The sequence below is a fragment of the Rhamphochromis longiceps genome, linkage group LG18, assembly GCF_057381845.1.
Source record: "Rhamphochromis longiceps isolate RC_006_pf linkage group LG18, R_longiceps_female_GT1.1, whole genome shotgun sequence".
NCBI classification, from domain to species: domain Eukaryota; kingdom Metazoa; phylum Chordata; class Actinopteri; order Cichliformes; family Cichlidae; genus Rhamphochromis; species Rhamphochromis longiceps.
This window is the reverse complement of record NC_140574.1, coordinates 4,962,365-5,034,453: the sequence shown is the minus strand read 5'-3', so window position 1 is coordinate 5,034,453 and position 72,089 is coordinate 4,962,365. Positions and strand designations below refer to the sequence as shown.

Here is a 72,089-nt window from a genome sequence, read left to right as displayed (position 1 = left end):
TAATTATGTTATTCACAAAAGGTTCAGTGGATGTACTCAGTCATAATGTACAGGGGTGCCTCCAGAATTTTTTCATGTGGGTGGCCATATGGGGGCTACTGAAAACATTGAGGTGGCACACCAAAAGCATAATTTAATGTTTTGTTTTGTTTTGTTTTTAATTTTTTTTATATGATCTTGTCAAATAAAGGCCACTTGAAAAATGTGGCCAAAAAAAGAAAAGATTACATGTCTATTCATTTCCTGTTATTAAATGTGATACTGCCTAGTTTGTCCCTTGCTGCTGCAGCTCGTGAGGGACAAACAAAGTGACAATGCGAATGACAAAAAATGTATATGCAGGAATAAATAACAAGGTAATGTTTCAACTCATTGTAGGGAGTCTTCCTCTCTCTTGGGCTCAAGTTTATTACAATTATGACCAACATAGGACAGTCCTGACAGGAGCGACATTGGAAGGGCTAGACATTTTGGCTCTTAGAATATTAATTCAGTTTCCTTGTTGCAGTTGGTGCTTAGATTCATCATGTGTCTCATTAACATACATCTGAGGTCTGATTAGGATCCAACATGAGTTAGATTTCTTAATACAAAACCGAATCTATTAAGGTTTTGCATACGTATTCTGTGCAACTTTACTTCAGGGTTCCACATGATGCCCAGCTCCTGCCCGGTCCAGATGATGATGCCATTGGTTTCCTGCTTCAGTGCAAGCTGCTCTTCTTCCTGATTGGTGGAGATTTCTTCCTGTTCCTCTTTAGTCTGTGGAGGATCTGTGTTCTGCTGGTCCAGACTGGAGTTCCTCTCCTGGCTACAGTTTTCCTTACAATCATGTTGCTGTGGGAGGTCTTGATGTTACACTGTGAGCAGGTCTCTCAGATATGTGAGCGATATTTAAATATTCTCTCTCATGCAGTGAACAGAGAATAATTCTGTTTACATGCAGAAAGTCATCATTTATGAGGCGTACAGCTCGCTGCTCCAACTTGGTCCTTGTGGCCAATAATCCACAGTTTTCATTGTCTCAACATTTTTCTACATACTGCGTACAATTCTGGGATAACATGACTTAAATCTGGTGGAAATTTTATTTTTTTATTAAACAACAGAAGATTTGAAACCCAGTTTTTATTTTACTGTGCTAACAGAAAACATGTCTTCAGTGAGGCAGTATCCCAGGCGGTAATGCACGCCATGTGTCTTTGTGACATTTTGTTATGAGTCATATTCATTTCCATATTATGAAATCTGTATATTACACTTTTACATACCTATTCTGGTCAGCTTTAGTCCAGGTTTCCACAACAAATCCAGCTGTTCTCCGGTCCAGACATGAATCCCTTCATCCTCCTGCTTCAGTTCAAGCTGCTCTCCTTCCTCACTGCTACACATTTCCTCCTGTTCCTCTTTAATCTGTGGAGGCTCTGGGTCCTCCTGGTTGAGACTCCTCTCCTGGTAACAGATCTGCTGATCATCCAGACCTTCGTGTTCAACAAAAAGACACAAGAAAATCGTGACTAATGTGATAATAAGAAAGATCAAGAAGGATTAAAAGGGGTCACCTATTGAGAATTTAGCTTATGGTTTCAAGGGCTCTTGCATTCTTGCAGATGTTGCCACAGAAACATTCAGTCATAGTCATTTGTTCATTGGGTGATGCTGATAACCTTACAACTGTCTGGGGTCTAATTTCTAGATTTGACTGCCAGTGATCATCACACAATGTGAATAAACAAACAAACAAACAAATGAACAGCAGCATGATCTGCATATGATGATGACATGAAAGCTTAAAGTATTTTACAACGGCAAGTAAGATATGCTATAGAGCAGGGCGATATGAACAAAAATACTTCTCACAATATACATTTGAAAATTTACGATAACGATGTAACTGACAATATAATTGACACTAGACAAAATACTTTATTAACTCCACAACTTTATTAGTGCAAAAAAACCCCCAAAAAATCCATCAATGTATTTTCACTTAAACAATCAGCTGTGTTTTATGTGCATTAAACTTATATAAAAATGTAACAGTGCAAATGCAAATTCCTTGTTGACAGTTTAACCAAAAGTTATTTCCGGTGGAAATTGGCCGACATATCCTCATCATAACCATGTATAATATCCACAAAACGCAAAAAGAGGTTATGCACACACAATATGGTAATATTATGTTGAAGCACAGTACGTATCACTCCGCGAGGCTCCTGCCTACGATAGCCGTAATGCTCCGACAATCCATCAAACGGTGCGGCTTCGTAGCTCAGCAAAGTCGTACTAAAACATTTGACAGATTTTCGAGCGCCGTGTACCACATAAAATTGTTTCGAGGTCAGTAAACACAACCAGAATTCACACATAAGACACACGGGATTATAAGGGGCACTGTTGATTTTCAGAAAAATCAAAGGATTGATTTTAAGTGTGCCGTATTTTCCAAAAAACAATAATAACAAAATAACGATGGCCCGCTAGCATGCTCTACTAAAAATAGTGCTTTGTTGTGTATCTGAGTGACGAAAGCTAAGCCAGTTTGACACCACTGAAGTTGCAGGATTTTTACAATCCAATTGTGGTTATTATATACACTCAACAAAAATATAAACGCAACACCTTTGTTACTGCTCCCATTCCCCATGGGATGGACGTAGAGACCTAAAATTCATTCCAGATACACAATATAACCATCCCTCCCAAACAGTGGTCACAAATCAGTCCAAATGTGTGGTAGTGGGCACATCTGCTATATTGAGATAATCCATCCCACCTCACAGGTGTGCCACATCAGGATGCTGATCTGACATCATGAGTAGTGCACAGGTGTACCTCAGACTGCCCACAACAAAAGGCCACCCTGGAATGTGCAGTTTTTTGCGCTATTGGGGGCATCCTGATGTGGCACACCTGTGAGGTGGGATGGATTATCTCAATATAGCAGATGTGCCCACTACCACACATTTGGACTGATTTGTGACCACTGTTTGGGAGGGATGGTTATATTGTGTATCTGGAATGAATTTTAGGTCTCTACGTCCATCCCATGGGGAATGGGAGCAGTAACAAAGGTGTTGCGTTTATATTTTTGTTGAGTGTGTGTGTGTGTGTGTGTGTATGTATATATATATATATATATATATATATATATATATCAATCATCCCATATTTCGTCATATTGCACAGCCCTAACATTAGCCTACTACAACTACCTTGTTTTAGTTGTTGTAGCTATCTAGGTTATGTCCCACTTCGGAATCTTTGATGTACTATTGCTGTGTGACTCACTACTATTACTGAAGGCTGCATTACAACCTGCTAGCTGCAAATAGTCATGTGCAGTTCTAAAAGCAAACAGAAAGAAAATCTATTACTGATACAGAAATTGTTTTCTATACGAAATCGCTGCAAAAACTGCAGCCTTACCTAATGTCCACCCTACTGTTACTCATTTTACATCAGGATTTAAAAATTTACTTGGGATTGCTGCACATGATTGTTTGTAGCTAGCAGGATGTTAATGCTATGAATCAAGTCTAATAGTCTTTAGTCTATAACTTTAGCTAAAGCCAGCTAACAATGTTAGCTCGGTGGCTAGTAGCCTTTAGTTATCGCAATAATTCACATGGCAATAGTACATTCATGTAGTTGTAAAAAGCATGCAAATATACCAAATAATCCGGACCAAAGTATTTAGAATACGTTATTCACATTGAGTAACTTAACAGGATACGTTATAAACTACATTTGGCCGATGTAATCTTTAGTGGAAAACATTTTAAAAGTAACCTTCTCAACATTGCACAGATATAACTGCATAAACTTTACTGTGGTGTATTACTAGTTTAGATCAATAGTTTAGATCATGCCCACATGAATCACACGATGATCCCGCAACTCCCACACCTCCACAAATTTACACACCTGTATTGTGTGACTTTATCCCGGGTCTGATATCAAGCAGTCTTAGCTGACGGATCTCCTCCTCATACCGGACGATCGTTTTTTCAAACTCTGAGAAGATTTCTTCTGCAGCTGAAGTTAATCTCTTCTTGATAAACTCTCTCAGATGCTGAACTGAAGACATTATTGCAACGACAACCGATACCGCCAAACCAACGTCTTCAAACTTAACTCGGGATCGCGACGGGATCTCTCAGTGGCGCCATTGCTGCTATTATTCTTCTACTGAACTTACGGTAGACTGGAGATATCAAAGGCGTAATACTGCCCTCACCAGGTCTCCTAATTTATCTGGTACGGTCCATGAAGTGGAATGAAATAAAAATATACAAATACATTAATATAAATATATTACAGACATTTAGAGCACAGAGAAATTTATGATCACGGACAATTAGGATGAGGCTGTTGTTTTAATTGTGGTCACCTTTCTCTTCCCTTCTGATAATAACAGCTGTGTAGTGAAAATTCATTTCGTTTGACAAACCAAACATCCCACAATTAAAAATCCACAAGCCACTGCTGTACTGAGATAATATTTTGTACTCAGGCAAAAGAAGTCCACTGTCTAAAATTGAAAGTTGCGTTTTTATGGTCTAAGAAGCTTGGAAAGAAAAGCGTCTGGACTTCTTAAGTTGTTCTTAAGTTGCTTGAAGACGTTTCACCTCTCCCCTGAGAAGCTTATTCAGTTCTAGAGTCAAATGGTGGAGAGACCCAGATTTACCTAGCCCCACCCTATCATATGATTTTTTTTGAGGTCAGATTGCCCAGGGTGTGAGTGGGCGTTAAGGCGTCTGGGAAGGGATCTCAAAACTGGATTATAGATGGCCGACAGTTGGTGTCGTAAGCCACTGCCTCTGTGCAAAATAGTCGCTCACAGTGGCTTGCAAAAGTATTCGGCCCCCTTGAACTTTTCCACATTTTGTCACATTACAGCCACAAACATGAATCAGTTTTATTGGAATTCCACGTGAAAGACCAACACAAAGTGGTGTACATGTGAGAAGTGGAATGAAAATCATACACGATTCCAAACATTTTTTACAAATAAATAACTGATAACTGAAATAATGTTTGATAACTCTGAAAAAGGTTTGATTTTCATTGGTCTTTCACGTGGAATTCCAATAAAATTGATTCATATTTGTGGCTGTAATGTGACAAAATCTGGAAAATACTTTTACAAGCCACTGTAAATACATACTTATTAATATCTAAACCATACTTAACATTCTATTGAATCCTACTATTCATTGTTACCCCTAATTCCTATCATTACTTTCCCCAAACAATAAACAAGGAATGAAGTAAATGTATAAACCTAGCTACCGTGATAGATATGATTTTGATACAATTTAGCATAGTTATATATACAATGGGTCATCAACTTATCAGTTTCATATTCTTCCAAAAGCAGTTTTCGAAACATCTTTATGAACTGACTAATGCTTGGACATTGTTGTAGATCCACAGGAAAACTGTTCAACAGTTTTACCACACAAATGGTAATACAAAATATTTTAACCTTTGTCCGTGCTGTAAGAGTCTTCAGATTTCATTTTCCCCTCAATTCATAGTCCCCTTCTCCGTCAAAAAACATCCTCTGCACATATCCTGGTAACATATTCTATCTGGCTTTGTACATAGTTTTTGCAGTTTTATATTTTAAAAGATCCATAAACTTCAGAATTTTTAATTTCAAGAACATAATGTTAGTGTGGTCTCTAAATCCTGCTTTAGTAATCATCCTGGTAGCTTTTTTCTGAATTTTACATAACGGTTGAAGTGAAGTTTTGTATGTATTTCCCCGGATTTCCACACAGTATTACAAATATGGCAGTATAAGTGAACAGTAAAGTACCCGGAGTTTTGGAAAAATGCAAAAAATGTTTAGCTTTACTCGGTACAGAGTTGTTTCTTGCCAGTTTAGCTTGTATATGCTTTATGTGAGGTTTCCAGCAGATTTTGTTGTCTATTATCAAATCCAGAAATTTTGTATAAGAAACTTGCTCTACCTCAACAAAATTTATCAACAATTTTGCTCCAGCATCCTTTTTACAATGTCCAAATAATATAAATGTAGTATTATTCAAATTTAGTGATAACTTGTTTCTGTCAAACCATGTTTTCAGTTTAATCATTTCTGGTGTGACAATTTCCAAAAGCTGCTGTGAATTCTCTGCAGCACAAAAAACATTTGTATCATCTGCAAATAAAATAAACTGTAATATATCAGATGTTTTACATATATCATTGATGTACAGGATAAACAGTTTTGGTCCCAATACTGATCTCTGTGGAACTCCACAAACAATGTCCAGGCACTCTGATATTCACCAAGCTTCACAAACTGTTGCCTGTCTCTCAAATAACTCCTGACTCACTCTAGCACCACTCCTCTAATGCCACAGTACTCCAGTTTATCAAGTAATATTTCATGATTAATTGTGTCAAAAGCTTTTTTTTTTTTTAGGTCAATGAAAACATCAACTGTATTGTCTATATTATTGGTGATATTTTCAATAAGTTCCATTAACGCCATGGATGTTGATCTGTTTGGTCTGAAACCATACTCACTGTCCATTATCATTTTATATTTATCTATAAATTTGTCAAGTCTATTAATGAAAACTTTTTTCAGTATTTTTGAAAATTGCGAAAGTAGAGAAACAGGCCTGTAATTTGTGAATTGGTGTCTATCTCCATTTTTAAACAGTGGTATTACTTTCGCTGTTTTTACTTGTGTTGGGAATTGACCAGTTTGTAGAGACAAATTGCACGTGTGTGTTAAGGGTTTGGAGATGCCATCAATATCTTTCTTAACGATTTCCATATCAATGTCATCAAAGTTTGTAGAATTTTGTGTTTGTGATTTCCCGACAATATCAATGATTTTCTTTTCTTCTACTACCGTTAAAAACATTAAATGAGGATTACGTTGAATGAGTTTAGTTTCTTTCTCTGCACAATTTCTTGTATCAGGAATTCTATCAGCCCAACACTTACAAAGAATTTATTGAACTCATTAACCACATCACTCATGTTACTAGCATTATTAGTGAAATACAAAGGATAATTTAACTGCCAAGAACCATTTTTAATGATGGCATTTAATGTTTTCCAAATCCCTTTAATGCTATTTTTATTCATATTTAATAATTTCTCATGACATTCCTTTTTACATGACCTCAAAACACTAGTTAATTAATTTTTATATTTTATGATGTGGATGCCAGGTCCTAATAGGTTAATAAAGAAGTTAAAGATTTTGATACAAATTGGTGTTACGGTAGCTCCGAGAGGGAGGGGTGTGTTCTTAAATTGCATGCTATTTTAAATTCATGTTGGGTACCTCCTAAGGAATTGTTGACCGCATTAAATAAGTCCACTGTAATGTTTAATTGTCTAAGTTGATCTGAAAATACCATTGCAGATTTGTTTGAATAATCTTTTTTCATGTCACCGATGGTGGTATGAAAAAGGAAGACATGCTCTTAGCAGACAGGGGAGTTGTGTGTTCAGTGTTTGCTGTTATGTGCTCCACTTTTGTTCTGAAACACAACTTCAGAAGACATTGATGGAGTACAGTTGAGGACCTGGAAAGGAAAGTGAGGACGAGAATCAATGAACTTAGTATGATAAAGCCCTTTGAATGTGTTGAATCTTCCTGGCCAGTTGCTTCACCAAAAGGCAGATCACACAAAGCCCTGTTTAACAGCTCGTTTGGAAGTACTGTTAGTGTTTCAAAGAGCAGCAGGATTGTGCAGTCGCATGTTTTAAAGGCTTTTCAGAATTTCTACAGGCTGGAAAGATGTTGATTCAGGGTTTTGGAACACAATTTAAACCAAAACACAAAATTTACAGGAGATGTAAAGTTTGATGCCAACAGTTTTAATTGAACATACAAGATAAAATAAAATAAAAAAAAGCTCTCTAGTATGTTTGACATAAGCACATGGAGGCCAAAAGCAAACAGATAAATAAAGATGAAGACTCCCGGGGAACTTCTGAGCTCCTTTATGGGAGATGAGTCACCAGCTCCTCCTCCTTTATTATATAATTATCAATATTTTATCTTTAAACTGAATTATCTACAATCTTAAACTGGATTGTTTAATGTCAAAATGGAACACAACACTGTTAAAATGACACATTAGTCCATAAGTTATGTTATAAATATAAATAATAAATGAGCTTAAAATATGGATCACAGACAATTTGAGAACAGATCAACTTGTCAACATTGTCATTCCCTAAAATATTCCCTTTCCATCTGAAAAGCACTTGCCATAATGTCAATCCAACTACTACATGGGTAGTTTTTTTTAAACTGATATTTCCAAGTGTGTTTTGGAGAAATAGTTATTTTTACATCAAGACACTAAAAATATCTCAAGCACTGTCGAGGCCATGCCAAAGAAAATGAAGAAACTTCAGCAAAGACAAAGCCTATAAACTATAAAACAATGATGTCAGAAAAAGGTGATAATGGTGCAAACATTTTATGGTGCAAGACAAACTTTGTCTTGTCCATGTGTCAAAACAGAAACTGAGCTTCCGAAAGCCTTTTTAAATTTTCAGTTTTCAATGACCCAAACACTGTTTATGTGTTCTACCACCACCATTTTCTAAGAATGAAACTTAGCATGTAGCATCTTTTCCTTATTGCATTTTCAACTGTACTGGAGAACTAAAATGTTTCACACAGGTGCTGCAACAGTGTGGTTTCTCACTTTTGTGAACTGGCATGTGTTATTTCAAGTTTCCCTCTACCTGAATCTTTTCTAGATTGCTACAAGAATGTGGCTTCTCACCTGTGTGAATTCGCATATGTATCTTCAACTGACCCTTCGTAGTAAATCTTTTCCCACAGGTGCCACAACAATGTGGCTTCTCACCTGTGTGAATTCGCATGTGTCTCTTCAACTGACCCCTCTGAGTAAATCCTTTCCCAAAGGTGCAACAACAATGCGGCTTATCACCTGTGTGAATTCGCATGTGTCTCTTCAACTGACCCGTCGTAGTAAATCTTTTCCCACAGGTGCAACAACAATGTGGTTTCTCACCTGTGTGAATTTGCATGTGCATATTCAAAATGTGTTTCAAACTAAATCTCTTCCCACAGGTGCTACAAGAATGTGGCTTCTCACCTGTGTGAATTCTGATGTGTCTACTCAAATCTGACGTCCACCTAAATCTTTTCCCACAAATGGTACAAGAATATGGCTTCTCAACTGTGTGAATTCGCATGTGGCTTCTCAAATTTGATTTTATATAAAATCTTTTCCCACAAGTGCTACAGGAATATCGTTTTTCATTTGCATGGAATTCCATGTGTACTTTCAAATGGCTTTTCTGATTAAACCTTTTCCCACAGGTGCTGCAAGAATGTGGTTTCTCACCTGTGTGAATTTGCATGTGTCTAGTCAACTTTGACTTCCAAAAAAATCTTTTCCCACAGGTGCTACATAAATGTGCTGTCTCGGAATTTTGAACACCCGGGCCTGATACGATTTGCTCCCACTCATTTCTGTGCGAGTTACCATCCTTGATTTCATCCTGATCTGCGTCAGGAGATTTGTGAGAATGGAGCTGGTCACTGCTTGGTTCTGGTTCACTGTGGCCACTTTCTTCACGAGCAGGAAAAGTTTCAGTCTCCTGCTTTAGAACAACCGTTTTTTCCACTTCAGTGGTACAGAGTTCCTCTTGTTCCTCTTTAATCTGTGAAGGATCCTCCTGGTGTAGACTGGAGTTCTTCTCCTGGTTACAGACCTGCTGAGTTGTGAGCCCATCCTCGTCCTTACAGTCATGTGGTGGAAAATCTTAAGGGACATATCAAAAAACATACATTTGAGAAATTACAAGGTAAGCTTAACCATTAAGCATATGGCTTAGACAGATCATCTATGATGAGAAAATAAAGACACACACACACACACAAAGTGGTATCTCTTAAATTTTGTTATCAAAGTGCACAAAACATTTAAAAGTTTGCTTAAAATTATTCAAAAACTTTACAGGACACTCACTTCAGGATTTATTTATTGTTTAGATTAACCATTCATTGCCTTAAAGTTGGGGAGAATGGGAGGTAGAGCCTTCAGCTTTCAGGTCCCTCTTCTGTGGAAAAAGCTGCCAGTTTGGATTCGGAAAACAGACACTCTTTTTAAAAAAATAAAAAAATATTAGGCTTAAAAAAATTTTCCTTTTTGATAAAGCATACATTTATGGCTGGATCAGGTGGCCCTGATTAGGCTCATTGAGATTTAAACTGGGTGAGAGAGCCAATCTTTCTTATACCTGGGGGTATAGAGTTCAGCTAAAAGCTCTGCTTCCCATCATGGTGAGGCGGAAGGGAGGCACAGAAAGCTGGATAGAAGAAGAAGATCAAAGTGAGCGGACAGAAAAGGTAGTGGTTAACAGGTCAGAAAGGTAAGGAGGTGCGAGGTTATGAATGGCCTTGAAGATGAGCACAAGAAGCTTGTGGAATATCCAGAATTTCACTGGGAGTCAGTGAAGTTCCTGAAGAACAGGGGTGATGTGCTGGTAGGAGGCAGTTCTGGTGATAATGTGAGCAGCAGAGTTCTGAACCAGTTGAATCTTACGGAGGGATTTTTGGGGGAGACCATGCAAGAGAGAGTTGTAGTAGTCAGTGCGGGAGGTAACAAGACTGGGCAAGAATGGATGTAGACTGGGTGACAAGAGAAGGACGAAATCTGTTAATGTTGCGTAGATGGAAATAGGCAGAACAGGTGAGATTATTGATGTGAGATTTATAGGAAAGTGAACAGTCTAGGATGACACCAAGGCTCTTAACCTGAGGAGAAGGGAAAACTGGAGTTATCGATAGTGAGTCAGAAGTGGTTTGCCTTCAAAAGGTTGGATTTGGTGCCAATAAGGAGGATTTCAGTTTTATCCTTATTGAGCTTCAGAAGGAGTAATAAAAGGTAATATTAAAACTAAGAAGCTGCTGCCATTGTTGGAAACTGGAATTGGCTGGGCCACGCTATGAATCCTGGGATAGGTTGGGCAGCGAAGGATACACCCGACCCATCCTTCAAATCTGGAAATGAAGGACATTTGCCGGCCGCAGTTGGAGGATTCTTTGAATTTGGACAGCCTTAGTCGAGTCGCTGTAACGCAATCGGCCTACAAATGCAGCCTCTGAAGGATTTGATTTCGTGGCTCAAGAGTTGGGAGTTCGCCTTGTAATCAGAAGGTTGCCAGTTAGAGCCCCAGCTTGGACAGTCTCGGCCGTTGTGTCCTTAGGCGAGACACTTCACCCGTTGCCTACTGGTGGTGGTCAGAGGTCCTGGTGGTGCCAGTGTCCGGCAGCCTCGCCTCTGTCAGTGCGCCCCAGGGTGGCTGTGGCTACAATGTAGCTTGCCATCACCAGTGTGTGAATGTGTGTGTGAATGGGTGGATGACTGGATGTGTAAAGCGCTTTGGGGTCAATAGGGACTAGTCAAGCGCTATACAAATACAGGCCATTTACCATTTGATTTTGATAGTCGACGTAATCGTGACTAGTCGACAAGTCGTGGCAGCCCTACCTTACAGTATAAACCCCCTTCAGGACACTGTTGTTGGGATTACAGTGGGATGCAAAAGTTTGAGCAACCTTGTTAATAGTCATTATTTTCCTGTATAAATCGTTGTTTGTTACAATAAAAAATTCTCAGTTAAATATATCATATAGGAGACAGTGATATTTGAGAAGTGAATTGAAGTTCATTGGATTTACAGAAAGTGCAATAATTGTTTGTTTGTTTTTTTTTTGGGGGGGGGGGGGGGGGTTGCCTGTCCCGTTTGGCTCTTTTGCCATCAGAATTATTGTCTAAAAGTGAAGAAAGCTGCCCAACGGATTTAATTTACCAAATGGACCATCCCAGTCTTGCCGTAATGGTCTATTTGATTCACCTTTTGTTTATTTTATTTTATTTTCACTTGCTAAATACGGGACAGACTTGACTGGGGAAAAGAAAGGGGAGAAAGAAAGAGGGAAAGAAAAATAGCAGGGAAGAGGAACGGTGATAAAGGGCAAAAAAGAAAAAACAAAATAAGCAGACAAAAAATACATGTATCAATCACCTGGATCACCTGTTGAGAAAGAAAAATGGCAGTGGTTCCCAAACTTTTTTTGCTGGGTCCCCTTTTGTTTTACAAGAAAAAAATGTTCGCGCCCCCCCGCATGCACGCACTAACACATCCTCCAACCCCACACACCCATATTTTGCTCCATTACGGTTTATTTCACACCTCAAACATTTAGTAAACAATTAAGCAAATACAAGTAATCTGCAATAAATTACAGGTAGTAAGAAAATAAACTACCAACTAATTTACGCTACGTCCGCACCTACACGGGTATTTTTGAAAACGCAGCTGTTTTGTCCACATGTAAACGGCGTTTCGAATCACCAAAAACTGAGATTTTTTTCAAACTCCTTTTTTGCGTTTATGTGTGGACGAGGAATACAGAGTTCGTCACGCAACGTCAAAGGTATGTGCCTTTTTTCACATCACGCTGTGCGCCACGTTGTTTACATGAGATGAATTGCAGAATGGCAGATAGTCAGATTAATAGTATTTCGTCTCTATCTGCAGGTTTTACACGCAGTTACTGTCCCTCCATTTACAAAGGCAGAGGCGTCACAATGTGATTATTTTACGTGTAGTTGTTTTTTTTCCTCTGTAATAATATTCAACATTGCTATCAATACATTTTTCAAAAAATGCCTCTGTACAAAATAGGTTTAAAAACAAACTGGGATACTGTTTGTCCGTGATTTGAACCGGGGGAACAAATCGTGGCAGGATCAGCCTGATATTACTGTAACTTTACTGTATAAAGTATAGTATAGTATGTATATCTCCAAAATGTCAGGAATAGTTAGTCATTACAACAAGTGTTTGTGAACTAAAAATCACGAATATGGGATACTGTTTGTCTGTGATTTAAACACCCCACCGCTGCTCCCGACGAAGGGAAAAAGCAATTCTGCTGAGGAGGCCTACCTTGGCACTTGTGCAGGTGAAGCCAAAGGGAAGATATGCTTCACCATATTTACTAGTCTCTGGCTTAGAATGAAGTTGGTTTGGAAACATATTCAGCTATGCTTCATCTCCTGCTTTGAGTTTCTGTAGGCGCCCGTGCTAGCAGTGTCCAAGCGTTGTTTCTCCCCCACCCCCCCTTTTCATCCCGCGCCATGGCTCTGCGCACCCGCTAGGGGGCAGGCCACACACTTTGGGAAAGTCTGATCTATGGGAATATAACAGTAAATACTAAATATTAAACATTATCGTGCAGCACGTAAGATCGACAGCGCACACTGTGCTTTGAGGTAGGAGCCAAAAAGGGTGTAGTTGGTGTGTGTGAGTACCCGTGTGTACACCTGTGAGCATGAGCACGCTTGTATTTAAAAGGTTCCTTTATGTAATGATCTGCTAGTGGGTGTGGGGAGCCACAGCCCCGTCCTCCAGGGCATGAAGCAGGTATGGAGGAGATCAAGACTCCAGAGGCCCTCAGAACACAAGAGACCAGGGAAGACCAACAGAGGGGCAGCCGCAGCACTATCCCAGAAAGAGCTGAGGAGAGCCCCCCATGAGGGGTCACTCAGCAGCCACGGAGCATCATCATCATTGTTTATTTATATAGCACTTTAAAAACACACAAGGCTGACCAAAGTGCTGAACAACAGAAACATAATAGATACCATAAGAATAATAAATACGATAAAATAATAAACATAGCGAAAACAATAAAATACAAGTCAGTCAACCACTGAATCAAAAGCCAGTGAATAAAAATGCGTTTTCAATCTGGATTTAAAAACCATCACTGATGTCGATTGCCTAATGTGAAGAGGAAGATTATTCCAAAGCTTAGGAGCCACAATAGAGAATGCTCGTGTAACCCATGGTTATTTTATTGCCAATTGTATTCTGTTTTTATTCTAATTTGAAGTGTTACTGTTTTGTTAAATGCCGAGTTTTCCCATGTACCGTGAATGCACCATAGCGCGTGCGTGGTGACTTTCTTTCACTGCATCCGCCTGCACGGAGCTAGATGCGCAAAGCTATGTGGATATTCAGTCTTGTAACGTGTTGCGCTACGGAATTAATGTTTTCTATGAAGAATATCCTGGCTGGTTTTTTTTTTTTAACGTGGTAGAAATCTGCTGCAAGGACCGAGCGGTGCCATCTAAGGACTGGATGCCACTGGAGGTGCCTAGAAAGGATGTTCTCACTCTGAAGGCCACCTGTTTCCTTGGAGGGTGGTAGGATACAACGATTTGCAATTTTTTTTGGATTAACGTTTTTTTTCTGAGATCTCAGGACACTTTATGTTGTTACTTTTTTCTTTTTTTGGGTCAGATCTGATTCCACTTAACACAAAAAAACTGATGCATCAAAAAGCAAAACTGTGACTAAAGACAGTTAACACTTACTAAGAACACTGAATACTAAGTGCACTGAACTGAAATGGACAGCCTACATGATACATTTATGGACACTTTAAGTGATATATTGTACATTGTTGAGATTTACATGTTTGAAATGGTCTAAATTTTTTGTTCATGTCTATTTTTGGAGCATTTAAATGTTGAATACACTCAAATCACTTTTCTCCCTTTAAGTTGTTGTCAGTGTCTCATTCTGAGTGGAGGGATATTCCGTCTTTAAGTTGAGTTACCACTGCCAGTCTCCTTACGATCCTAACTGAACCCAACAAGAGTAGATTCTCAAATATTGTTTTTTTCGTTGACTTTGTATGACAGATTACTGTGGATTTGACTGTATTTGGACTACTCAGTTAAAAAGGGTGACACTCTGTCTCCTCTCAGTTTCAACCGTGATTTGGGGACTGAGAGCAACAGCTGCTCAGCCACAGCCCTGTCCTCCAGGGCATAAAGCAGGTATGGAGGAGATCAAAACTTGAGGCATCCAGAGGCCCTCAGAACACAAGAGGCCAAGGAAGACCAACAGAGGGGCAGCCGCGGCACTATTGCAGAAAGAGCTGAGGAGAGCCCCCCCATGAGGGGTCACTCAGCAGCCGCAGAGCAGATGCCACGGGGAGTTGCAGTGACGTGCCGTGAGCTCCGCCGGCAGCCATCTGTGACAGAGTGGACCGAGCCCCAGGCCGAGAGGCCGGGGGCACCCCACCCACGAAGTGGCCCAAGCGAGCCTCAGGCCCCGACAAACAGCCACTAGGAGTGAGCCGGTGTGTACCTGGACGCCCATCCCCGGACACAAAGAACCACCAATGCACAGATGTCTGAGGGCGTCTGCCACTGGCAGGGGAAGTGGTGGGGGGAGATAGGCCTCCATACCTTGGAGGGCCTGAGATGTCCCTAGAGAGGTGGCGTCTGATACCCAACCTGACATATAGACACAGACAAACAGGCACACACAGATACAAACATCCATTTCCACCCTCATGCTCTCATATGCACTTACTCCACACTCACCCAACATGGAAACAGACAGAGAGACACTATACACACAATCACACTCCCCAAGGGTACTCTAAGCCCCAGGTCTTGGTACCCTTGCCCCTGGAGGGGGAAACTGCACCCAAACCTAGGTAGTGTTACAGTTTTCCCTGGGGTGGAGAGAAGCAGACTGCCCTGACTCGGCAGCAGCACGGAGGCCCCACATTCCAGAACCCAATCGGATGGCCAACTCCTCCTCCTGGCCCCCACGTTCCAAAAGGCCGCAGAGAACGGGGGTGTGTGAAGACTCCAAGCCTCGCTCCGCCCGCTCATATGTAGTGTTGATGCATGTGTGTTCTAAGGTGCATTTAAAACCTAGGAGGGCATGGAGCTACCTGCCAGAGAGCAGCAGGAAAGCGCATAGCCCCCCCCGATAGCCTTCAATGTCTATGTGTATTTAAAATTGAGAGGTAGGCAACGACGCCAGGGGTGAGGTTGTACACCCTGATGTACACCCAAGATCCTATATGTATGTGTAATGAGAGTGTGAGTAATGTGAATGTCTAAGTTGTGGGATAAAATTGAGACACAGGAGGCCAGAAGGGGACAGAGGGGGAGATGCCTCCCCGCAACCCGCCAGGGAAAGGGGGCCCAGGCCCATCCGGACCGGGGCCCAGTTCAGCAGTGCCGCCCAGCCCCACAGAGCCCGGGACAGCCCACCCGACCCCACCACAGAAAACTGCACCCACCCCGTCATCCACTCATCTTCCAGACTACACAAGACAATAGACACTCAGGCTGAGATCTTCCTCCATCTCTCCTATATCTCCCCCTCCTGCAGAGTGAGTTCCTGAAGAGAGGAGACCTCCTGCAAGATGTGACAATCTCCCCCACCAGTTGAAGAGCCCCCCAGGTGGCTCGATGCACTGGCAGCACCCTGCGCCAGGGCTGGGCTCCCATACACCCACCCGCCCACAACCCCAGCAACACACCAACCAGGACCCAAGCCCCCAAGGCCCAGCCAGGGCCCCAGCCCACAGACTGAGCACCCCGAGAACCTCATGCCCATCCTGGACCCACCCAAGGGCAGCCAGGCTACCAGGTCAGTAACCCACGTCCGTCAGCACAGACCCTCCCCTAGCCCCGCTGCACGCAGCCACGAGGAAACCGTCGCCTAAGAGCCAACAGAGCCCTAAACAGGCCATGACCGCAACCCCGGGTTGAGCCCTCCAAGGAAGATGCTCCTGGGGAATCCCCCGACGCCCCAAGCCTGTCGCTACCCCCACACCAATCACAACAGCGAATGTGGGACCAAACTATGACATCCGATGACCTGTATAGTGCACTCTATGTAATATTTTGTATTGAATTAATTGAAGACTGGGATTTCTAATTAAATGAAAGGTTGTTAAGTATATATGAAACCAGAAGTTTTGGTCTAAGTTAACTGATAAATCCGCTTCCCATTTTGCAATAGGAAGTGATATTGATTCATCTGTTTTAGAAAGCATTCTGTATATTTTGGAAAGTAATTTGAGGGTTTTAAGAGTAAGAAATTGAACCACACTTGGTGGTGTTTTTAGTTCAACTTGACCCGGTTTGAATTTCTTTTTTACTATGGATTTAATTTGTTGATATTCTAAAAAGCTTTTCTTGTTGATCCCATATTGTGTAACTAGTCTGTCAAATGGAATAAATTCTGTTCCTTCTAATATATGTTCTAAGTATTTGATTCCTTTACCACTCCAATCTGAGAAGTTTATCATATTATTGTTTTGTAATATGTCAGGGTTGTTCCAGATAGGTGTACGTTTGCATGGGATTAATGAAGACGCCGTCAATTTTAGAAACTCCCACCATGCTGTCAGAGAAGAGCTGATGCAGACGCATTCATGTCGTTGGATATTTGAGCTGATAAATGTTAGGTCTGAAATCTCTAGATTATTGCAAAGTGCTTGTTCTACATCTAGACAAGGTTCGTCTAAGAAGGTGTGTTTTAGCCATCCTGAGATAAACTGAAGAAGTAGTGCTGAAAGTTAGGTAGTTCTAATCCTCCTTTATCCTTGGTCTTTTGTAGTGTTTTTAAGCTAACAATTGGGAGTTTATTTTTCCAAAGGAATTTGGACATACATGAATCTAGAGACCTGACCCAATCTTGTGGTGGTTTAGTTGGGATCATTGAGAATAAATAATTTATTTTTGGTAAGACCATCATTTTTAATAGCGGCAACCCTTCCCATGAGTGATATGGGTAGACATTTCCACCTAGCTATATCACCTTCTACTTTGTTTAAAAGTGGGATATGGTTTAATTTAGTTAGATCTGTAAGCTTGGGAAAAACGTTAATACCTGAATATTTTATATTTCCCCGATTGCAGTGGTGTAGAAGAATAATAATGGAAGGAGCAATTAATCGGAAGGACTGTAGATTTTGGCCAGTTAATTGAGTAATCTGATATTCTTGCAAGACTTTATCAATTCAATCACGCCAGAGATATTGGTTTGTGAGTTTTGGAGAGAAAGTAACACATCTGTATAAAGGCTGATTTTAAGTTCCACGTTCTTGCATTTTATGCCCTTAATTACTGAATTCTGTCTAATTGCTGCTGCTAGTGGTTCAATAGAAATTGCAAACAGTGAAGGGGAGAGTGGGCAGCCCTGCCTCGTGCAATAATTGTTTAAACAAAATCAGGCAGGTGCATAAATTTTGGCACTGTTGTCATTTTATTGATTCCAAAACCTTTAGAACTAATTATTGGAACTCAAATTGGCTTAGTAAGCTCAGTGACCCCTGACCTACATTTACAGGTGAATCCAATAATGAGAAATAGTATTTAAGGGGGTCAATTGTAAGTTTCCCTCCCCTTTTTTAATTTTCTCTGAAGAGTAGCAACATGGGGGTCTACTCTCAAATGACCTGAAGACAAAGACTGTTCACCATCATGGTTTAGGAGAAGGATACAGAAAGTTGTCTCAGAGATTTAAGCTGTCCGTTTCCACAGTTAGGAACATATTGAGAAAATGGAAGACCACAGGCTCAGTTCAAGTTAAGGCTCAAAGTGGCAGACCAAGAAAAATCTCGGATAGACAGAAGCGACGATTGGTGAGAACATTCCGAGTCAACACACAGACCAGCACCAAAGACCTACAACATCATCTTGCAGCAGATGGAGTCACTGTGCATCGTTTAACCATTTCAGGCACTTTACACAAGGAGATGCTGTATGCAAGAGTGATGCAGAGGAAGCCTTTTCTCCACCCACAGCGCAAACAGAGCCGCTTGAGGTATGCTAAAGCACATTTGGACAAGCCAGCTTCATTCTGGAATAAGGTGCTGTGGGCTGATGAAACTAAAAATGAGCTATTTGGGCATAACAAGAGGTGTTATGCACGGACTGGGAATCTTGTCAAAGTTGAGGGACACATGGATTCCACTCAGTATCAGCAGATCCTGTAGGCAAGGCAAGGCAAATTTATTTGTATAGCACAATTCAACAACAAGGTGATTCAAAGTGCTTTACAGAGACATTAGAAACAAAAACAAATAAAAAGTATGATTTAAAATTGATTAAAACAAGCAAACAAACAAAACTAAACACACACATTTCACACCTGTTCGCGCGATCTGAACCCTTATCGTAAGGGGAGCTACCAGTCCTTCTGTGGACGAGCTACTTTCTATTTTAAATTCCCTGAATTTAAAATACTCTCTAGACCCAGTCTAGACCCAGTTGGGGAGCTACCCAGAGCTCTAACCCACTTAACAAACAAAACAGTATGTAAAATCAAAACAGATAAAATTAGAACTAGATAAGATCAGTAGTTAATGTACGTTTTGAAATTTAAGCTTAAAAGTGTGGATTTGGTGCTTTATTCAAATGCAGCTGAGAATAGGTGAGTCTTCAACTTGCATTTAAATAAACTGAGTGTTTCAGCTGATCTGAGGCTTTCTGGGAGTTTGTTCCAGATATAAGGAGCATAAAAGCTGAATGCAGCTTCTCCGTGTCTGGTTCTGACTCTGGGAACTGATAAGAGACCAGATCCAGATGACCTGAGGGATCTGGAAGGTTCATACTGGGTTAGGAGGTCACTGATGTATTTTGGTCCTAAACCATTCAGAGCTTTATAGGCCAGATATATATTTGTGTGTCATCTGCATAGCTGTGGTAGTTTATTTTGTTGTTCTTTATAATCTGTGCCAGTGGGAGCATGTAAATGTTAAACAGAGGGGGTCCCAAGATGGAACCTTGGGGAACTCCACATGTGATACTAGTCTGCTCAGATGTGACGTTACCTATTGATACAAAGTATTTCCTGTTTTCTAAGTATGTTTTGAACCAGTTTAGTACAGTTCCTGAAAGACCTGCCCAGTTCTCCAGTCGTTTGAGTAATATGTTGTGGTCAACTGTATCAAATGCTGCACTGAGATCCAGTAAAACTAAGACTGACATTTTTCCACTGTCTGTGTTCAGACATATGTCATTAAACACTTTTGTCAGAGCGGTTTCAGTGCTGTGGTTCTGTCTAAAACCTGACTGGAAGGCATCATAGCAGTTATTCTGTTTTAAGTAATTGAGCTGTTGAGAAACTGCTTTTTCAATGATCTTACTTAAAAATGGGAGATTTGAGATCGGCCTGTAGTTTTTCATTTGTGTCTTGTCAAGATTGTCCCTTTTCAGTATAGGTTTGATTACAGCAGTTTTTAGTGGTTCTGGAAACACACCTGACATTAAGGAAAAGTTGACAATCTGTAACAGGTCTGACTCTAAAGTCTTTGAGACCTTTTTGAAAAAAGGTCTCAAAGACATCTTTGAGACCAATGTCCAGGAATCAGTGACAAAGCTGAAGCTGCGCCGGGGCTGGATCTTTCAACACGACAACGACCCGAAACACTACTCAAAATCCACTAAGGCTTTCATGCAGAGGAACAAGTACAACGTTGTGGAATGGCCATCTCAGTCCCCAGACCTGAAAATTACTGAAAATCTGGAGTGTGAGTTAAAGAGAGCTGTCCATGCTCGGAAGCCAAACCTGAATGAACTAGAGATGTTTTGTAAAGGGGAATGGTCCAAATCACCTTCAACCACAATCCAGACTCTCATTGGAACCTACAGGAAGCATTTAGAGGCTGTAATTTCTGCAAAAGGCAGATCCACAAAATGTTGATTTCATGTCCTTTTTTGTGGTGCCCAAATTTATGCACCTGCCTGATTTTGTTTAACAATTATTGCACACTTTCTGTAAATCCAATAAATTTCATTTCACTTCAATATCACTGTGTGTGTCTCCCATATGATATATTTAACTGACATTTTTTTATTGTAACAACCAACGATTTATACAGGAATATAATGACTATTAACAAGGTTGCCCAAACTTTTGCATCCCACTGTATTTCCCTATATGAATAAAATAGAAATTAACCGAGTGAAGGAGGCCATGTTAGACAAACTGAAGAATCATTTATGCACAAATCATAGTGGGAGTTGTTGTTTTGTTTTTGTAATAGGATATGAGAGACTTTTCTTTAATAATGCCATATCACCTCACACAAGGAATGAGAGTTTCATGATTCTTAGTGCAATGGAACCCTGTTTGTACATTTTCTTCTCTTGTATGCTTTTATAAGGTCAGTACTGTTAAGGCACTTAGCATTCTCTTAAAATCTGTTTGTATGTTTTATTTACAGGTGGCCACTTGTTGGTGTATATTATATTATATTATAAAAAAGAAAGAAAAAAGAAACAGAAGTTAAAAAGATGTTTGAAACTCAAGAGGTCAGAAATTCCACCAAGCGGAGCATTTTTAAAATCAGGGTCAAACCTATACATCTCTATAGTTCATAAACATGGAGCAAGCAGATGTTATAGACATTGATCAACATCTGCTTGCAGCAAATACACTGTATCCAGTGGCCAGGGAAGATTAAAAAAAAAAAAAAAAAGAAAAAAAAGAAAAAAAAAATGTAGTCAAGAACAAACCAGGAACCAATAGCAATACCAGTTCTGAAAGAAAGTGATGATGGATTGGCCACACAATCAGGAAATCCACCAATAACATCACTGCACAGGCCTTGTGCTGGAATCCAAAGGGACAGAAAAAGAAAGAACCAGAAACACATGGCACAAGGGCACAACTACCATATTGTTGTGTGGTTTGTTAAAAGCTCAGTTTCAAATCAATATTTTAAACTGATTGTTCAGTCCTAATGGGGATAATTATGTTATCCACAAAAGGTCCAGTGGATGTACTCGGTCATAATGTATAGGGGTGTCTCTCGAATTTTGTTCATATGGGTGGACATATGCGGGCTACTGAAAACAGAGGTGGCACACCAAAAGCATAATTTAAGGTTTTTTTTGTTTGTTTTTTTTACATGTTGATATCAAATATAGGTCACTTGAAAAATGTGGCAGAAGGAGTGATGACTGCAATTCGTGAGGGACAAACAAAGTGACAACATGAATGACAAAAATGTATATGCAGGAACAATGTTTCAACTCATTGTAGGGTGTGTCTTCCTCTCTCTTGTACTCAACTGTATTATTTCCAACTTAGGACAGTCCTGACAAGGGCGACACTGTGAGGGCTAGACATTTTGGCTCTTAGAATATTACGTCAGTTTCCTTGTTGCAGTTTGTCCTTAGATTTGTCATGTGCCTCTATAACATATCTCTGAGGTCTCATTAGGACCCAACGTGAATTAGATCTATTAAGGTTTTGCATACCTATTCTGTGCAACTTTACTTCAGGGTTCCACATGATGCCCAGCTGCTGCACGGTCCAGATGATGCCGCTTTTGGTTTCCTGCTTCAGTGCAAGCTGCTCTTCTTCATGATTGATGGAGATTTCCTCCTGTTCCTCTTTAATCTGTGGAGGATCTGTGTCCTGCTGGTCCAAACTGGAGTTCCTCTCCTGGCTACATACCTGCGGGTCATCCAGTTCCTCATTTTCCTTACAATCACGTTGCTGTGGGAGGTCTTGATGGACACAACACACAAGAAAAAAAAGTTACACTGTGAGCAGGTCTCTCAGACCTGGGCATCAGTTCCCTCATGTGCAAATGGTTACTGGACTTCCTGACCAACCGCCGCCAACATGTCCAGGTGGATAACCACTGCTCAACTACAATCACAATGAACACCGGTGAACCACAAGGCTGCGCGATGAGCCCTTTCCTCTACTCCCTCTTCACCCACGACTGCAGACCTGCTGGTGGTTCTAACACCATCATTAAGTTTGCAGATGACACCACGGTGATTGGCCTAATCAGTGACAACGGTGAGGCCGCCTACAGGGAGGAGGTAGATCGTCTGGCTGAGTGGTGCGACACAAACAACCGGCTGCTTAACACTGAGAAGACCAAGGGGCTCATCGTGGACTACAGGAGGAATGCTGACCCACATCCACCCATCCACATTAAGGGGACGGCTGTGGAGCGTGTGAGCAGCTTCAAGTTCCTGGGAGTCCACATCTCCGAGGATCTCATCTGGACGACCAACTGCTCCAAGCTGGTCAAGAAGGCTCACCAGCGCCTCTTCTTCTTGAGGACTCTGAGGAAGAACCACCTGTCCTCAGACATCGTGGTGAACTTCTATCGCTGCACCATCGAGAGCATCCTGACCAACTGTATAACAGTCTGGTATGGGAACTGCTCTGTCTCGGACCAGAAGGCGTTGCAGAGGGTCGTGAAAACTGCCCAACGCATCGCCGGAGCACCACTTCCTGCCATAAAGGACATCTACAGGACGCGGTGTCTGAAAAGGGCTGGGAAAATCCATCAAAGACCCCAGTCACCCATCACATGGACTCTTCACCCTCCTGCCCTCTGGGAGGCACTACAGGAGCCTCCGGACTAAGACCACCAGGTACCGGAACAGCTTCTTCCCCACAGCTGTCAGACTCCTGAACTCTGCCTCCTGACATCTGACCCACGTTAACACATGGACTGGACACACACACACACACACACACACACACACACACACACACAATAATAACATGGACTGAACCACCACTCACAACCACTTTATATAGCCTCTGTAGAAATTATCCACACCCTCACTTATCTTAACTGCACTACTGTATAATTCTGTGTAAATAGTCATTCTGTACAATAAGATAATTTTTTAAATCTACAACTGTTTATAACCTGCATAGTTCACATTTCTGTATATCTCATATTTCTGTATAGTTTTTTTATATTTATATCCTGTTCATAGCTTGTACTCACTACAGCCTGTACATACTTATAGATATAGCATATTCATAACATACTTCATACCGTGTACATTATAACATACCATAATAGACCCATTTCTGTAATATACTCACATATCTATATTATTGCTAATATCTATTTGTAATATATCTATATCATGGCTAAAGCACTTCTGGATGGATGCAAACTGCATTTTGTTGCCTTGTACCTGTGACATGTGCAATGACAAACTTGAATTCTATTCTATATGCGAGCAATATTTAAATATTCTCTCTCATGCAGTGAACAGCGGAGATTTCTGTCTACATGCAGAAAGTCATCATTTATGAGGCATACAGCTTGCCACTCCAACTTGGTCCTTGTGGCCAATAATCCAGTTTTCATCGTCTCAACATTTTTCTACATACTGTGTACAGTTCTGGACTAACATGACTTAAATCTGGTGGAATTTTTTGTTTTTTATTAAACAGAAGATTTGAAATCCAGGTTTTATTTTACTGTGCTAACAGAAAACATGTCTTCAGTGAGGCAGTATCCCAGGCGGTAATGCACGCCATGTGTCTTTGTGACATTTTGATGAGTCCTATTCATTTCTATATTATGAAATCTGTATATGACACTTTTACATACCTATTCTGGTCCGCTTTACTCCAGGATTGCACAACAAATCCAGCCGTTCTCCGGTCCAGACATAAATGCTTTCAGCTTCCTGCTTCAGTTCAAGCTGCTCTCCTTCCCCACTGATGGAGATTTCCTCCTGTTCCTCTTTAATCTTTGAAGGCTCTGTGTTCTGCTGGTCCAGACTGGAGCTCCTTTCCTGGTCACTGACCTGCTGATCATCCAGACCTTCGTGTTCAACAAAGGGACACAAGAAAATAGTGACGAATGTGATAATAATAAAGATCAAGAAGGATTAAAAGGGGTCACCTATTGAGAATTTAGCTTATGGTTTCAAGGGCTCTTGCATTCTTGCAGATGCTGCCACAGAAACATTCACTCATAGTCATGTGTTCATTGGGTGATGTTGATAACCGTACAGAGTCTAATTTTTAGATGCGAGTGCCAGTGATCATCACACAATGTGAATAAACAAACAAACGAACGAACAGTAGCATGATCTGAATATGATCATGAAAGCTTAAAGTACTTTAAGACGGCAGACTGGAAGTCTTTGTGTTTTGACCAACGCATTAAACCATATATTTTTAGATATAAGTTGTAACGGCCGCTTGTTCTTACACTTGAGTCTAAGGTTTATTTTGAGCACCTGACAGCTCTTTTTTGCTTCTCATCTATAAACTCTCCACAACCTTTCAAATGATTGGTGGTCGAACAGAAATGTCGTGTTCGAGTCGGTGGTGGAGACCGCTTTGCGGCATAATTTGCGTTTGAGTTTTCTAATCCGTGTAAGATTTATCATAACCAAACAATGTCCATCCTACAGGGGGAGCCCCTGGTTTAGGAATAACATCCTCAATTTGTTTTGGCTGGTCCTTCTGTTTGGAGCTACCAGGTTCTGCCTCATCTTGATTGATAGCCAGTGAAGAAACCAATGAAAAAAATATTGCTGTAAATGTGTTTTGCGACACCACAAAACAAACAATAGTGTGTCAAGCCTGATGCTTAACATTGTCCACCCCAGCTGTAAAACTCAGAAACCAGTCTTACTTGTTATCATCTATCGTCCACCTGGGCCTTACACAGAGTTTGTCTGATTTCTCAGACTTTTTATCTGATTTAGTTCTCAGCTCAGATAAAATAATTATTGTGGGTGATTTTAACATCCATGTAGATGCTAAAAATGACAGCCTCAACATGGCGTTTAATCTGTTATTAGACTCAATTGGTTTCTCTCAAAATGTAAAAGAACCCACCCACCACTTTAATCACACTCTAGATCTTGTTTTAACATATGGCATAGAAACTGAACATTTAACAGTGTTTCCTGAAAACCCTCTCCTGTCTGATCATTTCCTGATAACATTTACATTTACAATAATTGATTACACAGCGGTGGAGAGTAGACTTTATCACAGTAGATGTCTTTCTGAAAGCGCTGTAACTAAGTTTAAGAATATAATCCACCCACTGTTATCATCTTCAATGCCCTGTACCAACATAGAGCAGAGCAGCTATCTGAACGCTACCCCAACAGAAGTCGATTATCTTGTTAATAATTTCACCTCCTCACTACGTACGACTCTGGATACTGTAGCTCCTGTGAAAACTAAGGCCTCAAATCAGAAGTACCTGACTCCGTGGTATAATTCTCAAACACGTAGCCTAAAGCAGATGACTCGTAATCTGGAGAGGAAATGGCGTGTCACAAATCTAGAGGATCATCATTTAGCCTGGAGAAATAGTTTGCTGCTTTATAAGAAAGCCCTCCGCAAAGCCAGAACATCTTACTATTCATCACTGATTGAAGAAAATAAGAACAACCCCAGGTTTCTCTTCAGCACTGTAGCCAGGCTGACAAAAAGTCAGAGCTCTTTTGAGCCAACCATCCCTTTAACGTTAACTAGTAATGACTTCATGAACTTCTTCACAAATAAAATTTTTATCATTAGAGAAAAAATTACCAGTAATCATCCCACAGATGTAATATTATCTACAGCTACTCTTAGTACCATTGATGTTAAGTTAGACTCTTTTTCTCCAATTGATCTTTCTGAGTTAACTTCAATAATTACTTCCTCCAAACCATCAACGTGTCTTTTAGACCCCATTCCTACAAAACTGCTCAAAGAAGTCCTGCCATTAATTAATTCTTCGATCTTAAATATGATCAACCTATCTCTAATGATCGGCTATGTACCACAGGCCTTCAAGCTGGCTGTAGTTAAACCTTTACTCAAAAAGCCATCTCTAGACCCAGCAGTCTTAGCTAATTATAGGCCAATCTCCAACCTTCCTTTCATATCAAAAATCCTCGAAAGAGTAGTTGTCAAACAGCTAACAGATCATCTGCAGAGGAATGGTTTATTTGAAGAGTTTCAGTCAGGTTTCAGAGCTCATCACAGCACAGAAACAGCTTTAGTGAAGGTTACAAATGATCTTCTTATGGCCTCTGACAGTGGACTCATCTCTGTGCTTGTCCTGCTAGACCTTAGTGCAGCATTCGATACTGTCGACCATAATATCCTATTAGAGCGATTAGAACATGCTGTAGGTGTTACAGGTACTGCACTGCAGTGGTTTGTATCATATCTAATAGACTCCAGTTTGTGCATGTAAATGGAGAGTCCTCTTCACACACTGAGGTTAATTATGGAGTTCCACAGGGTTCAGTGCTAGGACCAATTCTGTTTACATTATACATGCTTCCCTTAGGCAGTATCATTAGAAGACATAGCATACATTTTCACTGCTATGCAGATGACACCCAGCTCTATCTGTCCATGAAGCCAGATAACACACACCAATTAGTTAAACTGCAGGAATGTCTTAAAGACATAAAGACCTGGATGGCCGCTAACTTTCTGCTTCTTAATTCAGATAAAACTGAGGTTATTGTACTCGGCCCTGAAAAGCCTAGAAATATGGTATCTAACCAGATTCTTACTCTGGATGGCATTACCTTGGCCTCCAGTAACACTGTGAGGAACCTTGGAGTCATTTTTGACCAGGACATGTCCTTCAATGCACATATTAAACAAATATGTAAGACTGCGTTCTTCCATTTGCGCAACATCTCTAAAATTAGAAATATCCTGTCTCAGAGTGACGCTGAAAAACTAGTTCATGCATTTATTACTTCCAGGCTGGACTACTGTAATTCATTATTATCAGGATGTCCAAAAAACTCACTGAAAAGCCTTCAGCTAATCCAAAATGCTGCAGCAAGAGTACTGACAGGGACTAGAAAGAGAGAGCATATTTCTCCTGTTTTGGCTTCCCTTCATTGGCTTCCTGTTAAATCCAGAATTGAATTCAAAATCCTGCTCCTCACATACAAGGTCTTAAATAATCAGGCCCCATCTTATCTCAATGACCTTGTAGTACCATATCGCCCTATTAGAGCACTTCGCTCTTGCTCTGCAGGCCTACTTGTTGTTCCTAGAGTATTTAAAAGTAGAATGGGAGGGAGAGCCTTCAGTTTTCAGGCCCCTCTTCTGTGGAACCAGCTTCCAGTTTTGGATTCGGGAGACAGACACTATCTCTACTTTTAAGATTAGGCTTAAAACTTTCCTTTTTGCTAAAGCATATAGTTAGGGCTGGACCAGGTGACCCTGAATCCTCCCTTAGTTATGCTGCAATAGACGTAGGCTGCCGGGGGATTCCCATGATGCATTGAGTTTTTCCTTTCCAGTCACCTTTCTCACTCACTATGTATTAACAGACCTCTCTGCATTGAATCATATCTGTTATTAACCTCTGTCTCTCTTCCACAGCATGTCTTTTATCCTGTCTTCCTTCTCTCACCCCAACCGGTTGCAGCAGATGGCCGCCCCTCCCTGAGCCTGGTTCTGCCGGAGGTTTCTTCCTGTTAAAAGGGAGTTTTTCCTTCCCACTGTTGCCAAAGTGCTTGCTCATAGGGGGTCATATGATTGTTGGGTTTTTTCTCTGTATCTATGAAGCGCCTTGAGGCGACTTATGTTGTGATTTGGCGCTATATAAATAAAATTGAATTGAATTGAAATTCAAAACGATAGATGTTTTAATTTCATCATCAGATATATTTCGTCACATTGCACAACGTTAGCCTACTACAGGGGTTCCCAAAGTGGGGGGCGCAGAGCCATTGCAGGGGGAATGTTAAAAGGAAAAAAAAAAAAAAAAAAAAAAAAAAAAAAAAAAAAAAAAAAGGAAAAGAATGCTTGGACACTGCTAGAATAACGGACAGGTTTTTTTGACGGGGCTCCCACACAAAACACAAAGCAGAGGTTGAAGCATCGCCGAATATGTTTCCAAACCAACTTCCTTCAAAGCCAAAGACTAGAAAATATGATTAAGCATAGCGTGCCTTTGGCTTCACCTGCACATGTGCCAAGGTAGGTATTGCGGCTCCTCCAACCTATGGCCGCGGCAGGCTAAACATGAGGACACAGATGACGCGCAACAATAAACGCATAAAATACACTTCTGTACCATTTGCTCCTTTTATTCCACATGCAACTGTCCAATATATAAATCAGCACATGGGATTAACTATTAAACAAATGCACAGACTGCACAAACAAATAACTGCAACTCTCCAATAACTGCATTAACTACTATGTCAAATTACAACCTGGTTCATGGCATCAATTAGTGCACAAATATACAAAAACCATTCAGTTCCAGTTAAAATACATCAAGATCATTCAAGCTGCGCTCAAGCTGCGATCAACAGAAAGTTTTGCCTCATGCTCACCCTACCTTTCTGCTCATCAACATCAGGTGCTGTGAACAGGTGAGTGCAACCACATTTATCATCTACCACACCCATGAGCAGTGTTGGGGAGTAACGGAATACATGTACCGCCGTTACGTATTTAGAATACAAAATATGAGTAACTGTATTCCGTTACAGTTACCGTTTAAAAAGGTGGTATTCAGAATACAGTTACTTTGTTGAAATAAATGGATTACACTGCGGTACTTTCCTGTTTCATTTTGTCGCGGGTCAGGACTGTTTGGGTTTTGTTTGACAGCTACGTTCTTTCGTTCCAGGCGGCAGCGTTACGGTTGCCATGGTTACAGGGCGACGCTCTCTCTCTCTTTCTGCGACTGTGTGTTTCCTGGGTGAGAGAGCGCCTTTTCGTTGTTGTTGTTGTGCTAAGCTAACAGGCAGAATGCTACAAGCATAGCTCTAAAGAATGCAGCATCATGGGCAGTATAGTCCGTGTTGCAGGGAGAATGCACTGCCATACACGTTATGTGTCTGTGAGCGCGAGGAGGGAGAAAAAGGCGAGTGGAAAGGTACGAGTTGTCGTCGAGGAAAAACGGGAGCTGGAAGCATGTAAATATAATAATAACCACTGCAGCCAAGAAGAGTGCCTGACGAGCCCAGTTGTAAGTAAGCTATTAAGACTCGACTGTACACCGTGTTCGTGTTTTCCTCCGAAAACAATAAGTTCCGTTGGAGCAGTCTTTCAACGCCTCTCTCTGTCTCTTGCAAGAAAAATTGACCCACACAACAAAGTAAAGCTATTTTTCGGCTACGAGCCGACAGGGACCCCGCCGTATTAGTCAGAGGTCCCTTTACTACAGTTCGGAGTCGCGGACCTTCAGTAATAGTAATAAATCACACAGCAATAGTACATTCACGTTGTTGTAAAAAGCACGATAATATATTAAGTAATCCAAAGTATTCAGAATACGTTACTCTCATTGAGTAACGTAACGGAATACGTTACAGAATACATTTTGGGGCATGTATTCTGTATTCTGTAACGGAATACATTTTAAAAGTAACCTTCCCAACACTGCCCATGAGACACGCCCCACACCCGTGCACCAATACAGTGAGTCCATTTAAACCAACCCACTTAGTCAAAAAAGGAACAACTCATATGGCTCCTACAGTAGGTACCCCCAACAGAATTTGTTTCCCCTGCATCGGGAGGATGCGCTAGGCTGTCCAAATCATGCACAAACAGTATCCCACAGTTGTTTATGTTTTTGAACCCACTTTTTGATAGCAATGTTGACTATTATTACACAGGGGAAAAGAAAAACTACACGTAAAATAATTACACCATGACACCTCCACCTTTCTAAATGGAGGGACAATAGCTGCTTGTGTATATGCAAGTGTGTAAAAACTGCAGATAGTAAGATTAACAGTATTTTGAATCTGCCATTGCAGAAATTAATCTCATGTAAACAATAACATGTCGCACAGCGTGATGTGAAAGGCACACATCTCTGACATTGTGCGATGAACTCCGTATTCGTCGACCACAGGTAAATGCAAAAACTGAGTTTTCTCCAACCTTTTTGGTGATTCGAAACGCTGTTTACGTGCGGACGAAAGGACCAAATGCATAGAAAAATACCCATGTTGGTGTGGACATAGCATAAAAGAGTTATTAGTTTTACTGCTACCTGTAATTTATTGCAGTTTACTTTTGTTTTATTATTTTCTATCAAAGGTTTAATGTGTGAAATAACTGCAATGGAGTTCAAAAACAAAATATTGGTGAGTGTGCTTGGTGGGAATATTTTTTCTATACGACATTACGGTGTTCTGACAAACCATCCTACTTTGGCAAAACGTCCTACTGCAAGTAGTTTGTGCACATTTCTGCTTTCACAGAGTAATTTCACCACAAATTTAAGTAGGTATGACGGTTTGCCACTTAACTTTGCCCATCAGAGTATACTTGTAGCTCATATTCATAAGCCCAGGATGGTTTGCCACTACATTTTACACATTAAAGTATGCTTGTAGGTCACAGTCACAAAGGTATCATGGTGTGGCACTTGATTTTACCAGTCAGAGTATGTTTCTAGCTCAGATTAACAAAGGTAAGACGATTTGCCACTTAATTTAGCTGTTAAAGTATGCTAGTAGGTCACATTCACAAAGGCAGGATGGTTTGGCACTGAATTTTATCAGTCAGAGTATTTTTCTAGCTGATTTTCACAAAGGTAAGACGGCTCGCAACTTTATTTCGTATTGTGCGCATGCGCAGAAACAATGGGTACGATGATTCGTCAGGTAGGATGGACTCTCAGAAAACCGGCTCAAGAGCCGCAACAGTAAAAAGGAGATGAATACCAGAGTGTTAGTGAGATAGAGGTTTTATCTCAAATTGGCATAGCAGGTTGGCTAAAATGGCTACCAAGGCAAAGACTAGTGCGCTTCCTGAAAGCCTGCCTCAGGTATGCTTTTATCAACACCAGACTAGGTGGGGCCAATTAGCACCAGCTGAACATACTCAGGAGATTAGGGGCTAAACAGGAGCGTAACAGGTGGCTAGTAGCCTTCAGTAATAGCAATAATTCACATGACAATAGTGCATTCATGTAGTTGTAAAAAGAATGGAAAATATATCAAGTAATCCAAACCAAAGTATTCAGAATACATTATTCACATTGAAATGTATTTTAAGTTACTCAAACTACATTTGGGCCATTTATTTGTAATCTGTAGTAGAAAACATTTTAAGAGTAACCTTCTCAACACTGCACAGATATAGCTGCATACACTTTACTGGGGTGTATTACTAGTTTAGATAAATGCATTTATGCAAAGCATTTAGATCATGCCCAAGTAAATCACACAATCCCGCAACCCCCCACGCCTCCACAAATTTACACACCTGTATTGTGTGACTTTATCCCGGGTCTGATATTAAGCAGTCTTAGCTGACGGATCTCCTCCTCATACCGGACGATCGTTTTTTCAAACTCTGAGAAGATTTCTTCTGTAGCAGCATTTAATCTCTCCTTGATGAACTCTCTCAGATGCTGAACTGAAGACATTATTGCAACAACAACCGATACCGCCAAACCAACGTCTTCAAACTTAACTCGGGATCTCTCAATGGCACCATTGCCGCTATTCTTCTTTTATTGCTCTTTTATAGGTATCAAGGGCGTAATACTGCCCTCATCAGGTCAGTCCAGTCCAACATAAAGTCTGGTACTTTGCAGAAAACTGCAATTTTGCCATGAGATTATTAGTGATATCCTGGAATAAAGAAAGAAGAAAATACTTTGATTTAAGTTTGATTTATTGTAAAACCCTTTAGTTTGATCCAGCATTAATCATTTTACAGAACAAAGAATAATCCCTTCATTGATTATAGTCACTCTAAAAATAATTATATAAAATCTTTTTAATAAACGAGGGTCTCCTGATTTCTCTGGTACGGTCCATGAAGTGGAAGTGAAATAACAATATACAAATACATTAATATAAATAAACTACATACATTTAGAGCCTGGAAAGACTCATCCTCAACCAGCTCCGCCCTATAGTTAGGCCACATCAGGATCTCCTTCAGTTTGTTACCAGCCCCACCTCGAGGCTGAGGACGCCATGATATAACTGCTCAATCGTGCCTACGCCCATCTGGGCCAGCTGGTGAGCACTGTGAGGGTCATGTTTTTTTGGTTTTTTTTTTACTTTTTCAGTGCATTTAATACATCAGGTCAGTCCTGGGTGATAAGATAAGAGATAACATCAGATAAGATAACCTTTACGAGTCCCACATGTGGGAAATTTCTTTTGTTACAGCAGAAAGTTACACAGCAAAAATTAGAAAACACTGGAATAGGATAAGATGTTAAGAATAAGAATAAGAATAAGGTACTGTACACAATAGACTAGAATAAAATAAAATACTATATACAATAGAATAAAAATCTTGTAGTATTTATAGGAGATGTAAAACCACAGTCACAACAGGGGTTTACCACCACGACACGGACCCCAGCTCAGTGGTGCAGCCTCAGCAATGAAGGTGCGGTCTGCCTCTCCCCACCGCAGGGAAAAGGGTAACACCACCTGGGTCTGGGTGCAGTTCCCCCCTCCAGGGGCAAGGGTACCTAGACCCGGTTCGTAGAGTATGCTTGGGGAGTGTGATCGTTTGTACAGCGTCTCTTTATGTCTGTCTCCACGTTGGTTGAGTGTGGAGTAAGTGCATATGAGAGCATGAGGGTGGGAATGGATGTTTGTGTCTGTGTGTGCCTGTATGTCTGTGTCTATATGTCAGGTTGGGTATCAGATGCCACCTCTCTGGGGACATCTTAGGCCCTCCAAGGTTTGGAGGCCTATCTCCCCCCACCCCCACTTCCCCTGCCAGTGGCGGACTCCCTCAGACATCGGTGCGTTGGTGGTTCTTTGTGTCCGGGGGTGGGCGTCCAGGTACACACCGGCTCACTCCTTGGCGGCCGCTTATCGGGGCCTGGAGCCTGGGGCTCGCTCGGGCCACTTCGGAGGTGGGGTGCCACCGGCCTCTCGGCCTGGGGCTCGGTCACTCAGGCACGGCTGGCTGCCGGCGGAGCTCACGGGCGCGTCACTGCAACTCCCCCTGGCTTCTGCTCCGCGGCTGCTGAGTGAGCCCTCATCTGGGACTCTCCTCAGCTCTTTCTGGGGTAGTGGCGCGGCTGCCCCTCTGTTGGTCTTCCTTGGTCTCTTGTGTTCTGCGGGCCTCTGGATGTCTGGAGTTTTGATCTCCTCCATACCTGCTTCATGCCCTGGAGGACGGGGCTGTGGCCCCCCCACACCCTCTAGCAGATCATTACATGAAGGAACCTTTTAAAAACAAGCGCGTCCATGCTCACAGGTGTACACACGGGTGATCACACCCACAAACTACACCCTTTTTGGCTCCTACCTCAAAGCACACTGTGTTCTGTTGATCTTATGTGCTGCACAATAATGTTTAATATTTAGTATTTACTGTCATATTCCCATATATCATTGTGATGTTGTTTATTCTATTACACTTGTTTTCTTCTGCTTGTTTTCTTTTTTCTTTCTCAACAGGTGATCGATATATGCATTTTTCTTTTTCTTTTTTTCTTTTTTTTTTTGCTGCCCATTCTGTTGGTTTTTGTTTTTTGCCCTTCTCCCCCGTCCCTCTTCTCAGCTGTTTCTCTTCCCTCTGTCCCGTATTCAGCAAGTGAAAATAAAATAAACAATAAAAGGTGAATCAAATGGACCATTATGGCAAGGCTGGGATGGTCAATTTGGTAAAGTAAATCCGTGGGCATCTTTCTTTGCCTTTAGACAATAATTCTGATGGCAAAAGAGCCAAACGGGACAGGCAAAAAAAAAAAAAAAAAAAAAGCAATGAAGGTGCTGAACATGGTCCATTTAGACTCAATGTTCCCAGTCTCCCTCTGAATGGTGTCGAAGCTCTGCCAGAGGAGACAGTGACGATCTCAAGGACAGGGACTTTTGCTACGTGAATTACTAAATTCACTTGAGAAAAAATATAAGTAAGTTAGTATCAACTAGTGGTAGGACTGAGCTAAAGTGCTATCTGGGTCCATCCAGGTCACTCACCACCCCTGGTGGACACGGGTCAAAGTTATATTAGACAATAGAAGGAATAAATAAAAATAAAGCATAAACAAATTTTCACAATTTTCAAATTGTGAGTGGGCAGAGAATTTCTACATGGGTTAAATACATAACAAGACCACCTATCTATACGTCAAACGAGATTAATTACACATGTCTAATTCACTATATTGCCACTGAGGTAAATGAAGTGCAGCCTGCATGGTGTAATAAAATGATAAACATGAATTAGTATAACACCTGTTAGTTACTTCTTTTCAGGACCGGCCTAGTTTGGTTCTGTGGAGAAAAGCACTTTTGGATTTGCTGCTAGTGATGGGATTTCCGGCTCTTTTTAGAGAACCGGCTCTTTCGACTCGGCTCACTAAAAAGAGCCGGCTCTTTCGGCTCCGAACCGGCTCTTCAGGTTGATTTGTTGCTTTAATTAATTATCAACAACAATATAAAATTATGCACAAAAGGAAATAGTAATGTAAAAAACGTGGTTTTCTTTATGTATGTTTATATATAAATACTTATGGGGAACCCTAGAGACGAAACGCGTACAAACTCCAAAGCACTTAGAAATTCCAAAGCACATTTCTAGCGTTAACTGAACTTCTGATACAGAGCTACCTAGATCACTTAAATTACACTAATCGAATGCATATGTCTATTTGTTTTTGTTTTTAAAAAACTATATATATATATATCTATTTTTTCAAATAATTGAAAAAACAAACAAACAAACTTCATTTACCTGTTACTACCACACACCCAATCCGATTGTTGGTACTTGCTGGCTTGTGTAGCCACTAGGTAACAAAAGCTCAACACGGCCCTTAGCATCCTGGAGCACTTCTGTTGTGTTTTGGAGTTTGTACGTGCTTTGTCTCTAGGGGCCACTGTAAATATTCTTTTATTTATTCACTCCACAAAAAATGAAATAAATAAATTATAAAATACAAAAACCAACTATTTACATTTCATACATTTCAACTTTTAACTACTTAAATTTTCAGCTTTTTCCTTTTAAACAAATTTAAAGTGAAACAACACAAAACACTGCAAACCACAACACAGTAAAATATAAACTAAAATATGGAAAAAAGGGTGAAAAAAAGAACGCCCAGATCTTTAATTAAGGGAAAGGTTGGCATTTAGAAATAATAATATCACACTCAACTGACTGCGTTTTATCTTCCCATTGCACTGATGGGTGGACAGTTCTTAGGTGCCTGTGCATGTTGTTTGTGGAGCCGGCTCTATATGATATCCTTTTCTTGTAGACTCTACACTCTGCCTTTGTTTTGACAAAAAGATTGAAATGGCTCCAGACTTTGCTTCTTTTCTTGGTGTCACTCATTTTCTTTACTGTACCTTTCTCTGTACCGGCTCGCATCGTTCACTTCAAAGATCCGGCTCTAGGAGCCATTTTGTTCGCGACCGACCCATCACTATTTGCTGCCTCAGTTGTGGTCTGGAACCTGTACGTCGGTAAGATTAGAGCTTCCAGTGACTGTGAAGACTGAACCTAACTCAGACAGTTAAAACGATTCTTGAATTTTGATTTAATCAAGATTTTGATGCAAATTTGTGTTACTGAAGCTCCGAGAGGGAGGGGTGTGTTATTTAATTAAATTGCATGCTGGTTTAAATTCATGTTGGGTACCTCCTAAGGAATTGTGGACTGCATTAAGTCCACTGTGATGACTAATTGGCTAACTTGATCTGAAAATACCATCGCAGATTTGTTTGAATCTTTTTTCATGTCACTGATGGTGGTATAAAAAAGGAAGACATGCTCTTAGCAGACAGGGGAGTTGTGTGTTCAGTGTTTGCTATTATGTGCTCCACTTTTGTTCTGAAACAACTTCAGAAGACATTGATGGAGTACGGTTGAGGACCTGGGCCCTATTTCAGGAAGCCGGTTAAGTGCAAACTCTGAGTAAGCATACCGTGAGTTAACGAAAACTCTGGGTTTTCAGTTTCACAAAGTGAGTTTAGATTAATCCTGAGTGAGTTACTATGATGACACACTCCGTGAAGCTAACCTGCCCCCTAGCAGGTTTACTTCTACTAACCCCAACTCTCTCCGCCTCTTTGTCGGAAACCTGACTGTAGGAAGTGTCGGACATGGCCTGCCCCTTCCTTGAAGAGCCAGTAGATGTTGAAGCCCAAATTCTCTGCAGAGCTCTCCGCCGGGAGAGAGTGATTGCGCGCATTTGATCATTTCCTGATGATTTTCTGTGTGAACGTTACAGTTTTTCAGCACAATCCATAATTTATTTGGATAACATCCTCAGGCCTAATATTGCTCATGTGACACATCGCGGACATCCTCTCAGTTCTGTACATATTTGTATTGCACTTTGGTTTTTTGCCAACGGGAGCTTTCTGTATAATATTGGTGACACTGAGCACGTTTCCAAGGCTACCGTCTGTCGGGCAGTCAGGAATGTTACAGTTGCACTGAAACGTCTCCTGCACTCGTCTGTGGTGTTCCCCGGTCATAGACCCACAAGATTTATCAAAGAGGGATGCCACAAAATTGCAGGTATCAGGATGAACAAAACTTAATTCATGATGTGGTGATATTTGAACTACTACTTAAATTTTACATTTATTCTCACGGTTCCCAGGCGTGATTGGCTGTATAGATGGCACTCACATTCCAATCATTGCTCCTTCAGTAAATGAAGGAGACTATGAACAGGAAGTCTTTCCACAGCATTAATGTACAGGTACATAGTTCCCTGTAGCATTTCAAACTAACAAATTATTTCATTATAGTAATGGATGCTAATTTGTGTTCTCTGCACTGTGAAGATCATATGTGATGCTGCCAACATTATCACAAATGTGGAAGCCAACTGCTCAGCCTCTGTGAGTGGTGGTGGTGGTGGAGGTCCCCCACCTGTTTTTCGGGCCTCCGCTTTTTTTCTGTTGGCTATAACGGGTCACATTTGAGCATACAGAGTAAGCAAATATGTACTTGTAATGTGCTCAGATAATTTCAATAAGTGCTTACAGAAAGAAAATTAATGTAGCCTCTAACTGCAATTGATTTACATGGGACAAACAGACCAAGCACTATGGCTCATAATACAATTACACCTTACCTGTTTGGACTATATTTTTATATTTCATTTTTACTTGCTGCCAGGAACGTTTGGGGCCTGTTGGGTTGCACCTGCGCTCACATCACAAAATAAAAGGTATAAAATAAAAAATAAAATAAAATATAATAAAATAACGTGTTAAATGGGTGGAAATCCCTAGATCAATGTTTAAAGTAACACGCATTGACTCTGTCGGCTATGTTTTGCCATGCATGCTCCCTTTGTTTTGCAGCTGAGGCTGTGTTACTTTTTTTCCGCAAAATTTGCATGTTATCGGCATATGCTGCCATCAGAATTTCGGCCTCAAGCGCTGTAAAATACATTGACCGCGCCTTCTTTCCCTCCGTCTCCATGGTGACTCGCTTAATCTGTGCTCCACTAATCAGGGCTTTATGTATCCTCGTGCGCGCGCTTGACTTGGGGTTAAAGCAACTCCGCGTTGATTGAACTAATTGTTATCAGCCTTTCTGAAACCGAATATTCCGAGTTGGACAGTTCGGGGTTACTCAACCCTGAGTATCGTTTTTCACTCGGAGTTTTCTAAACCGGCTTCCTGAAATAGGGCCCTGGAAAGTGAGGACGAGAATGCTTCACCAAAAGGCAGATCACACAAAGCCCTGTTTAACAGCTCGTTTGGAAGTACTGTTAGTTTTTCAAAGAGCAGCAGGATTGTGCAGTCGCATGCTTTAAAGGCTTTTCAGAATTTCTAAAGGCTGGAAAGATGTTGATTCAGGGTTTTGGAACACAATTTATACCAAAACACAAAATTTACAGGAGATGTAAAGTTTGATGCCAACAGTTTTTATTGAACATACAAGATAAAATAAAATAAAAAAGCTCTCTAGTATGTTTGACATAAGCACATGGAGGCCAAAAGCAAACAAAGATAAATAAAGATGAAGACTCCCGGGGAACTTCTGAGCTCCTTTATGGGAGATGAGTCACCAGCTCCTCCTCCTTTATTATATAATTATCAATATTTTATCTTTAAACTGAATTATCTACAATCTTAAACTGGATTTGTTTAATGTCAAAATGGAACACACTGTTAAAATGACACATTAGTCCATAAGTTATGTTATAAATATAAATAATAAATGAGCTTAAAATATGGATCACAGACAATTTGAGAACAGATCAACTTGTCAACATTGTCATTCCCTAAAATATTCCCTTTCCATCTGAAAAGCACTTGCCATAATGTCAATCCAACTACTACATGGGTAGTTTTTTTTAAACTGATATTTCCAAGTGCGTTTTGGAGAAATAGTTATTTTTACATCAAGACACTAAAAATATCTCAAGCACTGTCGAGGCCATGCCAAAGAAAATGAAGAAACTTCAGCAAAGACAAAGCCTATAAACTATAAAACAATGATGTCAGAAAAAGGTGATATAGGTGCACACATTTTATGGTGGACAAGACAAAAAGTTTGTCTTGTCCATGTGTCAAAACAGAAACTGAGCTTCCGAAAGCTTTTTTAAATTTTCAGTTTTCAATGACCCAAACACTGTTTATGTGTTCTACCACCACCATTTTCTAAGAATGAAACTTAGCATGTAGCATCTTTTCCTAATTGCATTTTCAACTGTACTGGAGAACTAAAATGTTTCACACAGGTGCTGAAACAGTGTGGTTTTTCACTTTTGTGAACTGGCATGTGTTATTTCAAGTTTCCCTTTACCTGAATCTTTTCTAGAGGTGCTACAAGAATGTGGCTTCTCACCTGTGTGAATTTGCATGTGTCTAGTCAAATCTGACGTCCACCTAAATCTTTTCCTACAGGTGCCGCAAGAATATGGCTTCTCAACTGTGTGAATTCGCATGTGGCTTTTCAAATTTGATTTTATATAAAATCTTTTCCCACAAGTGCTACAGGAATATCGTTTTTCATTTGCATGGAATTCCATGTGTATTTTCAAATGGCTTTTATGATTAAACCTTTTCCCACAGGTGCTACAGGAATGTGGTTTCTCACCGGTGTGAATTTGCATGTGTCTAGTCAAGCTTGACTTCCAAAAAAACAAAAAAAAAAAACCCTTTTCCCACAGGTGCTACATAAATGTGCGGTGTCGGAATTTTGAACACTCGGGCCTGATACGATTTGCTCCCACTCATTTCTGTGCGAGTTACCACCCTTGACTTCATCCTGATCTGTGTCAGGAGATTTGTGAGAATGGAGCTGGTCACTGCTTGGTTCTGGTTCACTATGATCATTTTCTTTACGAGCAGGAAAAGTTTCAGTCTCCTGCTTTAGAACAACCGTTTTTCTACTTCACTGGTACAGAGTTCCTCTTGTTCCTCTTTAATCTGTGAAGGATCCTCCTGGTGTAGACTGGAGTTCTTCTCCTGGTTTACAGACCTGCTGAGTTGTGAGCCCATCCTCGTCCTTACAGTCATGTTGTGGAAATCTTAAATCTAAATCAAAAAACATACATTTGAGAAATTACAACCATTAGAAGGTCTCTACATGGTAAGCATATGGCTTAGACAGATCATCTACGATGAGAAAATAAAGACGATATATAATCAAACAAAAGCACAAAGTGGTATCTCTTAAATTTTGTTATCAAAGTGCACAAAACATTTAAAAATGTGCTTAAAATTATTCAAAAACTTTACAGGACACTCACTTCAGGATTTATTTATTGTTTAGATTAACCATTCATTGCCTTAAAGTTGGGGAGAATGGGAGGTAGAGCCTTCAGCTTTCAGGTCCCTCTTCTGTGGAAAAAGCTGCCAGTTTGGATTCGGAAAACAGACACTCTTTTTAAAAAAAGATTAGGCTTAAAAATTTCCTTTTTGATAAAGCATACATTTATGGCTGGATCAGGTGGCCCTGATTAGGCTCATTGAGATTTAAACTGGGTGAGAGAGCCAATCTTTCTTATACCTGGGGGTATAGAGTTCCACAGCCTGGGAGCAGAACAGCTAAAAGCTCTGCTTCCCATCCTGGTGAGGCGGAAGGAAGGCACAGAAAGCTGGATAGAAGAAGAAGATCAAAGTGAGCGGACAGAAAAGGTAGTGGTTAACAGGTCAGAAAGGTAAGGAGGTGCGAGGTTATGAATGGCCTTGAAGATGAGCACAAGAAGTTTGAAAACTATCCAGAATTTCACAGGGAGCCAGTGAAGTTCCTGAAGAACAGGGGTGATGTGCTGGTAGGAGGCAGTTCTGGTGATAATGTGAGCAGCAGAGTTCTGAACCAGTTGAATCTTATGGAGGGATTTTTGGGGGAGACCATGCAAGAGAGAGTTGTAGTAGTCGGGAGGTAACAAGACTGGGCAAGAATGGATGTAGACTGGGTGACAAGAGAAGGACGAAATCTGTTAGTGTTGCGTAGATGGAAATAGGCAGAACAGGTGAGATTATTGATGTGAGATTTATAGGAAAGTGAACAGTCTAGGATGACACCAAGGGTCTTAACCTGAGGAGAAGGGAAAACTGGAGTTATCGATAGTGAGTCAGAAGTGGTTTGCCTTCAAAAGGTTGGATTTGGTGCCAATAAGGAGGATTTCAGTTTTATCCTTATTGAGCTTCAGAAGGAGTAATAAAGGTAATATTAAAACTAAGAAGCTGCTGCCATTGTTGGAAACTGGAATTGGCTGGGCCACGCTATGAATCCTGGGATAGGTTGGGCAGCGAAGGATACACCCGACCCATCCTTCAAATCTGGAAATGAAGGACACGTTTGTCGGCCGCATTTGGAGGGGTCTTTGAATTTGGACAGCCTTCGTCGAATCGCTGTAACGCAGTCAGCCTACAAATGCAGCTTCTGAAGGATTTGATTTCGTGGCTCAAGAGTTGGGAGTTCGCCTTGTAATCGGAAGGTTACCGGTTCGAGCCCCGGCTTGGACAGTCTCGGCCGTTGTGTCCTTAGGCGAGACACTTCACCTGTTGCACAGGTACAACGTTCTGGAATGGCCATCTCTGTCCCCAGACCTGAAAATTACTGAAAATCTTGGGTGCGAGTTAAAGAGAGCTGTCCATGCTCGGAAGCCATCAAACCTGAATGAACTAGAGATGTTTTATAAAGGGGAATGGTCCAAATTACCTTCAACCACAATCCAGACTCTCATTGGAACCTACAGGAAGCATTTAGAGGCTGTAATTTCTGCAAAAGGCAGATCCACAAAATGTTGATTTCATGTCCTTTTTTGTGGTGCCCAAATTTATGCACCTGCCTGATTTTGTTTAAACAACTATTGCACACTTTCTGTAAATCCAATAAACTTCATTTCACTTCTTAAATATCACTGTGTGTCTCCCATATGATATATTTAACTGACATTTTTTATTGTAACAACCAATGATTTATACAGGAATATAATGACTATTAACAAGGTTGCCCAAACTTTTGCATCCCACTGTATTTCCCTATATGAATAAAATAGAATTGAACTGAGTGAAGGAGACCATGTTAGACAAACTGAAGAATCATTTATGCACAAATCATAGTGGGAGTTGTTTTTATTTTTTTATTTATTAAATAGGATATGGGAGACTTTTCTTTAATAATGCCATATCACCTCACACAAGGAATGAGAGTTTCATGATTCTTAGTGCAATGGAACCCTGTTTGTATATTTTCTTAATTTTCTTCTCTTGTATGCTTTCATAAGGTCAGTACTGTTAGGGCAGTTAGCATTCTCTTAAAATCTGTTTGTAAGTCCTGCTCCATGTTTTACATAAACATGGAGCAGGACAAAGACAGCGCTCTGTATGTTATAGACATTCATCAACATCTTTTTGCAGCAAATCCTCTATATCCAGTGGCCAGGGAAGATTTAAAAAAAAAAAAAAAGAAAAAAAAAGAAAAAAAAAAGTAGTCAAGAACAAACCAGGAACCAATAGCAATACCAGTTCTGAAAGAAAGTGATGATGGATTGGCCACACAATCAGGAAATCCACCGATAACATCACTGCACAGGTCTTGTGCTGTGATGACATTACAGCACAATGTGATGGTTTGTTAAAAGCTTAGTTTCAAATCAATATTTTAAACTGATTGTTCAGTCCTAATGGGGATAATTATGTTAGTGTATGATAATTTTTTAAATCTACAACTGTTTATAACCTGCATAGTTCACATTTCTGTATAGTTTTTTTATATTTATATCCTGTTCATAGCTTGTACTCACTACAGCCTGTACATACTTATAGATATAGCATATTCATAACATACTTCATACCGTGTACATTATAACATACCATAATAGACCCATTTCTGTAATATACTCACATATCTATATTATTTCTAATATCTATTTGTAATATATCTATATCATGGCTAAAGCACTTCTGGATGGATGCAAACTGCATTTTGTTGCCTTGTACCTGTGACATGTGCAATGACAAACTTGAATTCTATTCTATATGCGAGCAATATTCAAATATTCTCTCTCATGCAGTGAACAGCGGAGATTTCTGTCTACATGCAGAAAGTCATCATTTATGAGGCATACAGCTTGCCACTCCAACTTGGTCCTTGTGGCCAATAATCCAGTTTTCATCGTCTCAACATTTTTCTACATACTGTGTACAGTTCTGGACTAACATGACTTAAATCTGGTGGAATTTTTTGTTTTTTATTAAACAGAAGATTTGAAATCCAGGTTTTATTTTACTGTGCTAACAGAAAACATGTCTTCAGTGAGGCAGTATCCCAGGCGGTAATGCACACCATGTGTCTTTGTGTCGCCTCTGTCAGTGCGCCCCAGGGTGGCTGTGGTTACAATGTAGCTTGCCATCACCAGTGTGCGAATGTGTGTGTGAATGGGTGGATGACTGGATATGTAAAGCGCTTTAGGGTCCTTAGGGACTAGTAAAGCGCTATATAAATACAGGCCATTTACCATTTGTGACATTTTGATGAGTCCTATTCATTTCTATATTATGAAATCTGTATATGACACTTTTACATACCTATTCTGGTCCGCTTTACTCCAGGATTGCACAAATCCAGCCGTTCTCCGGTCCAGACATAAATGCTTTCAGCTTTCTGCTTCAGTTCAAGCTGCTCTCCTTCCCCAATGATGATTTCCTCCTGTACCTCTTTAATCTCTGAAGGCTCTGTGTTCTGCTGGTCCAGATTGGAGCTCCTTTCCTGGTCACTGACCTGCTGATCATCCAGACCTTCGTGTTCAACAAAGGGACACAAGAAAATAGTGACGAATGTGATAATAATAAAGATCAAGAAGGATTAAAAGGGGTCACCTATTGAGAATTTAGCTTATAGTTTCAAGGGCTCTTGCATTCTTGCAGATGCTGCCACAGAAACATTCACTCATAGTCATGTGTTCATTGGGTGATGTTGATAACCGTACAGAGTAATTTTTAGATGCGAGTGCCAGTGATCATCACACAATGTGAATAAACAAGCAAACGAACGAACAGTAGCATGATCTGAATATGATCATGAAAGCTTAAAGTACTTTAAGACGGCAGACTGGAAGTCTTTGTGTTTTGACCAACACATTAAACCATATATTTTTAGATACAAGTTGTAACGGCCGCCATTTTCGTTCTGAGTATTTATTATATGGCGTGTTTTGGGGAAAAGCCTGTTCTTACACTTGAGTCTAAGGTTTATTTTGAGCACCTGACAGCTCTTTTTTGCTTCTCATCTATAAACTCTCTCCACAACCTTTCAAATGATTGGTGGTCAAACAGAAATGTCGTGTTCGAGTCTGTGGTGGAGACCGCTTTGCGGCATAATTTGCGTTTGAGTTTTCTAATCCGTGTAAGATTTATCATAACCAAACAATGTCCATCCTACAGGGGGAGCCCCTGGTTTAGGAATAACATCCTCAATTTGTTTTGGCTGGTCCTTCTGTTTGGAGCTACCAGGTTCTGCCTCATCTTGATTGATAGCCAGTGAAGAAACCAATGAAAAAATATTGCTGTAAATGTGTCTTGCGACACCACAAAACAAACAATAGTGTGTCATTCAAAACGATAGATGTTTTAATTTCATCATCAGATATATTTCGTCACATTGCACAACGTTAGCCTACTACAGGGGTTCCCAAAGTGGGGGGTGCAGAGCCATTGCAGGGGGAATGTTAAAAGAAAAGAAAAAAGAAAAAAAAAGAATGCTTGGACACTGCTAGAATAACGGACAGGTTTTTTTGACGGGGCTCCCACACAAACACATACCTATTATGGTCAGCTTTACTCCAGGATTCAACAACAAAACCAGCCGTTCTCCGGTCCAGACATAAATGTTTTCAGCTTCCTGCTTCAGTTCAAGCTGCTCTCCTTCCCCAATGATGGAGATTTCCTCCTGTACCTCTTTAATCTTTGAAGGCTCTGTGTTCTGCTGGTCCAGACTGGAGCTCCTTTCCTGGTCACTGACCTGCTGATCATCCAGACCTTCGTGTTCAACAAAGGGACACAAGAAAATAGTGACGAATGTGATAATAATATAGATCAAGAAGGATTAAAAGGGGTCACCTATTGAGAATTTAGCTTATGGTTTCAAGGGCTCTTGCATTCTTGCAGATGCTGCCACAGAAACATTCACTCATAGTCATGTGTTCATTGGGTGATGTTGATAACCGTACAGAGTCTAATTTTTAGATGCGAGTGCCAGTGATCATCACACAATGTGAATAAACAAGCAAACGAACGAACAGTAGCATGATCTGAATATGATCATGAAAGCTTAAAGTACTTTAAGACGGCAGACTGGAAGTCTTTGTGTTTTGACCAATGCATTAAACCATATATTTTTAGATATAAGTTGTAACAGCCGCCTGTTCTTACACTTGAGTCTAAGGTTTATTTTGAGCACCTGACAGCTCTTTTTTGCTTCTCATCTATAAACTCTCTCCACAACCTTTCAAATGATTGGTGGTCGAACAGAAATGTCGTGTTTGAGTCGGTGGTGGAGACCGCTTTGCGGCATAATTTGGATAGCAGAGTTTTCTGATCTGTGTAAGATTTATCATAACCAAACAATGTCCATCCTACAGGGGGAGCCCCTGGTTTAGGAATAACATCCTCAATTTGTTTTGGCTGGTCCTTCTGTTTGGAGCTACCAGGTTCTGCCTCATCTTGATTGATAGCCAGTGAAGAAACCAATGAAAAAAATATTGCTGTAAATGTGTTTTGCGACACCACAAAACAAACGAAGAAGAATGCTTGGACACTGCTAGAATAACGGACAGGTTTTTTTGACGGGGCTCCCACACAAACACAAAGCAGAGGTTGAAGCATCGCCGAATATGTTTCCAAACCAACTTCCTTCAAAGCCAAAGACTAGAAAATATGATTAAGCATAGCGTGCCTTTGGCTTCACCTGCACATGTGCCAAGGTAGGTATTGCGGCTCCTCCAACCTATGGCCGCGGCAGGCTAAACATGAGGACACAGATGACGCGCAACAATAAACGCATAAAATACACTTCTGTACCATTTGCTCCTTTTATTCCACATGCAACTGTCCAATATATAAATCAGCACATGGGATTAACTATTAAACAAATGCACAGACTGCACAAACCAATAACTGCAACTCTCCAATAACTGCACTAACTACTATGTCAAATTACAACCTGGTTCATGGCATCAATTAGTGCACAAATATACAAAAACCATTAAGTTCCAGTTAAAATACAGCAAAATCATTCAAGCTGCGATCAACAGAAAGTTTTGCCTCATGCTCACCCTACCTTTCTGCTCATCAACATCAGGTGCTGTGAACAGGTGAGTGCAACCACATTTATCATCTACCACACCCATGAGACACGCCCCACACCCGTGCACCAATACAGTGAGTCCATTTAAACCAACCCACTTAGTCAAAAAAGGAACAACTCATATGGCTCCTACAGTAGGTACCCCCAACAGAATTTGTTTCCCCTGCATCGGGAGGATGCGCTAGGCTGTCCAAATCATGCACAAACAGTATCCCACAGTTGTTTATGTTTTTGAACCCACTTTTTGATAGCAATGTTGACTATTATTACACAGGGGAAAAGAAAAACTACACGTAAAATAATTACACCATGACACCTCCACCTTTCTAAATGGAGGGACAATAGCTGCTTGTGTATATGAAAGTGTGTAAAAACTGCAGATAGTAAGATTAACAGTATTTTGAATCTGCCATTGCAGAAATTAATCTCATGTAAACAATAACATGTCGCACAGCGTGATGTGAAAGGCACACATCTCTGACATTGTGCGATGAACTCCGTATTCGTCGACCACAGGTAAATGCAAAAACTGAGTTTTCTCCAACCTTTTTGGTGATTCGAAACGCTGTTTACGTGCGGACGAAAGGACCAAATGCATAGAAAAATACCCATGTTGGTGTGGACATAGCATAAAAGAGTTATTAGTTTTACTGCTACCTGTAATTTATTGCAGTTTACTTTTGTTTTATTATTTTCTATCAAAGGTTTAATGTGTGAAATAACTGCAATGGAGTTCAAAAACAAAATATTGGTGAGTGTGCTTGGTGGGAATATTTTTTCTATACGACATTACGGTGTTCTGACAAACCATCCTACTTTGGCAAAACGTCCTACTGTAAGTAGTTTGTGCACATTTCTGCTTTCACAGAGTAATTTCACCACAAATTTAAGTAGGTATGACGGTTTGCCACTTAACTTTGCCCATCAGAGTATACTTGTAGCTCATATTCATAAGCCCAGGATGGTTTGCCACTACATTTTACACATTAAAGTATGGTTGTAGGTCACAGTCACAAAGGTATCATGGTGTGGCACTTGATTTTACCAGTCAGAGTATGTTTCTAGCTCAGATTAACAAAGGTAAGACGATTTGCCACTTAATTTAGCTGTTAAAGTATGCTAGTAGGTCACATTCACAAAGGCAGGATGGTTTGGCACTGAATTTTATCAGTCAGAGTATTTTTCTAGCTGATTTTCACAAAGGTAAGACGGCTCGCAACTTTATTTCGTATTGTGCGCATGCGCAGAAACAATGGGTACGATGATTCGTCAGGTAGGATGGACTCTCAGAAAACCGGCTCAAGAGCCGCAACAGTAAAAAGGAGATGAATACGAGAGTGTTAGTGAGATAGAGGTTTTATCTCAAATTGGCATAGCAGGTTGGCTAAAATGGCTACCAAGGCAAAGACTAGTGAGCTTCCTGAAAGCCTGCCTCAGGTATGCTTTTATCAACACCAGACTAGGTGGGGCCAATTAGCACCAGCTGAACATACTCAGGAGATTAGGGGCTAAACAGGAGCGTAACAGGTGGCTAGTAGCCTTCAGTAACAGCAATAATTCACATGACAATAGTGCATTCATGTAGTTGTAAAAAGAATGGAAAATATATCAAGTAATCCAAACCAAAGTATTCAGAATACATTATTCACATTGAAATGTATTTTAAGTTACTCAAACTACATTTGGGCCATTTATTTGTAATCTGTAGTAAAAAACATTTTAAGAGTAACCTTCTCAACACTGCACAGATATAGCTGCATACACTTTACTGGGGTGTATTACTAGTTTAGATCAATGCATTTATGCAAAGCATTTAGATCATGCCCAAGTAAATCACACAATCCCGCAACCCCCCACGCCTCCACAAATTTACACACCTGTATTGTGTGACTTTATCCCGGGTCTGATATTAAGCGGTCTTAGCTGACGGATCTCCTCCTCATACCGGACGATCGTTTTTTCAAACTCTGAGAAGATTTCTTCTGTAGCAGCATTTAATCTCTCCTTGATGAACTCTCTCAGATGCTGAACTGAAGACATTATTGCAACAACAACCGATACCGCCAAACCAACGTCTTCAAACTTAACTCGGGATCTCTCAATGGCACCATTGCCGCTATTCTTCTTTTATTGCTCTTTTATAGGTATCAAGGGCGTAATACTGCCCTCATCAGGTCAGTCCAGTCCAACATAAAGTCTGGTACTTTGCAGAAAACTGCAATTTTGCCATGAGATTATTAGTGATATCCTGGAATAAAGAAAGAAGAAAATACTTTGATTTAAGTTTGATTTATTGTAAAACCCTTTAGTTTGATCCAGCATTAATCATTTTACAGAACAAAGAATAATCCCTTCATTGATTATAGTCACTCTAAAAATAATTATATAAAATCTTTTTAATAAACGAGGGTCTCCTGATTTCTCTGGTACGGTCCATGAAGTGGAAGTGAAATAACAATATACAAATACATTAATATAAATAAACTACATACATTTAGAGCCTGGAAAGACTCATCCTCAACCAGCTCCGCCCTATAGTTAGGCCACATCAGGATCTCCTTCAGTTTGTTACCAGCCCCACCTCGAGGCTGAGGATGCCATGATATAACTGCTCAATCGTGCCTACGCCCATCTGGGCCAGCTGGTGAGCACTGTGAGGGTCATGTTTTTTTGGTTTGTTTTTTTTTTTACTTTTTCAGTGCATTTAATACATCAGGTCAGTCCTGGGTGATAAGATAAGAGATAACATCAGATAAGATAACCTTTACGAGTCCCACATGTGGGAAATTTCTTTTGTTACAGTAGAAAGTTACATAGCAAAAATTAGAAAACACTGGAATAGAATAAGAATAAGAATAAGGTACTGTACACAATAGACTAGAATAAAATAAAATACTATATACAATAGAATAAAAATCTTGTAGTATTTATAGGAGATGTAAAACCACAGTCACAACATGGGTTTACCACCACGACACGGACCCCAGCTCAGTGGTGCAGCCTCAGCAATGAAGGTGCTGAACATGGTCCATTTAGACTCAATGTTCCCAGTCTCCCTCTGAATGGTGTCGAAGCTCTGCCAGAGGAGACAGTGACGATCTCAAGGACAGGGACTTTTGCTAGGTGAATTACTAAATTCACTTGAGAAAAAATATAAGTAAGTTAGTATCAACTAGTGGTAGGACTGAGCTAAAGTGCTATCTGGGTCCATCCAGGTCACTCACCACCCCTGGTGGACACGGGTCAAAGTTATATTAGACAATAGAAGGAATAAACAAAAATAAAGCATAAACAAATTTTCACAATTTTCAAATTGTGAGTGGGCAGAGAATTTCTACATGGGTTAAATACATAACAAGACCACCTATCTATACGTCAAACGAGATTAATTACACATGTCTAATTCACTATATTGCCACTGAGGTAAATGAAGTGCAGCCTGCATGGTGTAATAAAATAATAAACATTATGAATTAGTATAACACCTGTTAGTTACTTCTTTTCAGGACCGACCTAGTTTGGTTCTGTGGAGAAAAGCACTTTTGGATTTGCTGCCTCAGTTGTGGTCTGGAACCTGTACGTCGGTAAGATTAGAGCTTCCAGTGACTGTGAAGACTGAACCTAACTCAGACAGTTAAAACGATTCTTGAATTTTGATTTAATCAAGATTTTGATGCAAATTGGTGTTACTGAAGCTCAGAGAGGGAGGGGTGTGTTATTTAATTAAATTCAGGCTGGTTTAAATTCATGTTGAGTACCTCCTAAGGAATTGTGGACTGCATTAAGTCCACTGTAATGTCTAATTGGCTAACTTAATCTGAAAATACCATCGCAGATTTGTTTGAACAATGTGTCTTCACGTCACTGATTGTGCTATAAAGGGAAGTTCTCAGACATGCTCTTGGCAGACAGGGGAGTTGTGTGTTCAGTGTTTGCTATTATGTGCTCCACTTTTGTTCTGAAAAACAACTTCAGAAGCCTCTGATGGAGTACGGTTGAGGACCTGGAAAGTCCGAGAAGGAAGAGAAGGAAGTCAGTATGATGAAGCCCCTTGAATGTGTTGAATCTTTCTGGCCAGTTGCTTCACCAAAAGGCAGATCACACGAAGCCCTGTTTAACATCTCGTTTAGAAGTACTGTTAGTTTTTCAAAGAGCAGCAGGATTGTGGGGTTGCAAATTTTAAAGGCTTTGCAGAATTTCTTCAGGCCGGAAAGATGTTGGTTCAGGCTTTTGGAACACAATTTAAACAAAAACACAAAATTTACAGGAGATGCCAACAGTTTTATTGAACATACAACTTAATCAGAAACTTAAAAGAAAGGAAAGACCTCTAGCCTGTTCGCCTTAAGCACATGCAGGCCAAAAGCCAACAAAAATGAATAAAGATGAAGACTCCCGAGGCACTTCTGAGCTCCTTTATTGGAGAGGAGCTCCTCCTCCTTTATTATATAATTATCCATATTTTATCTTTAAACTGATTTAATTCCATCTTAAACTAGATTGATTTCCCCAATTTTGTCAAAATCATTTTCTTAAAAACATTTATCTATTAAATGTGTTCATTAATGTGTCACTTTGACCAGTCTATGAATTTACACAACTTTGCATTCCTCTATAATATTCAACATTTGTCTTGCATAACTTTCTGGACTTTCTTCCAATTACCTTTTCATCCATCATTTTTATAGTAAGGTCAGCCCATAGGGTCAGGAATAATGACTGTTATGCCAACCTCATAGTAAGAAGCAATTAATACTACAGATATTTTTATGCCTTTAAATCAATTTGCACAGTTAAATGTAAGCTATAAATTTCACAAATTATTCTACAACTTTTGGACAGTTTGGACCATCAAAGTGACTCACATATATATAAAATAATTACCAAGTGCATCTTCAAATCCAGTTTCAGTTTCTACCAACCAACATATCACAAACCATTCAAAATGGAACACTGTTAAAGTTACACATTAGTCCAAATTATTATATCTCAAAACAACAGCTGGGTATCAACAGGTGCTCACATAAAAGCAGTACAAGTTATGATATAAACATAGAGAATAAACAACCTAAGTATGTGGGTCACAAACAATATGAGTAACTGCTTAACATTGTCATTCCCGAAAATATTCCTTTTCTGTATACAAAGCACTTCCCAAATATGTCAAGCCAATGTAAAGAAAATGTAAAAACAAACAAACAACAAAAACAACAACAGGACTTCTAGCAGTGTGCAAGTCAGCGAAAAGTGATTGCAACTGTTTGCTGCTTTAAACACCTTCAAACTGTGAACTTCAGATAAACAACTGGCTTTAATTAAGGCTACCTCATGAACACATGTATTTTTTTTATACAGACAATTCCAATTGTGTTTTTGAGAAATAGTTCTTTTTACATCAAGACACCAAAAATATCTCAAGCACTGCCAATGCCATGACGAAAGAAATGAAGAAACTTCAGCCAAGACAAAGCCCATAAACTATAAAACAATAACGTCAGAAAAAGGTGATAAAGGTGCACAAATTTTATGCTGCAAGACAAACTCTGTTTGTCTTGTCCATGTGTGAAAACAGAAACCGAGCTTCCAAAAACCTTATGAAAATGAAGTTTTGAGAAAGTAGCTGTTCATTGCTTGGTTCTGGGTCACTGTGGTCACTTTCTTCAGGAAAAGCAGGAAAAGTTTCAGTCTTCTGCTTCAGTACAAGCGGGTTTTTGTCCTTACAGTCTTGTTGTGGAAAATCTGAAGTGACAGATTAAAAAAAAAAAAAAGACAACAACAACACATGTTTCAGAAATTACAAGGTAATCTTAACCATTAGCAGGTTCCACATGATAAGCATGTTGCTCAGATATACCAATGAAAGGCATGTTGTGGGGAGAAGCTGTTTTGCTGACTAATTTAAAACCATTTTGGCTGCTCATTTACAAACTCTATGAAAAACACTCTTCTTCTGTGATCGATTTAACTTTGGAATCGTACATTTCTCAAGTGATTTAACTCTTGTGATGAATCACAAATATGTGATATCAACTACAGACCATCTACAGTGAGAAAATACAGACAATATACAATCAAACAAAACAACAAAATGTTGTCATTTAAAAGTTAAAGTGCAGAAAACATTTAACACTTTACTTAAAATTTACAGGACACTCACTACAGTATTTATGTATTTTTTAGATTAATTATCCATTGCCTGATTGGTTGGGAGAATGGGAGGTAGAACCTTCACCTTTCAGGTCCCTCTTCTGTGGAAACAGCTGCCAGTATGGATTCAGAAGACAGAAACCCTCTCTAGTTTTAAGATTAGGCTTAAAGCTTTCCTTTTTGATAAAGCATACAGATATGGCTGGATGAGGTGACCCTGATTAGGCTTAGGACTTGCCAAAATTCATGACTGTTTCTTCTACTCACAACACCCTGTGTTTACAAAACACAGCCATGCAAATAACCTGTTCTTTTGTCAATTGGCCAAAACCAAGAAGGAAAAGAATTACATGTTTAGTTAACTTCCTGTTATTAAATTTGATATTCACTGTAAGTGCGCCTGCAGGTGCAGGAGCGCAGCACAAACGAAGGAGCGATGACTGCAATTCGTTGGGCTCATTTATAACAATTCTTACCAACATAGGACAGTCTTGCCAGGTGGGCCACTGGGAAGCTAGAAATTTTGGCTTTTGGAATCAGTCAGTTTCCTTATTTCAGTTGGTCTTTAAATTTTTCATGTGCCTCTATTGGGGCTGCCACGATTAGTCAACTAGTCACGATTACGTCGACTTTAAAAGTCAACAACTAATTTAATAGCAAAGCGTCGTTTGAAGCTTTGTAAGATCCTGAAAGAAGCAGGAAAAAGTAGGATTTAAGAGTGTAATAATGGACTGAAACAAAAGAAAGCAGCAATGCATCTACAAGGACGCCAGCTGTCGTTAAGTCTGGGAGCCTTCTGAGAAAATAAAAGAGAAGAATTTCCAATGCAAAATCTCCAAAATGGAACAGCCCTTCGATGGCAGTACAACAGTGATTCACAAGCATCTGAAAAGGAAGCATGTGGCGGCTTCTGACGACGAAGTGGTACAGTCGTCTCAGTAAGGTAATTGGCTAGTTAGCTGCTAATATTAGCGTAAACAGTGAGCTACTTACTCATATTGGTTTCCTGCTTCAGTGAAAGCTGCTCTTCTTCCTGATTGGTGGAGATTTCCTCTTGTTCATCTTTAGTCTGTGGAGGATCTGTGTCCTGCTGGTCCAGACTGGAGTTCCTCTCCTGGCTACAGACCTGTGGGTCATCCAGATCCTCATTTTCCTTACAATCATGTTGCTGTGGGAGGTCTTGATGGACACAACACAAGAAAGAAGTTACACTGTGAGCAGGTCTCTCAGATATGTGAGCGATATTTAAGGTGCACAAATGTTTTAAATATTATCTCTCATGCGGTGAACAGCAAAGAATTCTGTTTACATGCAGAAAGTCATCATTTATGAGGCGTAAAGCTCGCTACTCCAACTTGGTCCATGTGGCCAGTTATGCACATTTTTCATTGTCTTAACATTTTCCTACATTCTGCATACAGTTCTGGGCCAACATGACTTAAATCTATATTGTGGAAAATTTAGTTGTTTTTTTTTAAACAAACAGAAGATTTTAAATCCAGTTTTTATTTTACTGTGCTAACAGAAAACATGTCTTCAGTAAGGTAGTATGCCAGGCGGTAATGCACGTGTCTTTGTGATGTCATCACCTGGCCTTTTGATATAAGTCATATTCACTTCGGTATTATGAAGTCTGTATATTACAGATTCACATACCTATTCTGCTCAGCCGTAATCCAGGTTTACACAACAAATCCAGCTGTTCTCCAGTCCAGACATTAATCCCTTCATCCTCCTGCTTCAGTTCAAGCTGCTCTACTTCCTCACTGCTGTGGGTTTCCTCCTGTTCCTCTTTAATCTGTGGAGGCTCTGGGTCCTCCTGGTTGAGACTCCTCTCCTGGTCACTGACCTGCTGATCATCCAGACCTTCGTGTTCAACAAAGGGACACAAGAAAATAGTGACTAATGTGATGATAAGAAAGATCAAGAAGGATTAAAAGGGGTCACCTATTGAGAATTTAGCTTATGGTTTCACGGGCTCTTGCATTCTTGCAGATGTTGCCACAGAAACATTCAATCATAGTCATTTGTTCATTGGGTGATGTTGATAACCTTACAGCTGTCTGGGATCTAATTTTTAGATGTGACTGCCAGTGATCATCACACACTGTGAATAAACAAAGAAATGAACAGCAGCATGATCTGAATATGATCATGAAAGCAGTTAAAGTATGCTGTTGATACTAATCTTTTAACATTTTACTAATAAATATACACTCACTGGTCACTTTATTAGATACACAATGCTAGTACTGGATTGGAGCCCCTTTCGTCCTCACAGCTGATTTAATTCTTTGTGAAGATTCAGGAAAGTGATGGAAACGTTCCTCAGATATTTGTGGTCTATATTGACCTGAATGCTTCACACAACTGCTGCATATCTGTCAATTCCACATCCATGATGCAAATCTCATGTTCCACTACATTCCAAAGGTGCACTGTTGGGTTGAGACCTGGTGACTCTGGAGACCCGAGTACAGGAAACTCACTGTCATTTTAAGGGCACTGCATATTTTCTCTTTTTTGGATTACTCTCTGTAAATCATACAGATGTTTGTGCTGGAATATTTAAGCAGATTAGAAGTTTCTGAAACACTCAGACCAGCCAGTGTGGTACCAACACCCAGCATACCATATCTCAACATTTCTGGCACCCAGTTTTGCCTTTCTATTTCTTGATCACCTGGAAGAACTAAAGAACTAATTTTATATTACTACTACAATAGCACTTTCCTCCCACTTATTATGGTATATAGATTATGTACAAGTTACTTCATTACTGGAGTTTGTAGAATCCTTAAATGGACATTTTGCAAGTTTATGTTTTACCCTTAATTGCAACACTAAAGAAATTAACTTCCTTGACAAAAAAGTAACAAAAAAGAGAAATCTCTGTACCTCTCTGTACCCCCAAACCTACTGGAATACATTACATTGCAAAACAAAAGAAAATGCTGCACTGATTAAAATAACTCTACTGTAACTGTGGGAAAGGTTTTGCAGAGTATAATTAAAAAAATCTAGCACTAGGTCTGGGTCATGAAAGTTTCCATCCTAGCCACCTCAAAAAAAGCTTACCTGTAAGCCAATTGATTAGCCTTAAACGTATCTGTGAAATTCCAGAACAATACTATGAGAATAAAGAAGAGATGTTGAAAAAAGTTAAAGAAAGAAATTATGAAGGACTTGATAAGATCTGCAGAAAAAAAAAGGTCGACTCAAAAAGTAGGAAGTTTTATTTAGAGATCAAGAAACCTCCAAAACATAAATCAAATCTTGTCTTCTAGACAACTTTTACACAAACACCCAGGAACATTAAAGAAATCATTTTAAAACATTGGTATAACCTTCAAAGTGATCCAAGCTTATCATTAGGGATTTTTAAAGAACCGCCAATGATAACTTAAGAGAGGTAAAAACATAACAGATAGGCTTGTCAGAGCTTCATTTTCCTTTTAATGTTCCTGTAGGTACTGTATTTTTTATATTAACTTGTTTGCAGGTTTCTGTGTACTTTTTTAGCATGTATTACATTAAGACATGCAGTGATTTTTTACATTGGGGCGATTGTAGCTCAAGAGTTGGGAGGTCGCCTTGTAATCAGAAGGTTGCCGGTTCAAGCCCCGGCTTGAACAGTCTCCGTTGTTGTGTCCTTGGGCAAGACACTTCACCCGTTGCCTACTGGTGGTGGTCAGAGGGCCCGGTGGCGCCAGTGTCCGGCAGCCTCGCCTCTGTCAGTGCGCCCCAGGGTGGCTGTGGCTACAATGTAGCTGCCATCACCAGTGTGTGAATGGGTGGATGACTGGATGTGTAAAGCGCTTTGGGCTCCTTAGGGACTAATAAAGCGCTATACTAATACAGGCCATTTATCTTTTCTCCCCTTTTAATCTGAAGTGGCTCAGTCCAGAACCTATTTGGGCTGTGGCTTAACCAATTTACCAATACCAACCTGTTAAATGATAATTGGTCAACTGCTTTATTTGTGAAGCTGTGATTGGTCTAATTGGAGATTTCTTTTTCTGTTTCCTGATTTTTATTTAAACACAAGCCATTTGACATTTTGCAATGACGCTGATGAAGACTACAAACCGCGTTGGTCACTAAATAAAGCTGTTGCCTATTACTTTACATGTCACTGGAGTTTAAGTCACCAGAGCCTCTATCCACACACTCCGAATGCCTCTAAAGATCCTCGGGAATTGTCCACATGTCCACATGCCCACATGAATCCTGCGATGATCCCGCAACCCCCACATCTCCACAAATTTACACAACTGTATTGTGTGACTTTATCCCGGGTCTGATATCAAGCAGTCTTAGCAACAACAACCGATACCGCCAAACCAACGTCTTCAAACATAACTCAGGATTGCGATAGAATCTCTCAATGGCGCCATTGCCACTATTCTTCTTCTGTTGTACTTACAGTAGACTGGAGGTGTCAAAGGCGTAATACTGCCCTCATCAGGTCAGTCCAACAAAAATCAATTCCTGACAAAGTCTGGAGCTTTGCAGAAACCTGGATAAAGAATTTATCGTTCCCAATTATTCAAGTTGAGAATTAGCTGTAATGCCCATCTCTGACAATTCATTATGCTTAAGGTGTCTTACTGCAGACCATCAAAGTATGCTTAACACTTTACATGCCTCACACTCACACTGTTGCTTTATTTTCATCACAGCTGCAGTAAAGTAAAGATGCTTTATTGGCAAGGGTAGATTTTTCTTTTCCCTAATTTCCTTCGGGATTAATAAAGTATTCCGATTCTGATTTTCTCCTCTCCATCCTAAAAGCCATTAATACGGTTCATGCAGTAGCTGTGTCCAGAGACAATAGTCCCCAGATTCTTTAGAACATAGGTGTCAAACTCTGGCCCATGGGCCAAATTTGGCCCGCAGCCTAATTACATTTGGCCCGCGAAGCCATACCAAATTATTATTAGAGCTGGCCTACCGGTATTATACAGCTAATATATATTGTTTAGTATTAAGCTTTGCTTGTTCCATGTTCAGTTTTTCAGCAAAACTTGTTTGAGTCCATAAGAAGAGATTCATTCTTAAATCTGGAGGAAGATCTTTTTTTCAATAAATATTAATGTTAGCCCGCGACCTTGTTCCAGTTTTAAATTTTGGCCCACTGTGTATTTGAGTTTGACACCCCTGCTTTAGAAGATCCAAACAGATCAAACAAGAAAAGGTTTCTTGGTTCAGCTGAACTTCCTTCTGCACCACTTCTATTCTGAGTATCAGTTATTGTGTGAGTCTCTTCTTTATAACGGAAACAAAAGGTGACGCATTTAGGTCCATGACTTAAACTGAAAAGCAAGTGTCATAGTGAAAATCAGAATCATTATTCAACAGATATAGTTCTGTTGTTTTTAAGATCCACGTTTTTTGTTGTTTTTATGGCATTTTGATTTTACCTTTCCTTTTGACATACTTTATTAACACAGTTTCAAAATCAGACAAAATAAACAAAATCAGAGTACGAAAAAGTTAATTTTTTTACTGTAAAAACCACAAACATGTTTAACAAATAATTTTCTTAACTTGGAATGCAAATAGAAATTGTATGTTTTAAAAACTTATGCACAAGTTTTGCAAACAACAAAGTTATATGCAACTATTTACCTAAAAATAAAGCCAATGCCACAGACATTTTTAACCCATTTTAAATTATTTAGAGAGCAATCAGGTGTTTTGCATCAAATAGGATTCCACAAAAGTTATTTGTGCCACTCCAAAAAACAGTTTCTGTCCTCTGTAAGACTAAGTAAAACATCACAAGCCTGATACCTGCAGGCCTGAAAGCTATTTTCCACCTGGATGCACACACACATGTACGAATACACATACATCCATAAATATTAAATATATGTAAATATGTAATATGTATGTAATATGTAAATATGTGTATATATACACATATGCATACACATATCCACACACCCATACATGTATAAGTTGCATTATGCTTGAGGTGGTTTACAGCTGAGGTCAACTTTGGGCTGTTAAAGTGACTCATACATATAAAATAATTACCACATCTTTCGCCAGTTTCTACCAACCACATATTACATATTACAAACCTTTCAAAATGGAACACAACACTATCAAAGTTAAACATTAGTCCAAAATATTAGATAATAACCAATGTTGGAGAGTAACGGAATACATGTACCAGCGTTATGTATGTAAAATACAAAATATGAGTAACTGTATTCTGTTACGGTTACCATTTAAAAAGGTGATATTTAGAATACAGTTAGTTTGTTGAAATAAATGGATTACACAGCTGTTTTGTCCTGTTTCATATGTCAGGCTATCCCCTAAATATTTTTGGTAATTCCACGCTGGTGGAAACCCAAACAAGACTAATGCCTGGGTCTCAAATACTCTGGCAAATGATGACAATTAGAGACCAGTGAGTACACAGCTGAATATAATCTAACTAATAACACAGTAAGAAGAACTACACATAATGCACATAAACAGAAGGTTGACACAGTTAAACAGCAAACATGAAACCTAAACCATGACAAAGTCTAAGACTGAAGACACTGTGTCAACGATCCAGGAATCCTGGCAGAGTACAAAAAGAAAACATTTTTCATTAGCAGTCAAAAACTAATGTGTACACTTATGTCTGCATTTTTATTTTGGTAAATACGAACGAAATTATAGCAGAAAAGCTGTCACGTGTCTGGTCAAAAGAGAGTATTAATATATTTATTTGGTAGTTCAATAAAAGACTTAAGAGTGAGAAAAAAAACTGCGTTCACGTTTGCAGTTTTGTCTTGTAATACAATATTTGAAATGGAAAAACAAACAAACAAAAGATCATATTTTAGGAATTGGTTGTGGGTGTTTTCTTGTTTATTTGTTTGGGGGTTTTTTGTACTACCTGAACACTAAAGTGGCCTTCCAATGACATGACAGTGTCAGAAGTGGCCCACAGCTCATTTAAGTTTGAGACCTCTGCTCTAATGTATCATCACACAGTAATAATACATTTTTGTAGTTGTAAAAAGCATTACTCCCATTGATTAATGTAATGGAATACATTACAAATTACATTTGGGGCCATGTATTCTGTAATCTGTAGCGGAATACATTTTAAAAACAACCTTCCTAACACCTATAATAACTTGGCAAATAGTTCTGATTACATTAAGACTCATGTGATCTCAAGCACTGTTGACACCGAACCAAAGCAACGTGAAGAAATGTCCATCAAATGTCAATCAAAAGCCCACAAATAATAACGGAATGGTGTCAGATAAAGGTGGTAAAGGTGCACACCTTTAAAGTTGTGAGACAAACTCTGTTTTTCTTGTCCATATGGAAACACAGAAACTGAGCTTTCAAAAATCTTCAGCCTTCCTAGAAGGATTAAAAAAAAAAAAACAAAACAAAACAAAAAAAACAAAACTTGTTTATACTGTTTATATTGGGTAAAAAGCCAAAACAGTCAGAAAAAGTTACATTTACCAAATGTACCTGTTAATGTAGTCAGAGACACATAAGCTCCGCCACCAACATTTTCTAAAAATGAAACTTAGCATGTAGCATGTTTTCCTATATTTCAACTGTACCGAAGAAGTGAATTTTTTCCCATAGCTGCTACAACAATATAGAGGCCACACAGGTGAAAAACCAATGTGTATTTTCAAACTTGACATACGACTAAAAATTTTCCCACAGACACTGCAACAATGTGGCTTCTCATCTGTGTGGCCTCCCATGTGTCTTTTCAAACTTGACATATGAGTAAAACCCATTTCCACAGGCACCACAACAATACGGCTTCTCACCGGACTCTCATGTGAATTTAAGTTTGTGAGGGAACTAACACTTTTCCCACATGTACTGCAGCAATGTGGTTTCTCACCTGCGTGGACACTGATGTAGGCTTTCCAGTACTCAAGACAACTAAAACTTTTGCCACATGTGCTACAACAATGTGTTTTTTTTTACCTGTATGAACTGTTATGTGACTTCTCAAAGTTGTTGCCACACTAAAGTCTTTCCCACATGTGCTACAGGAATATCTTTTTTCACCTGTATGTGATTCCATGTGTATTTTAAAAGAAGCTTTATGATTAAATCCTTTCCCACATGTGCTACAGGAATATGGCTTCTCACCTGAATGAATTCTTATATGACTTCTCAAAGTTCCTTCCACACTAAATTGTTTCCCATAGGTAATACAGGAATTTGACTGCTCACCTGTATGAATTTTTATGTGACTTCTCAAAGCTGCTGCCACACTAAATCGTTTCCCACAGCTGCTACAGGAATATTGCTTTTCCCCTGTATGCAATTCCATGTGTATTTTTAAAGATGTCTTGTGATTAAATCCTTTCCCACATGTGCTACAGGAATATGTTTTTTCACCTGTATGAATTGTTATGTGGGCTCTCAAATTTGCTGCTAAACTAAATCTTTTCCCACAGGTGCTACAAGAATGAGGCTTATCACCGGTGTGAATTCTCATGTGTTCATTTAAATGCATTTTTAGAGTAAAATTTTTCCAACAGGTGCTACAAGAATGCGTCTTCTCACCTGTGTGAATTTGCATGTGTTGTTTCAAGTTTTCCATCCTATTACATTTTTTCCCACAGGTACTACATAAATGTACTGTCTTGGAATTTTGAACTCTCAGTCCTGCTACGACTTGATCTGACTTTTTTCTGTGTGAGTCACCATCCTTGTTTTCTTCCTGATCAGTGTCAGGAGAGTTGTGAGAAAGGAGCTGGTCACTGCTTGGTTCTGGTTCACTGTGGTCGTTTTCTTCACGAGCAGGAAAAGCTTCTGTCTCCTGCTTTTGTACAAGTGGTTATGCCACTTGAGTGGTACTGAGTTCCTCCTGTTCCTCTTTAATCTGTGAAGAATCCTCCTGGTCCAGACTGGAGTTCTTCTCCTGGTTACGGACCTGCTGATCTGTGAGGCCCTCCTTGTCTTTACAGTCACATTGTGGAGGATCTGAAGGGACAAAATGATAATATCAGAAAAACATAAATTGGATCAACTGTAATGTAACCTCAACAATTAGCAGGTCCTTACATGGTAAACATGGTTCTCACATGTACCAGTAAAAGGTATGTTCTGGGGATAAGCTGTTTAGCTGACTCAGTGATAGACATTTTGGAAATCTAATTTCCATAAATAAAAAGATGATCATGCATCAGGTGAGATTTAAAAACAGGACAAAAATTTTGCAGTAAAAAACAGATTCTCAGACAAACTAATGCTTCTAAATAAATATTAATGCTGTATTTTCTGTGTTACCAGCTGACTATTGACTCTCTTCAAGTCAATGTTATTGATACAGCACCAAATCACAGCAACAGTCGCCTCATGGGGCAGCTGATCAAGCCTCGTCGGAGGAGCTACTTAAGAGTGTGGTGGAGCTTTCTCTGACGCTGGATCATTGCGTGGCTTTATGTTAGTCTCTTGGCCAGTTAGTAAGTTTAATCTGCTGCATTGTTATTTTCCCAGGAGAAGTGTGGAGATGAGAGGGCAGCGAGCACGGGGTGCTCAGACACTGAGGAGCGGGGACAAAGAACACTAACACTGGGAAGAGGACATGTCACGGGAGTCGGGAACGCATTCGGGTTTTATTGTTATTTTCCATGCACTGTAAATAAACGCACTGCTTGCATTCACAGCTCCTTCCTCACATTCCCACAGTTGGCCAGCGTCAACTGTGACGGTCTGTCTCCCGAATCCAAACTGGAAACTGGTTTTACAGAACAGGGGCCTGAAAACTGAAGGCTCTCCTTCCAATTCTACTTTTAAATACTCTAGGAACAATGAGTAAGCCTGCAGTGCGAGAGCGAAGTGATCCAATGGGGTGATATGGTACTTGCCCTTGTGTGTGAATAGCAGGACTTTGAATTAAACTGTGGATTTAACAGGGAGCCAATGAATGGAAGCCAATATAGGAGAAATATGCTCTCTTTCTAGTTCCTGTCAGTACTCTTGCTGCAGCATTTTGGATTAACTAAAGGCTTTTCATGGGTTTTTAGTACATCCTGATAATGATGAATTACAGTAGTCCTAGAAGTAATAAATGCATTAACTAGTTTTTCAGCGTCACTCTGAGACCGGATATTTCTAATTTTACAGATTTTGTGCAAATGGAAGAAAGCAGTTCTCCATATTTGTTTAATATGTTCATTGGAGGACATATCGTGGTCACAAATAAAAATCACAAACAAATAATAATCCCATCCAGAGTATCTCCAAAAGTTGATCCTATTCATCTGGATGTAGCGTTTCGAAACGTTTCGTCACTCATCCATGTGACTTCTTCAGTCTCAGCTGACTGCAGGTTTTCCTAATCTTATAAACTGTAATTTTGCATAATGACTGAACCTAGCACCACTGAAGGATCAATGGGCTGCGAGGTCAGTAACTTCATCATAATTATGGAAATTCTCACGACCATTGATCAACAACCACTTATCAAAGCCCACTGATCAATGGCCATGAGTACAATTCACAGAGAGTTGGGGAATGGCTGCAATCACAGCATTGTAAGACGGCGAAAGATGTACCTTTAGGCCCCCTCCTCGATTCAGAGATTGTCTTTCCCTTTTCACGTAAATCGCCTCCTTGACTCCGCGCTCAAACCAGTGTTTATCCCAGATGTCTTAGCATAAGGGCCCTTTCACAGCGGATGGAGCATGTGTTGCTAATGCTAACTGCTAACTAAAAGCCAAGGATTCAGAATTTGTTGCGCTGGCTGCTGAGCTCTGTGAGTTTTTGTGACAGCTCTATGTGTACTAGATGCGCCTGCTCCTTGTCGTTTCTATCTCTGACTTTATGTCCTCTTCTAGAGTTTGTGTTGTGTTATCTTCAAATGTTCAATAAAAACATGTATTGCTGGCATATAAAAGGGCATTTATTCTTCCAGGACCTGAAGTTCAGTAAAGCACCCCTTCAACAGCCAAACCCATCTGTTCTCTGACACAAAAAGTGGAACTGAGTAAACTGTGTGTCGGTGTGACGTAGTGCAGAAATATATATACGGATTTAGCTGGCAAAGAATTCTGAGCTACAACAAACACAAATCTTTTTTCTTTTTACCACACACACACCAAATTTTCACATATTTTGATTTACAAGGTTACAAAAACTCAGTACACATGTATTTGTTACCTGCTTTAAGGTGCGTATTTGAGAGTTATACTACAGAGTCAGGTACTTCTGATTCTTCTCTTGTCGCATGAGCTACAGTATCCAGAGTCGTACGTAGTGAGGAGGTAAAATTATTAACAAGATAATCGACCTCTGTTGGAGTAGCATTCAGGTAGCTGCTCTGCGTTGGTACAGGGCATTAAGGATAACAACAGTGGGTGAATTAAATTCTTAAACCTTGTTACAGCACTTTCAGAAAGACATCGAGAGGCCTTGCCCCACCCTATCATGTGATTTACTGAGGTCACATGGCCCAGGATATGAGTGGGCATTAAGTTATTGTCTGGAACCGTCTTCTGACCTTTCTTGAGCTCAAGAGCTAAAGAGAGATTAGAGCATCCACCAAGCCGGGCATTTTAAAAACTTACACTTCTCTATATTTCATAAACATGTAGCAAGACAAACACAACCCTGTGTATATTGCAGATATTCATCAACAGCTGGCCACACCCTCAGGAAGTCCACCAATAACATCACTACACAGGCCTTGTGCTGGAATCCAAAGGGTAAGACAGGAAGACCCAGAAACGTGGCACAGGGACACACCTATCATAGTGTTGTGTGGTTTGTGAAAAGCTTAGTTTAAAATCGATAATTTATTTTCAAATTAAACATTCGGCACTAATAGGGAAAATTGTCAATTTTAAATTAATTTTAAATTGTCAATATATTTAAAAAGTTTACAAAACAGATGCATTAATGCTGCTTATTGCAGTTGGTCTTTAGATTCTTCATGTGCCCCTATAACATATCTCTGAGGTCTGAATAGGACCCAACATGAGTTTTATTCAGTTTTGTAGTAAGAAATCCATCCATTACAGCTTTGCATACATATTACCGTATTTTCACGACCATAAGACGCACTGTGCTAAAAGGCGCAGTCTCAGTTATGTGTGCCATTACTGTATTTAACACACACATAAGGCGCACTGGATCATAGGGCGCATACAAGTACCGTATGCGTATTTAAAAATAAAGCGGGAGCAAACCTGAGTTCGGTACCTTACTCACATTTTTATTACCAGTAATCGTCATCATCAACAACACACAAGCATACAAGTGTGCGTATTTAAAAATAAAGCAGGAGCAAAACAAAGTTTGGTACTCACATTTTTATCATCAATCAAACCCATCGAAGTCCTCATCCTCTGTGTCTGAATTGAACAGCTGCGCTAAATCTTCATCAAACATGCCAGGTTCACTGTCTTCACTGTCAGAGTCACTTTCCGTGCCGTGCGGCTCCTCGGAAATGATGCCGGCTTTCGCGAAAGCTCGAACAACAGTGCCAGCAGACATGTTAGCCCAAGCATCTACAATCCATTGGCAAATTGTGGCGTAACTCGCCCGGCGCTGCCTTCCACTCTTGGTGAAACTGTGGTCTCCATCGGTCATCCATCGCTGGATGTGTTTGTCGCCGATGTGTTTGCTGCAGTAGGAGCGGAAGATGGCCAGCTTTTCCTTATAATCCGCTGGAAGTTGCTGCGCTACCGTAGTCCTGGTCCGGATGGAAAAATGGCACCGTTTCATAAAAAGTGAAAGTGAAACTGCTTTTAGCCGAATGGTGACCGTCGAAACGCTTCTCCCGCTCGTTCTTTGCTCGATGATCGCCTTATGTCCGCGGAAACTCAGCTGCGTCTTCTTGACCTGCCGGAGCTTGTTTTCCAGCTTCCTCCACTTGTGAACCATCGATTCATTAATCTTAAATTCTCTCGCCGCTGCTCGATTTCCATGTTCCTCCGCGTAGCTGATGGCCTTCAGTTTAAACTGTGCTTCGTAAGCGTGTCTCTTTGCCATTTTCAGGGTTGTTAAAACAACGATGTCCTGCATAACGCACATACCTGTTCTTTTATACAGGTATGTGCAATAAAGTCAACGCACACACTTCACCCTTTAGCGTTCTCATGGTGTTCTCTACTACGTCCTCCTTACAACACACAGGGCGCACTGCGCTATAGGGCGCGCCGCACTTTTTGAAGAAAATCTAAGACTTTTAAGTGCGCCTTATGGTTGTGAAAATACGGTATGTGCAACTTTACTTCAGTGTTCCACTTGATGCCCAGCTCCTGCCTGGTCGAGATGATGGTATCTTTGGCTTCCTTCTTCAGTGAAAGCTGCTTTCCTTCCTGACTGATGGACAATTCCTCCTGTTCGTCTTTAGTTTGTGAAGGATCTTTGTCCTCCTGGTCTGGAGTTCCTCTCCTGGTTACATATCTGCCACGAATCTAAAGAAAAAGAAAGACAATAAAAAATAAATCAATTTTATTTTGCCTACATAGTAGAAGGTAACTTTGCTTCTAAACAGGAAAATGTGTACAGTTAGGGGTTCAAGTGGATTTAGATAGTATTCTGGTCTAAATAACCCAAAATGTGATGTCCATATATGTGGATGCCAGGTCCTAGGAGGTTTAACCAACACTGGCCCGGTGGTGCCACCCACAATGCCAACAGTGATTATTAGACTTAATCCAAGTAGATTTTTGCTCCTTTGTCAGCACCTTGAGGTTGACACACTGATCTACGAAGTGCAGTGTTATTACAATAAGGCCAACAAGCTGTGGGCTTCCACTTCAGTGACTGTCAGTGAGATGTTTGTCCATTGCTCTCTCAGAATGTCCTGTAGTTTATCTCTGACCTCTGACACAGCTGCTGTCACATCCTCAAAGTAGCTCAGAGGACGGATATTGATGCTGGATGAGTCTGTAGACTCACTGAGTGCTGACAGTGAGGGGTAGTTGTGTAGAAACTGGATGTGATCCTCTGTGTGTGAGAGCTGCTTCAGCTCAGCATCTTTCCTCTTCAGCTCAGTGATCTCCTGCTCCAGCTTCTCCTGAAGCTCTTTGACTCGACTCACTTCAGTTTCCTGCTGGGATCTGATCTGCTGCTTCACATCAGAGCTTCTTTTCTGGATGAGATGGATCAGCTCAGTGAAGATCTTCTCACTGTGCTCAACTGTTTGATCAGCAGACTGATTGATGGCCTCCACCTCCTGTTGAAGCAGCTTCACATCTTTCTCTCTGTCCTGGATTCTCTGCTGGATGTTTTGTCGACTCACCTCCAGCTCTCTCTGCCTCTCAGTCCTTTCTGCTGCAGCTGAGACTGTGTCGTGGCCTTTATGTTCATCCACAGGGCAGAGATAACAACCCTGGCCGAGATATCAAAAAATGTTGGTTTATGCAATCTGAGCTAAGAAGGATGCAAATCAGCCATCTTAGGGTTGACTGGTTGGGCTCTCAAGCTTTGGCAATAAGGACAAGAGAACTGCTGTCTTGTGATAGCCTCATGACCACAAAGAATCCAGAACACTCTTCTGTTCAGCAAAGAGTCGTTCTGCACCTGGTTCCCAAAAGTTGATTCTGTTCAGCAAGTTAAGCAAATTCAAAAAGCACCATACATGTTTTTTGTTGAAGAATAAAAGGAGAGGTAGAGTGTGTCTGTGCACAGAGAAAAACGCCCCCAACAACTATTAAGTTTTATATACCTGTGCAGTGTAAGTCTTCCTCGTGTTTCCAGATGTTATCCAGCACTCTGAATCGCTCTTTCCCAGTCCAGGCGAAGATTTCTTCAGACTCCTGCTTCACTACAACCTGTACTACATCCTGACTGGTGCAGACTTCCTCCTGTTCCTCTTTAATCTGTGGAAGTTGTGGACCATCCTCGCTCAGACCAAAGTTCCACTCCTGGTTATAGATCTCCGGGTCATTCAGACTCTCCTCTTCCTCACACTTCATATTGCTGTAGGGGATCTTAAAGGATAAGGGGACATAACAAGAAGGTTACTAATATGATGACAGGAAGGCACATCTGAGCAAATATATTCTAGCAAGTCTGTACACTGAGAGCATGTTGCTCACATATGTGAGTGAAATTTGGAGTGTACAAATTGGACAAATGTTTAAGAGCACCTGTGTGAGTGACTCGAGTTATCACATTTTTATTGACAAAGTTCAGAGTGCACAACATTCAATTGCTGATGCCAGCTTCATTTAAGGCAGTTTGATTTTCACTGTTGTATACTGAAATAAAACAGTAATTACATGAATTAAAATTTATATTAAAGCAAATGGTAACAATTTTTCAACCATTATTGAAGAAAAAATAATAATAATAGGACAGCAGTAAAACAATACATAAGAACAGATGGTAACACAATGTAACTTGATACAGGGTTCTTGAAAAGTAGCAAGAAGTGAATGTGTTTAACTTTTTTGATTATGGGATTAGGGCTGTGCGATATGACCAAAATCTCATATCCCGATATTAAGACATCCATCGTCCTGGGAACGATATAAATCACAAAAATTTAACATTTTCTATAAATTCTGTGAATCTCGGGCAGCTCGACTTGCATGAAGTGTTTCCAGCTGGGCGTCTCGTACCTGGAGTCGAGTGTTTTAATTGAAACGATACATTTTTAGACATAAGTTGTAACGGTCGCCGTTTTCTTTGTGAGTATTTCTTACACGGCGTACTGCGGGGAAAAGCCTGTTCTAACGTTTGAGTCTAAGGTTTATTTTTTAGCACCTGGCGGCTCTTTTTTGCTTCTCATCCGTAAATAATCTGCTCTTTCACGTGATTCAGTTTATTTTGAAAAGTCTCAACAGGATCTTGAGCTTTATTGTGAAAGGTTTATGTGGAAAATAAACACGCGGACACATGGTGGTTTTACCGTCATTGTTGCTAAGGACAAGGCAAAAAAACAACAACAACTGCTTCTCTGTCTGTAGTGTGGTTATATCAAATATAAAGAGAACTTTAAAAAATTAATATAGCCACTACTGTGACCATCAATATAATGAAAAAAATGTTGCCGTAAACAGTTTATTTTGTGACACCACGAAACAAACGATAGCGTAAAATGAAACATAGACGTTTTTAATATCGTCATCCGATATATATCGTTATATCGAACAGCCCTAAAGAGAAAAAGGACTGTGGAAGTATACTGCAAAAACTCTCTTGGAAGCAAGCCAAGAGGGTCAGATTATGTGGAACACACAGATTTAAAAAAAAAGGAATGATAATGAGGCATTTGTAATAACTAAGCTGTAAATATAAAAAGATCATGGTCCTTTGTGCCTGAAGGATTTCCCTCCTCTCTTCATTTCTTTAGTTGTGGAAGGGGGGGGGGGGGGGGGGGGGGGGGGGTAGTGGGTCACTTCATGTGTTTGAATTAACTAGTGATTTTTGACGAGATTTAGTTCTGCAATATTTTCATTTTCTTTCACCAATTCCATAGAATCAATGTACCATTATTTAATAACATTTGGAACACATTTCTGACCTATCTTGGTTTGGTTCAGACACCCAGGGCTGAAGACACGCACACCTCCACGAACACAGAAAAAATATACAAGTTGCTGCTCTTAGCACAGAAAAACTGCTAATCCGGCCAGTATTCACCCCCAGTGAACCACCACGAGGATTATTCTGTGCCATCGCTGCTCTCTAAAATCATGACAAACATGTACCAAGCTCCTGTCCCATAGCCGTCTTTTTTATTGATAAATTTTAATTGTCTATTCCATTCTTATTGTTTAGCTGCTTGCCTTTATTTATACTCCTTTTCTTCTTTAATTGTTGCCGTTCAATTCAAATCAATTTAATTTTTAATTAAATTCAATTTTATTCATATACCACCAAACCACAACAACAGTTGCCTAAAGGCACTTTTTATTGTAAGATAAAGACCCTACAATAATACAAAGAACACACCAACAATCAAATGTTAAGCAACCACTTTGGCAACAGTGGGGAAGAAAAACTCTTAACAATATATCATTCAGTCATTCAGGTAACAGTCGTCTAAGGCGCTTGGAAAGAAAGTAGCTAGATTGCATGTTTCACCTCCTATCCGATACACTTTTTTTTAAAATTCTAAAGCCAAATGGTGGATAGTTCCAGGAATTTAAAACCTGGTGGGAGTTGCCCCTTAAGTTGCCCCTTATGTCTCTCATCACACAACAAAGGTGTGAAAAGAGGGTCAATATCATAAGAGATTTTGTGTCAAACCATTGTGACACCCTGCCTCAGCTTATCATGTGACTTGAAATCACCTGTTCAAAGATGGTCGTTTAGAGTGCATACACTACACCAAGGGTAGGCAACTCCAGGCCTCGAGTGCCGGTGTCCTGCAGGTTTTAGATCCCACCCTGGGTTAACACACCTGAATCAAATGATTAGTTCATTACCAGACCTCTGGAGAACTTCAAGAAATGCTGAGGAGTCATTTAGCCCTTTAAATCAGCTGTGATGTATCATGGACACATCTAAAACCTCCAGGACACCGGCACTCGAGGCCTGGAGTTGCCCATCCCTGCAATACACTGAACACTTTAAGTGTGTGTAAACACACACACTTTAATGGTGAAATGTAAATTATGTAACTGTGCACAAAGGTTCTTTTTTCCCCCTTTCTTTTCCGTTTCCGTGCTTTGCCTTCACACTACTTCCCGTTGCACGTCTAGTATTGTGTCAAATATTATTGAAGTAAGACGCACGTTTTGTAGTCGATCGTGTTTACATACCTGTTTATTTCGGATATCCAGCAGTATGCGCTCACAGCTGGTCCTCCTCAATCATAGCTTATTAATATTTGAGATTTCTTCGCCTGCAGTACCAAGTCTCTCAGATACTGCACCGAACAGCCAAAACATCGCGTCACGTCCGTTTTTTTCTTCTTCTATTGCTTTTCTGGCAGATTGGACTGAAAGGCGTACTAGCGCCCCCTAATGATTCACATTGAGCACTGACTTAAAGGAATAGTGAATGACAGAGATCTCAAACTCATTTTACGTCGTCAATCACATAAACCAAATTTTAATCTTGAGTGGGCCAGACCAGTGAAACTCTGCTTTCTATCGATTTAAGTACACACTTCAGTATCAGTTTGAAATAAAATCAAACAAGCTGAGCTGAACATGATCCCCTCTTTAGCAGAAACTAAAATTAGAGCAACTGAAACAAGAGCATTTTACACATGCTGACGGAGCTGCAGACGAGTAAGGACAAAACGTATCCGCAGGAAGTCCTTTTTTACCATTTTATTAGCTTTTTACGTCTTGATGCATTCTCAAACATCCACTTAGGTAAATCTTCAAAGGTTGATTTTGTTCATCTGGACGTATCGTTTTCAGTGGGAGAAACGTTTCGTCGCTCATCCAAGTGACTTCTTCAGTCTCAGCTGACTGCAGGTTTTCCTAATCTTATAAACAGTACATTTGCATAATGACTGGATCCGCTGTAGGAACAACGGACTGGGAGGTCAGTTCCTTCATCATGATTATGCAAATTCTCATGACCATTGATCACCAACCCTTGATCAAAGCCCACTGATCAATGGCCATGAGTACCATTCACAGAGAGTTGGGGAATGGCTGCAATCACAGCATTGCAAGATGGCGAAAGATGTACCCTCAGGCCCCCCTCCTCAATTCAGAGATGGTCAAAAGGGAAAGACTTTTCATTTAAGTGAAAATCTTTAGGGAGAAACTTTGTGAGCATTGCAAAATGTTGCTGCACTTGTTATCAGAGTGCATAATCCATTCTCACACTCAGCTGCTGTTGACAAAGATACTCAGCAGACTGAGGAGAAAGGTTGTAACAGGGAATACTGGATTCAATTCGATTCAATTCAATTCAATTTCATTTATATAGCGCCAAATTACAACAAAAGTCACCTCAAGGCGCTTTATATTGTACAGTAGATACAGAGAAAAACCCAACAATCATATGACCCCCTATGAGCAAGCACTTTGGCGACAGTGGGAAGGAAAAACTCTCTTTTAACAGGAAGAAACCTCCGGCAGAACTCTGTGAAAGAGGCTCCGATTTCAGATTTCCCAATAGACGTCCACACCGAACGCGATAGACGTGACCAGAGCGTCAGGTTACAGTTTATTGTCCGGAAGGAAGTTATTCTCTCTAATATGATGTGTTCTCAATGAAAATTAATATAGTCATTTATGCATAGTGAGCTTTTTGATTTCCAATTAAAAATGTAGTATTTTATTTACAACTGTACTAGTTCTCACCACATGATCAAACTCCTCACCTTATCACTATGGAAGAAACTAGCCACCCTTTGGAGAAAAGTCATTTACACTGCTTGTATCTGTGATCCCATTCTTTCAGTCACTACACAGAGCTCATGACCTTAGGTGAGGGTGGAACCATAGATTGACCAGTAAATCCATGGCTTACACTAAAGCTGCATCAAAGCTCAAACCCCAGGAGAGTTAATGGCTTTCCACATTTATTCATTTGACACCTAAAGTTGATTTTTGATTTCCTGAACTTTCTGGGTTGAAGTTAATCCACAGTTTTCATCAGTGAAGGGTTTTAGGGCTTTT

The 72,089-nt window shown here is 40.1% G+C and overlaps 5 protein-coding genes across 6 annotated transcripts in view; all 5 read right to left on the bottom strand.

The window, feature by feature from the left end:
- LOC146647544 (uncharacterized) overlaps positions 1–4,171 on the bottom strand; it is a 17,555-nt gene extending 13,384 nt beyond the window's left edge. Inside the window, exons 1-2 of the mRNA XM_085389615.1 lie at positions 3,928–4,171; positions 1,272–1,481 (exon numbers count right to left, since the gene is read on the bottom strand). Coding sequence (XP_085245741.1) covers positions 1,272–1,481; positions 3,928–4,090 — 373 coding nt within the window. The 5' untranslated portion in view covers positions 4,091–4,171. The remainder of the gene's footprint in view (positions 1–1,271; positions 1,482–3,927) is intronic.
- A 3,704-nt stretch (positions 4,172–7,875) lies between these two features.
- Positions 7,876–32,107, bottom strand: LOC146647543 (uncharacterized). Its single transcript, XM_085389524.1, has 4 exons — positions 31,876–32,107; positions 24,254–24,469; positions 22,131–22,382; positions 7,876–9,788 (listed from the first exon to the last, which is right to left on the bottom strand). The coding sequence occupies exons 1-4, from the start codon at positions 32,036–32,038 to the stop codon at positions 8,719–8,721; spliced, it is 1,701 nt and encodes a 566-aa protein (XP_085245650.1). The 5' UTR covers positions 32,039–32,107; the 3' UTR covers positions 7,876–8,718.
- A 6,362-nt stretch (positions 32,108–38,469) lies between these two features.
- On the bottom strand, positions 38,470–48,499 carry LOC146647542 (uncharacterized). Of its 2 annotated transcripts, none has more exons than XM_085389621.1 (4): positions 48,267–48,499; positions 44,847–45,062; positions 43,614–43,823; positions 38,470–40,109 (listed from the first exon to the last, which is right to left on the bottom strand). In XM_085389621.1, exons 1-4 carry the CDS (start codon positions 48,427–48,429, stop codon positions 39,997–39,999), a joined length of 702 nt encoding a protein of 233 aa, XP_085245747.1. In that variant the 5' UTR covers positions 48,430–48,499; the 3' UTR covers positions 38,470–39,996. The 2 variants fall into 2 exon arrangements, with proteins under 2 accessions (XP_085245747.1, XP_085245748.1); XM_085389622.1 differs by lacking the exon at positions 38,470–40,109 and adding an exon at positions 40,364–40,427.
- A 9,592-nt stretch (positions 48,500–58,091) lies between these two features.
- On the bottom strand, positions 58,092–65,897 carry LOC146647541 (uncharacterized). The gene is made up of 2 exons (XM_085389620.1): positions 65,778–65,897; positions 58,092–61,521 (listed from the first exon to the last, which is right to left on the bottom strand). Exon 2 carries the CDS (start codon positions 61,136–61,138, stop codon positions 60,368–60,370), a length of 771 nt encoding a protein of 256 aa, XP_085245746.1. The 5' UTR covers positions 61,139–61,521; positions 65,778–65,897; the 3' UTR covers positions 58,092–60,367.
- On the bottom strand, positions 64,584–70,367 carry LOC146647540 (uncharacterized). Its single transcript, XM_085389625.1, has 3 exons — positions 70,266–70,367; positions 67,220–67,484; positions 64,584–65,963 (listed from the first exon to the last, which is right to left on the bottom strand). Exons 2-3 carry the CDS (start codon positions 67,467–67,469, stop codon positions 65,896–65,898), a joined length of 318 nt encoding a protein of 105 aa, XP_085245751.1. The 5' UTR covers positions 67,470–67,484; positions 70,266–70,367; the 3' UTR covers positions 64,584–65,895.
- Positions 70,368–72,089: the final 1,722 nt, after the last annotated feature.

Coding starts and splice junctions, on each gene's coding strand:
- LOC146647543 (XM_085389524.1), bottom strand. CDS start 32,038: ATGTCTTCAGTTCAGCATCTGAGAGAGTTCATCAAGGAGAGATTAAAT. Junction 22,383..24,253: donor AGTAAAGCGGACCAGAATAG/GTATGTAAAAGT, acceptor GTGTCCATCAAG/ACCTCCCACAGCAACGTGAT. Junction 9,789..22,130: donor AGTAAAGTTGCACAGAATAG/GTATGCAAAACC, acceptor ATGTCCCTTAAG/ATTTTCCACCACATGACTGT.
- LOC146647542 (XM_085389621.1), bottom strand. CDS start 48,429: ATGTCTTCAGTTCAGCATCTGAGAGAGTTCATCAAGGAGAGATTAAAT. Junction 45,063..48,266: donor GATAAAGTCACACAATACAG/GTGTGTAAATTT, acceptor TTGAACACGAAG/GTCTGGATGATCAGCAGGTC. Junction 40,110..43,613: donor AGTAAAGCGGACCAGAATAG/GTATGTAAAAGT, acceptor TTTTTGATTTAG/ATTTAAGATTTCCACAACAT.
- LOC146647541 (XM_085389620.1), bottom strand. CDS start 61,138: ATGGAAAACTTGAAACAACACATGCAAATTCACACAGGTGAGAAGACG.
- LOC146647540 (XM_085389625.1), bottom strand. CDS start 67,469: ATGAAGTGTGAGGAAGAGGAGAGTCTGAATGACCCGGAGATCTATAAC. Junction 65,964..67,219: donor GGAAGACTTACACTGCACAG/GTATATAAAACT, acceptor CTTTTTCTTTAG/ATTCGTGGCAGATATGTAAC.